The 61,201-nt window shown below is 43.7% G+C and overlaps 2 protein-coding genes and 1 pseudogene across 3 annotated transcripts in view; 1 reads left to right on the top strand and 2 right to left on the bottom strand.

The window, feature by feature from the left end:
- LOC309801581 (dual specificity tyrosine-phosphorylation-regulated kinase 3-like) overlaps positions 1-150 on the bottom strand; it is a 9,459-nt gene extending 9,309 nt beyond the window's left edge. The window contains exon 1 of the mRNA XM_082616565.1: positions 1-150. This exon is cut by the window's left edge and continues 51 nt beyond it. Within this exon, the coding sequence (XP_082472691.1) occupies positions 1-26 (26 nt within the window). The 5' untranslated portion in view covers positions 27-150.
- Positions 151-22,120: 21,970 nt separating this feature from the next.
- LOC309800343 (eukaryotic translation initiation factor 2D-like) lies at positions 22,121-30,958 on the top strand (annotated as a pseudogene). The gene is made up of 7 exons: positions 22,121-22,201; positions 23,129-23,319; positions 24,802-24,885; positions 25,359-25,467; positions 28,028-28,134; positions 29,959-30,212; positions 30,713-30,958. The product of its transcript is annotated as a eukaryotic translation initiation factor 2D-like (transcript).
- A 1,044-nt stretch (positions 30,959-32,002) lies between these two features.
- LOC309800341 (dual specificity tyrosine-phosphorylation-regulated kinase 3-like) lies at positions 32,003-41,403 on the bottom strand. The gene is made up of 3 exons (XM_082614402.1): positions 41,214-41,403; positions 39,232-39,343; positions 32,003-33,628 (listed from the first exon to the last, which is right to left on the bottom strand). The coding sequence occupies exons 1-3, from the start codon at positions 41,288-41,290 to the stop codon at positions 32,054-32,056; spliced, it is 1,764 nt and encodes a 587-aa protein (XP_082470528.1). The 5' UTR covers positions 41,291-41,403; the 3' UTR covers positions 32,003-32,053.
- Positions 41,404-61,201: the final 19,798 nt, after the last annotated feature.

Raw genomic sequence — 61,201 nt, forward strand, 5'->3', positions numbered from 1 at the left:
CCGGACCCGCGAGCTGTGCCTCCCATCCGTTAGCTCCGGACCCCCCGGAGGGAGGGGCGGCGTTTGGACGGTCAGGCGAGCAGCGTCCACCTGAGCTGGGGCGGCTGCCTCCCGGGCCGCGACGTTTCCTCGGTACCTCTCTTCCACACAGTGCAGCTCCCAGCGCGTCCGCTCGGGACTGGCTGGGGTCGACAACTGCCAGAGGAGCAGCAGGGGCGGGAAGGGGAGTGGTGTGGTCGCCTAGCAACCGCGACACGCCCCTTGAAACGCCTCGGCGCAACAATGTGGCCACGCACAGGGGCGGGGCCGAGGCCACTCCCCACTGAGCGGCGCGTGTCTCGGAAGCTCTCGCTGGCCCCGGAAGGTGGGAGGCGGGAGGCTGGGAACCCGCCGCCTGAGGTTCTCTGGTCGCTGGCCGAGGCCTGAGGGCCGCGGCTGGGGAGGTAGAAGGGCCCTGACGGAGGGTTTGTGAAATAGCAGCCCCCGATTTCTGCCTCAGAAGTGGCAGCCGGCACCTCACGGTCAGCTAGCTATCTCTTAGCAAGTTGCAGCCTAGAGTTCTAAAACCTCCCTTGAATATGAATAAAATGAGAACGAAAGACATGGGTAATTTCTCAGACTTCTCCACTGAGGGGCGTCCCTCCGGAGGGTAATGAGTTAACAGAGGAAACCAATAATAATAAACCCATTTTGTGACACCACCGGCGCCACGAATCTTTTCATTTAACCTCGGTAACCATACTAGATGACATCCCTCTTTTATATAGATTTAACTAGGATCCGGAATTTAAGCTGAGGTATGTCTGACTCCCCTGCAATGGGATGCCACGGATGGTAGGGCGCAGAGCCATTTTAAGGATGAGGAAAGTGAGGCCAGAGGAGATCTGTGGTTGGCAAAGCCTGAACTAAATGTCTCCAAATTCCCAGCCTTCGTCCTGCTGCACCAGACCCCCTGGAAAGAAGGCTCTTCCTGTCTTCTTCCTTGGAATGGGTGGGGGTTTTCCCTTTGCTTTTCTGAAAAGTTAAGATGCCTCGGCAACACCAAGGGTAAGCGGATTTGGATAGTTGGAACGAAAGTGAAAGGGAAGGAGGTTAAAACAGAAGAACACAAGTGTTGTTTTCTTGAGCGTAACAGCCAGTCGGATTATCTAAACCTACAAAACACGAGGCAGGCTGTCTGACCCTTGAGGAGAGAACTAAACGTTATGGAAATGCCGAACACGGGCGCCACCTGGTGGGGTGGGGCTTGGGGACTCATTGCCCCAAGCCTGCAGAGCATAGTCCAGAAACCTGAACATTTGCATCCAAGGCTCATTTCCGTGAGACTAAAAGTCAGAGTCCCTGTTCTCATGTCTTTAGTAAAAATGCCCTTAAAATCCAAAGGCTCTTCACTTTATAAATTACTAATGTGTCCGTTTGGGGAACTTTACAATCAATGTTTTCTTTAGCCTATGATAAAAATATAAATTCAAAGATTTTCTTCCATGATGATTTAAAATTTTTTTCTAATCTTATGAATAAGCTTTTTTTTCCTAACCTCGCCCAGCCCCTCCCCCACCCTTCCCCAACCAGAACAATCCTGCTTTCATGTGGGTTTGTATTTAGACTCCTATGGAACATTTTGTTTGAAGGAAGAGTTCCATGGCAGCGAAAGGTTTGGACTAGATTGTTGCTGAGGTCCTTTCCAGCTCTAAGGTTGCAAAATTGTATTAAATAATCATTGTTCTTAGTACTTATGTGGACCCCTCAGACCACTTTACTGCACTAAACGTTTCGATAGGACTTGCCCCCCCCCCCAAGTTTTCTTACCTCCTTCTGAATCACTGCTCTCTCCAAGTCTGCTTTAAGACATAGCTATGTAAGCCACCTTGAAGCATTCTGCTCCCCTTCCTGCCCCTGAGATAGGAAGCACAGAGGCCTCCTTTGTCTTTAGGCTATTGATCCCAAGGTCACGGGAGGGAGGATTACACGAGGATGCTGGCACTTCATGAGTCTCCGACCTTAGTGACCCAAGTAATTTCTTCAAAGAGCCCCTGTTTCATAACAGTGTGGCTGGATTAAAGCCCAATGAGGGCTCTAGCAGGAGCCCCCACACCCCAGCAGAACTGCTGCCCTGTGCGCTCCAGCTCCTGAGCAGCTTCTACATCATTTACGCCCTTTCTTCCCTTCCCGTTACCAAGAAACTGGGTTTGCCTCTTGGTGGGTGTTGAGCCAAAAGATGCAATGACATCAAAGAGTGAGAGAAGGAAGGATTTATTACTTGCAGCAAGTAAGGAGAACCCTGAGGATCTTTCCCAAAACAGTGTCTCCCAGAACTGACAAACTGGAGAAGTTTTAAGCATATTCATGATTGACAGAGCTCAAGCTTCAGTTGATTGAAGTCATGAAGTTCATAAAACGTCAACATCATTATCCCTTAGGTTCCAGTTGATCTGGTAGCTGAGCACTTCAGGCTAATCTTTGCCATTGAAAGAGAACTGGGACTCTTTAGAACTTCTCTTGCCTAATAACAGGTAATGTTTCTGCATTCTTTTCTTCCCTTAAGATCATTAATTACTGAGACCTGTGCAAGGGCAAGCATTGTGGCCAGGCTTAGACAACAAAATGGCTTCTGTCAAGAAAGCCATGCCTGGTTCTTTTTCTCCAAGGATCCCCTACCCTATCTGCTTATGCTCCCTAGCCCCACTCAAGAGTAGTTCAAAATTTCCATTGTCTCTCTCAGTGCAGCTAAAGCCAGATTTACCTATCGTGGATTAGCCAAATATCCTGTAAGATACCTGCTTGCTTGTTGAAGCCAGTTCTAATATATCTGCAAAATAAGGAACCCCTAAAAAATAAACAAGAAAAATGAAACTATTCCAGCCTCTTCAAAAATCATCAGAACATCCAGAATGTGATTATAACAGTTTCAAATGTAAAGATGAAGAAAATATTCCTATGGCCACATGCACCTGGAATTTTGTGATGAAACACCTGTTGGTGGGTTAAGTTTAAATTCTTTTCAATAACTATAAATTATTCTTTGCAGCATGATGTCCCATAATGCATAGTATACCATATTAATCACAAAATTGGAATGCACTTTAAAAAAATCATTTATAGAGAACCTATGAAACTCACCATTTTCCTCAAGCTATGTCGACCTCAAGTTCACCTGAGCTCCAGAAACATGTATAGCTATTTTCAGAAACAGAGATTTAACTCACTGAAACACTAAAACCATGTCATTTTTCTGAAGTTTCAGAAAGCTGTCTCTCTTCTGAACCTCATGGACTTCTGCTACCAAACTCAGGTTCAGCTGTTCACCACTCAAAAACCCATACCTGAGAGGCAAGTGTTGCTTGGAAAGGAAAGGTTGCTTTATTCAGGAGGCTGGCAACCTGGGGAGAAGGCAGACTTGTGTCCAAAAACCAACTCCAGAGATTCTGCTGGACCATGAATGTTTTCAAAAGGAGAATCATTTTGGGGGGGGGGGGGTCAGAGTCTTCATTATCTTCTACCTTGGACAGACTTCTGATTGGTTGGTGGTGAGGTAAGAGGGTGGTGTTCCCAGAATCTAGTGCTTAGCCTGAACTTACCATCCTCCACCTGGGAGGGGGCCCTAGTTCCTGCAGAAGAACTCAAACATATATTGTTATGTATATTCCTTGAAGAGGAACCAGGAACCTGCCCCATGCTGCACTACTGTTTCCTGATTGCTCCTCCTTTCTTTCTGCAATCCCTCCCTTCCCTGATAAGCAACTGTTTGAATCTGCCCTTTGGAACTCAGGAAAGGTCAAGGAGGCTGAATGAAGACTATTTCCTACAGAGAAGAAACAGGGGACATGGAAAGGATTTATGCCTTGGAGGGCCCCACAGGGTCCTGCAAGGTTTCACTTCCTGTACTTCTTCCCTCTCTCTCTCTTCCCCAAGCTTTGAAAGTTGCCCCATTAATGCTTCAGGATCTTGAAAACAACAACAACAGCAACAAATAAAGTCCCGATGCTTCTTCCAACACTGTAGACACTTGGTTCTATGTCTCCTAAATCCTGAAGTTTGTCCTTATTAATCCCTAACCCCAGAAAGACTCGTCTTTTCCCAAAATATCTGTCACCTCTTCTCACTCTTCCCAAGTCAACATGGCCAGTTCCAGCGACAGACCTGAGGGGCCATGTGAAAGTATGTTTCCGAAGTTTGAAAACCTAACCAGGACTCTTTCTAATATAATTACCGTTTTTAAAAAATATATTCATTTATTTATTTTGGCCGCACTGGGTCTTAGCTGCGGCACGCAGGATCTTCGTTGAGGCATGTGGGATCTTTAGTTACGGCATGCAGACTTTTAGTTGCAGCATGCATGCAGGGTCTAGTTCCCTGACCAGGGATAGAAGCCGGCCCCCTGCATTGGGAGCGCAGAGTCTTACCCACTGGACCACTAGGGAAATCCCTAATTGCCGTTTATTAAGTCTATTATGTTCCAGGTACCATCAGAAGTGCTTTACATATATTTTCTCATTTAAAACTTATAACAGTCCTGTGAGATAGGTATTATCCCTATTTTACAATTCAGAAAACATTCTCAAAGATTACCAACTTGTCCAAGTGCACCCAGCTGGTGTGTGGTTCCAACTAAAAATTGTCACTTGCCATCGGGCACTACAAAAATGAAGTCTCAAGCCACTGCAGTTGCTGACCTTCAACACACCCTGAAAGGAGTTTAGGTCAGAGATCAGGAATGAGGCCTTCTGTGCTCTGGGAAACATTGGCAGAACAGGCCTTCAGATAGTTGGATATTTTCAGAAGGTTTTATGAGCCCAGTTTCTTGCATCTTCTCATATCTAGAGAATCACTAAAATCATAAATGGAGACATCTGCTCCTCATGAGTAGCAACAACCTTCTGCCAAAATGTGTGCTTGACTGCATGTATCCCTCTTCACCAAAATCACATATATACTGACTTCCACCCTTACCTCTTCAGAGCAGTTTATCAGAGTTATCTGAGAGGCTGTCTTCTGGGCTATAGTCCTCATTCGCCCCAAATAAAACTTAACTCACAGCTCTCATGTTGTGCATATTTTTCCAGTCGACAGTTTTGGCGACCATGAAGGGATGCAGAGCAGATTTCTCTCCTTTACCCGAACTCTAGGAGACACTGGAACATTGATACCAGCAGAGACCTCTTGTTCCCATCCACCTCCTTGGAGAGTCCAGACAAATTTGGGTGAGTCTCTCCTGGTTCTTGGATCTCCTGTATTGGTTGATGATCCTGAGTTTTATTTGGCAGTGTATAACAGGTACCTGGCCCACGGTTGAAACATTCTGGGGTGTGTGGGGGTGGGCTGGCTGAAAAACAATGGGGTTTGCTCAGTTTAAAGACACTGAGCGGTCTGGGCTGAGTAGTTTGGTAAGAAGCTGATCTGACTCCTTTCCTCAGTTTGGCTGCCTTCATAGAATTTGTCAGGATAAAAGTGAAGATGTTACATGAGAGCTTTGATCCAAAGAAGAGGGACAAGACTCCTCCTGGTCAGTTAGAGCTTTCTCAGGCAACTGAGATATGTATACCGTGCAATGGTCCCACAGGGCAGTCCACACATTAATTAAAAGACTTGCTCAGGGCTTCCCTGGTGGCGCAGTGGTTGAGAGTCCGCCTGCCGATGCAGGGGACACGGGTTCGTGCCCCAGTCTGGGAGGATCCCACATGCCGCGGAGAGGCTGGGCCCGTGAGCCATGGCCTCTGAGCCTGCGCTCCGCAACGGGAGAGGCCACAACAGTGAGAGGCCCGCGTACAGCTAAAAAAAAAAAAAAAAAAAAAAGACTTGCTCATCCAGGAATCATGTATAAGAATTGGCCATTCAGTGATCCGAGCACTCACAGTGGTCTTAGACCACTGAAGGGTGAAACTGAGCCACATAAGAGGGCTGAAACGACTCTAGGGTGATGCCTGGAGGAGTTAAGCTCACAAGCCGCACACTGGCCCATCACACAATTTCATTAGTAAGTTTTACCCCTGACAAATTCAACTTTAAAATGGGATATAGAGCCTCTCAAACAGAGACATGAGGAGCATCAGAAAGCCAGCCTCTGACTAACACCCCTGCCAGGTTTATGTATGTACAAAACTTATATTTACAAGTACTTACTTGTAAATTAAATTACAATTAAAGGGAAACTTTGCCCAGAAAATAGCCACTATGGGCTCTTTTATTTTGTATGCAGTTGTTAGAGAAAGCTGGCTTAATAAAACATCTTTTCAGAATTCTGACCCTTGAGGGAACAGGTCCTTCTAGGAGAACATGCTTTTCTCTCCCTGTGCCTTGAGACCAGGGCTCTCAGGAACAGTTATCTAGACCATCTCTAATTCCAGAGACTGAGGAGAAAAACAGGAAGGAAAGAGGCCTTTTGAAATTTGACTTATTCTAACTGTTACAAAGTAGTGAGTTTTATATTGTAACACCTGATTCATGACTAAGTTTTAAAATAAAACGATGAGATCTCTGATTGTGTCTGTACATATGTCCATGTGGGCACATATGTCTTTACCTTTGGATGGTATTATCAAAATTAATTTGTAAATGAGCTCTACTTAATTGGCTTAAAGTAAATTAAGCATTTATAAAAATTCTCAGAAATAAAAAAGGAAACTATCCAGAATGAATTTCAAGTTCATGTCAACTGGGAAATATTCAGCATTAAATTAATACCTGGTATTAAGGTTTGTCTGTAGATTTAATTAATACAGACATGTCTTAGAGTCATCAACATTAAGTATACTTTTATTGTACCTAGGTTTAATAAAAGTCAAATAAGATCTTATTATATCTGTTGCAAATTTGTCCGCAAGAAAAATAACTTGGTATAATGAAATGTTTTATTACTAAATTAAATGTAAATGAGAAAAGAGGTTTTGGGTGAACTCTTTAGGAAAATTGTTTTAGGAATATCTACTTTAAAATATTCTCTCCAGATACTTGGCAACTTTAAAGTTTAGAGTTGTACTAAATTAAGCTAAATGATGGAAGTTTATTGAATGACTAGGTCATTCCCAAAAAAATAAGATAATGAAACCTTAGGTACTGAACACTGGCCTCCTTTTACAGGGAAACTAAAGGCATTAAGGACTATTCATAAACATGTCTGGGGCCACACTGAGATATTTTCTATAAAAAAACATGTTTTTTAGAAATTATTACTGGTATTTATGTTTGCCAATCTACAGAATGAAAATGTAAACAACAGTTCATAATTGCATACTTCTTAGTCTTCACTAGAAAGTAAGGTTTTAAGAGTTGTGAATTCTAATTTAAATATGTAATTAAAGCTACTAGAAAAAATAAAGGAAACATTTCAGCATATAGTAGCAAAGTAGGATGTGTGTCTTCAGTAAAAGAAGGTATGAGGAATGGAATTGCATTTTGTTAAGGGAAAAAAAGTAATTTTGTTCTAGAGCTGGTTGTTTATGGATGGAAAAAAATAAGGGACAAACTAGTATGGATACAGAAAGTTACAGAAGGTTTATGGAAAAGGAATCCTGAGAAAAGAGTTCTGTGCATGGTCAGGATTGCCTAAGTGTAGAATACATTTAATTGAGTAAATGAATTTTAGAAATAAGCTGGTGCAAAACCTGAATTTGGTTTTTCTCTCTGTTAAGATGACAAAGTTTTCTTAGAATATTGATCCACTTTTGATAACAGATTATAAAGTTTCTTTTACCTTTAACTGGTAACATGCTATAACTGTGTGTAATTGCCTTTGAAATCTTTTTGTCACTTTGGTTAAGTGGATAAGCATTGTTTCACAGTGACCTATGATCCTATTTGACCAAGAGTTTTAAAACCTTTTAGATATTTTTTGACAAAGTTCCCAAATCAATTTCTAAAGATGTTCCTTTGACCTCTAGCTAACTTTGACCTCTAGCTAGCTTCAAAGGGCTCCCTGAAACATCCCAAAGAGAGGTATTAAACTAATTAGGTTCATTTGGTATGTTAAATTACATGGGAACTATTGTCAAATGAGTAATAAATCTTCTTAGGTTGTATTGTATGGGTAAATATCATTAATATACATAGTCTAGAAATTACCTAAAATTCCTAAAAATCTGGTATGTCCTGGTAAAATTTATCCGTCATAATTCTGGTTATTATCCTAAAATGTCACAGCAGTAACCAAGTTTCTTTGTCAATAGCATTGTAATCAGGTCTTTAACTGTGCCTTCTTAAGTCTTTTGTCATTCATAGACGGTTATTGTCTTACACTTATGCCTTTGCAAAAATGCTTCCTCTTCAAGAAGATTCATAGCAAGGACTTTTGGACAAGTACAGATTTCTGATAACTTTTAGATCATTTTGCTGAACTGGGTAAGAAATTTAAAAATTCTAGTGGAAAACCGGATGGCTTCATGAAACTATTAACAGAAACGATTAGTTGCATAGGACTGAGTGAACTGATGAATGTGGTTATAATTTTTATGGTTTCTGTCTAAAACATTACTGGCTTTTCATCTGTGTTTTCCAGACATAAGCAGACCCTTCCCTCAAGCTAGTTATGACTTACAGCAATTTGGTAAGTTGTACCTCTGTAAACAGAATTGAAACATTTATCTTTTCTGTCTACCTGATTCCTTCAGAAATTGGAAACTCATAGGTTCCCAGTAGCCTTATCAGGTAAATAAGGAAGGCAACCTCCTGGCTGATATTGTGGGGATCTTGAAAAGGGAGTAATTCACCCAAATCTGTAAGGCAAAATCTGTGACAAGCCTTTGGCATTGCTTTCCTTGACCTTGAGGCCTTTTTTTTTTTAATATTCATTTACTTTATTTTATTTATTTATTTTCTTCATTTTTTTGGCTGTGCTGGGTCTTCGTTGCAGCACGCAGGCTTCTCTCTAGTTGTGGTGCGTGGGCTTTCTGCCTCTAGTTGTGGCGCTCAGGCTCAGTAGTTTTGGTGCACAGGCTCAGTTGCCCTGTGGCATGTGGGATCTTAGTTCCCCAACCAGGGATCAAAGCCGTGTCCCCTGCATTGGAAGGCAGATTTCGTACCACTGCACCACCAGGGAAGTCCCTGAGAGGGCTTTTTTAAAGAAAACTTCAGTCTGAGACTCCTAATGAAAAGCTCCCCACGGCCAATATAAAAGACCCTATATGATCAATTACACTTACCTAAGTAATCAGGCCAAGGTTACTGAAATTAGACTTAATATGCAAACAAATTAATCTTAATTTGTCTATATTTGGTAAAAATAAGGGTAATTTTAGAGAGAAAAATTTATGTTTTAGTGCATATCAAATTCTAGTTTTGTTAATTGAGGTCTGTATTTACTGCTTAAGCCTCACTTCCGATTCAGCTCCTTGCTATTATGTTATATTATTGTAAACTTTAACTGAATTATTAAAAGGACACTCTAATTTGTTTCTGAAGTTTATCTCAGTAATCTATCTTTGGATGAAGATCAGATGCCTCATGACCTGTAGCCAGGGATTATGCATACTGGAAAATACATCATTTAAAGGACTATCTCCAACCTAGATGGAAAGACCCTTATCAGGTACTCTTAACTAGCTCATGCACAGCGAAACTGAAAGGAATTGACTCTTGGATTAATGTTTCCAAAAGTGTCCCTGCACTGGACTGGCCTAGAGAGAGGATTGCTGACCTTAAAATCACCTTAAAACAAGACTCAAACAGAGGAGAAACTTCCAGACTAGGATGAGAAGATGACATCTGAAATAGACATCTGACCCAAGATGCTGGACCAGGCCTGTCTACCAATTACTTTGATAATTGCTCACAACTTTGCTTAAGAACCGAATGTATTTCACAATCTTATACTGTGTTTAAAGTTAATCCAATTGTTGGCTTTATGGCTATTTACCTATATCCAGTTCTTCTGGATTACTTTGGTGGATTTCTCCACTCCAAGGCTCTAATTGGATAGCCCTTAGGAAATTTATTCTAGAAGAAAGAAATTATAGTTCTCTTTAGGCCACTATTGATATTACTAGGTGATATCCCTCACCTGGCCAATTAATAATACCTGCTCCAACTCTGACCATAAATATGAATTTTCTTGTAGGGTCACTCAAGCTCCATCAGAACACCAAGCGGAATCTCAGTCAAAAACCATAACCTCCTGTTTATGACAAGGAAACCTCACACAGTTCTGGTATGTATCTATGTGGCTAACACCAGGCTATGCTCAAGTTTAAAGGCTCCTTTAGTATATTAAATCATACGAAGGATAACCAGCTAATAACAGTAGGAAATTGGGTCGGGCGCCTTATAAACAATACCAATATATAATTTCCTTTAAAGATAAGAACTGGTATAGAACAGGCTAAGTCAGATGACCTGGGGATATACTGGGCTGCACCTAATAGAAGTTCTAGGCTTAAATTCTTATTTATAACCTTACTAATACTACTAGCTATATCATTTGTATTTTGCCTGTTTTACAAAATCTTTTTTGTAATAAATTTATTTATTTAATTTATTTATTTTTGGCTGTGTTGGGTCTTCGTCACTGCTCGCAGGCTTTCTCCAGTTGCGGCGAGTGGGGGCTACTCTTTGTTGCGGTGCTCAGGCTTCTCATTGCAGTGGCTTCTCTTGTTGAGGTGCACAGGCTTCAGTAGCTGTGGCACGCGGGCTCAGTAGTTGTGGCTAGCGGGCTCTAGAGCGCAGGCTCAGTCGTCGTGGTGCACAGGCTTAGTTGCTCCGTGGCATGGGGGATCTTCCCAGACCAGAGCTCGAACCCGTGTCCCCTGCATTGGCAGGCAGATTCTTAACCACTGTGCCATCAGGGAAGCCCTAAAATTGTTGTTTTTTGCATTATCAAATGTGTGACTGAGACTTTGATAAAATGATGACTAGGTGAACTTGAAGCAGTTGACCAGATACATAGTTCTATATCAGATCAATGACCATAATATTGTAACTCTAGATATGGGAAAAGGTAACAAGAGGGAATCATTTCCTGTACCATAACAGACTAGTGAGACTGTCTTGTGGTCCAGAGACTTTGGCTACTCTTAATAGGGCCTAGTCCAGTAACAGCACATTGAGTTGCCTATCGACAAAATCCTCACCTGGCACAGGAATGTCTTAGCACTCTGGGACAAAATGGTCACGAAGTGCCTCCCAAACCATGGTCGAATTTTGACCATGATCAGGCACTGCCAACTAAAAATTGTCACTTGCCATCTGGCACCACAAGAATGAAGTCACTGGCCACTGCAGTGGCTGACCTTCAACACACCCTGAAAGGAGTTCGGGGAAGAGATCAGGGATGAGGCATTCTGTGCTCTGGGAAAAACTGGCAGAACAGGCCTTCAGATAGATATTTTTAGGGTAAGATTTTACGAGTCCGATTTCTTGCATCTTCTCGTATCTAGAAAAACACTAAAATCATTAATAGAGACATTTGTTCCTTGTGACTAGCAGCAACCCTCTACCAAAATGTGTGCTTGATTGCACGTATCCTCCTTCACCAAAATCACATATATACTGACCTCCCCCCTTACTTCTTCAGAGCAGTTCCTCAGAGTTATCTCAGAGGCTGTCTCTTGGGATATAGTCTTCATTTTGCCCCAAATAAAACTTAATCACCACTCTCACGTTGTGTACTTTTTTTCAGTTGACAGTGGTGAACTGGAATTCAAAGCTTGGTCTGCTTGCATCTAAAGCCCAGTCCTGGGGCTTCCCTGGTGGTCCAGTGGTTAAGACTCCATGCTCCCAATGCAGGGGCCTGGGTTCAATCCCTGGTCAGGGAACTAGATCCCACATGCTGCAACTAAAAGATCCTGCACACCACAATGAAGATCCTGCATGCGGCAACGAAGATCCCACGCGTCACAACTAAGACCTGGTGCAGCCAAATAAACAAATAAATATTTAAAAAAAAATGGAGCCCAGTCCTTTGACTGCCTGTACGCTGCCTGAGCATGCAGAGCCTGTCAGGGTAACCCAGACTAGATCACTGGATCCTTTGAATTATGTGACAGTTTCCCTTGATCTAAGATTCCCAAATGTGGTAACAGAATAATCATCCTCCAAAGATGTCCGTGTCCTAATCTCCAGAACCTGTCAGTATGTCACCTTAAATGGCGAAAGGGACTTTGCAGTGTGATTAAGGATCTTAAATTCGGGAGATTATCTTAAATTATCAGGATGGGCCCAGTGTAACCATAAGCGTCTTTATAAAATGGAAGAGGGAGGCAGGAGGGTCAGAGAAGAAGATGTGACAATGGAAGCAGAAGTCGGGGAGGTGGGGAGATCTGATGCTTGGTTTTGGTCTTAAAGCTTGAGGAGGGGGCTGCAAAACAAGGAATGAAGGTGGCTTCTAGAAGCTGAAAAAAGTAAGGAAACAGATTCTCCCCTAGCGCCTCCAGAAAGAATACAGCTCTGCCAACAAATTGATTTTAGGACTTCTGACTTCCAGAATTGTAAGATATTAAATCTGTGTTGTTTTACTCCATTAAGTTTGTGGTATTTGGTACATTAAAGCTTAAGAAGCTTGGGTACTATGGTAGATTAGACACGGCCACATATTCTTTGCAGCTTCTCCTATTAGGTGGTGGAGATTAGTTTCCCAGTTCCTGACTTTGGCTAGCCATGTGACTTGCTTTGACCAATAGAATGGGATGGAATTGGTCTTGTGTGCTCATGAGTTTAGGCCTCAGAGACCTTACAGTTTCTCTCTCTCTCTCTCTCTCTCTCTTATCTGCTGCCACCATATGGACAAGTTGCAGCTAGATTGGTGGAGAATCCTCAGCCAACATCAACTGCTAGCACTTGAGACAGGAGATGAGTTGCCACATGACAGCAGCCACATGAGGATCCCAAGCAAATCTAAGAGAAGAACCAAGTCAGCAGCCCCTTGAGAACTGTGAGCAAATAGGTATTGTTATTTTAAGCCATTAAGTTTTGGGGTGCTGCAATAGATAAATGATACGGGTGCTTTTGAAAAATATCCATTTCTGCCTATCCTCCATTTCACCAGATAGAGTGATCAAGAATTTCTTGGTAAGGAGCTCCACTGATATTTTTGTTGTGTCTGTTGGTCATCAATAAGGTTTGGAACTCACTAGTGTGGACCTTGGAGACTAAGTTCTACTGGGTCACCTGTACTTTGGAAGCCTACTAAGTCTGCTCTACTCATGGCGCGTGGGCCAAGGAAACCAATTCTCTATCACCTAGTGTACAGGTCAGGACTTTTTCTATTGCAAGTATCAAAAAACCCAACTAAAACTGCTTAAAGAAGATGTATTATAAACTTTTTTCTTTTTTTTTTTTACAATTTTTAAAAGCAGTAGGGCTTAATTCAGGTATGGTGTATGTTCTGTTCTCTCCCCATTGCTTGTCTCACACTGGCTTCATTCTCAGGCTTCTTCTGTGCAAACAAGATGCGTACCAGCGGTTCCAGGATCAACTCCGTGGAAAAGCTCTCTCAGTGGTTTCCACAAAGTCTCACGATATATTGTGGGCTTTGATTGGATCCATCCTTGAAACAAATCTCTGGCCAGGAAAATGCAGTACTCTGATTGGTCGGGCTAGAGCCACCTGGAGCAAAAAGCAGTGTCATCTGAAGTACATTAGACAAGGAGTTAGGGAGACAGCAATTCTCCAGAGAAAAATTGCTATAGTAGATTCCAGAAAAGGGATGAATGGATGTTGGGCAGCAAAACTCGCTGATATTTACTAGCTGGACATTGGAGATCAGCTTTACTGGTGTCACTTAAATCCTGATAATCCACATTGAGTCACCTGGCTACTGGAAATCTTCACCTTCCCAATCTCAAATGCCTGGACACCAGGCTTTGAAATGCATCTCACCTGTCACCTGAATGAGGGAAGCAGGTTGCCCTCTCCATCAAAAATGCCCCCCATGCTCTGTAAAACAACTTGTGAAGTACTTCTCATGTGAGATAATTTAATCCCAACTCTAAGGGCCCTACCAATATGTCTCAATGTTCATAACCCTCTAATTTCATGTACCTCTTTGTATTACAATAAAAGCTGGATTAAGGGATATTGTAGTCAAACATTTTCCCAGGGAGTTAGTCCATTAGGAGGGTTAAAATTAACCAGAAATGTACAAAGATGGAGAATATCGTTTTTATCTGGATTTCTCTTGTGGAGACAACCATACGTGCCTGGAAGAAATTCTTGGATAAGTGCCTTGTGGGGACAGTTGGGGGACAAAGGTAGGACTCCCAAGGGAGCTTCAGGGAAACATGATGTCGAAACTGCCTTCTGTGGAGGGTGGGTTCAGTTGTCTGCAGGGATTTTAGGTCTGAAAGCTGTTCTTCTCTGCCCTTTTCCCTGACCAGCTCAGTCCCTCTCTCCTCTAAACAAATAAGCACATATCTGGGTTTGAGGAAAATCCGGGTATTTCCACTGGCCCTGATTATAATGATGTGTGCACGGGTCTGTCTCACTCCCTGAGACGGGCACTTTGTTTTATTGATAATCTTCATATTCCCGACATCAAGTACAGTGCCTGGCATATAGCAGGCTCTCAGCAAAGATGTCAATGTCACCAGACTTTTAGAAACCGCTCCCTGAAAGATGGAAATCTGTCTTAATATCCACTACTCCCTTCAAAATAGTACTTGCTGGTCACCCTGATGCTGGGGAGTCTTCACTTTTGTTTGTTTGCTTGCTTTTTTTAAAAAATTAATTAATTAATTAATTAATTTTTGGCTGTGTTGGGTCTTCGAATGTGTGCAAGGGCTTTCTCAAGTTGCAGCAAGCGGGGGCCACTCTTCATCGCGGTGCGCAGGCCTCTCACTGTCGCGGCCTGTCTTGTTGTTGAGCACAGGCTCCAGACGCACAGGCTCAGTAGTTGTGGCTCACGGGACCAGTTGTACCACGACATGTGGGATCTTCCCAGACCAGGGCTCGAACCCGTGTCCCCTGCATTAGCAGGCAGTTTCTCAACCACTGTGCCACCAGGGAAGCCCTGTTTGCTTGCTTTTGAAGACGAAACCTGGTCTTGCTCATGAAGAAACACTGTCCTTCTGGACTGAGCCTCCTCAAAGAACCACAGAGAGCAGGAAGCATGCTGCCAATGGGCTCTGGAAAGTGGTAATACTTTTCTTCAGCCTTCCAGAGCTCCTGGTGGGTTTCTCCATTGTCCAAAGCCCCAGGGGTTGCTCCCTCCCCTGAGTCTTTTTCATCTGCTGCCCTTCTTGGATACAGAAAGCACTAGTGAATTAGGAAATCACAGCTTTCAATAAGGAAAAAGATATCTTTAGAAAATGCCACCTATATTCTGATTTGTGGTCCTTCACCCTACTGAGCACGAAATTCAAGAAGGCTCACTGGGGGAATTCCCTGGTGGTCCAGGGTTAGGGCTCAGCGCTTTCACTGCTAGGGCCAGGTTTGATCCCTGGTCTGGGAACTAAGATCCTGCAAGCCGCACTGTGTGGCCAAAAAAAAAAACCTTACTGAAATAAGAACAATATGTCCTCATATCAAGTGTTCCCAGAAATACCATGGTCCTGAGAACTGAAGAGTAATGGAAAGGAAATTTGACTTTTTGAAACTGATCTCTGTAAGAGCAATGAGAATGCTTTCATTTTCCCTGGGATTTGATGATTAGAAAGCAAGGCATCCTCTTCCCTCATACAGTCTTTTTTTTAAACAAATAGCTTTATTTGTAGACTGCCTAAGCATTCCAGGAAATACCATCAACATGAATGTGACCTCAAACCCATAGTTTCTGCTTCCTGTCCTCCAGTGTGTGCACCAAAATCAGAGTTTATCAAGTGTCTTTTATAGGCAAGGCCTTTTGCTAGGTGCACAGAGGATCTAGGTTTTCATCCACACACCAAAATCCCCATGCCCTAGCCCCTCTTTCCCCTGCCCCTTTTTGTTTTTCAGACACTAAGAATCAGTTCTCAGCTCATAGTCATTGAATTTATACCTACCATAGGAATTGAACACTTTTCATTCACTTTTCCTAAATACTCCTTTTTTCTCTGGCTTTACCTGCCTTTCCTGGGCTGGACCTCACAGGTCATCAGCATATTCCCACCATATGACCCAATACATAGGTAGGGTATGAGTATGTCTTATGCAATATTGGGGACACACTGATACAAAAAGTGATTCATTTTTCATTTGAAATTCAAATTTAACTGGGCACCTTCTATTTTTGTTTGCTAAATCTGGCAGCCCTACAGGTAGGGAATAAAATCTTTATCTGAACTACTTTGGATTAGACTTGAAATCTGGTCTTGGAAAAATCACCCTAAGTAACTCCCCTCTCCCACCTTTTCCCCTGAAACACAAACACTCAAGTGCGTATAATCTTGTTTCCCACTTTCTTTTTTAATTTTTGGGTTGTTTTATTTACTAATTTTTTAAGGTAAATTTTACACCCAGTAAAATGCACATATCTTAAATGTATATTTCGATGAGTTTTGACAAATGTGCACCCCTGTGAAACACACACCCCAATCAAGATGTGGACTATTTCTATAACCCCAGAAAGTTCCCTCGCACCCCTTTCCAGTTAATTACCTCACCCCAGAGACAACCACTGTAGATTAGTGTTGCTTGTTCTTGAGCTTCATATAAATGGAATTATACAGTATGTTCTCTTTAGTGTCTGGCTTCTTTCTCTCAACAAGTTGCTTTTGAGATTCACCTGTATGGGTGCCTATCTCAGTTGTTGATTCTTTTTTATCAAGGAGTAGGAGCGCACTGAGTGGATTTAGCACAGCATGTTCATCCAGTCACCTGTCAGTGAACATCTTTCTAGTTTGGAGCTCTTTATGAATAAAGTTCCTATGAACACTGTGTAAGGATCTTTTTTTTTTTTTTTTTTCAGTACGCGGGCCTCTCACTGTTGTGGCCTCTACAGTTGCAGAGCACAGGCTCCGGACATGCAGGCTCAGCGGCCATGGCTCACGGGCCCAGCCGCTCCACGGCATGTGGGATCTTCCCGGACCGGGGCACGAACCCGTGTCCCCTGCATCGGCAGGCAGACTCTCAACCACTGCGCCACCAGGGAAGCCCCTGTGTACGGATCTTTTTGTGAGCATATGTTTTTACTCCTCTTGTGTTAGTTTCACAGGGCTTGTATTAGTTTCTCTTGTATTTGTTTGCGGTTAACAAATTACCACAAATTGGGTGGCTGAAAACAACAGAAATTTATTCTCTCACAGTTCAGGAGGCCAGAAGTCTAAACTCAAAGTGTCAGCAGGGTTGGTTCCTTCTGGAGGCTCTGAGGGAGGCTATGTTCCATGTCTCTCTCCTAGCTTCTGGTGGCTGCTGGCAACCCTTGACATTCCTTGGCTGGTGGCTGCATTCCTCCAGTCTCTGCCTCCATTGTCACACGGTGTTCTTCCCTGTCATTAATCCTGTGTAGCCTGAGGGACAGTGGAGTTGGTAGATAAGCAGGGCAATGGGGCATTCTGACTGGTTGTAACGGATACTTTTGGGTCAAATCCTGTCCCCACCCTTAATTTACAGGCTCTCTGAAGGCTGGACCTGAACCCTAGGCTGGGCTGACATCACTGACCCGAGCAAAGATGTTCATCTGCTTCTTTCCAAAGCAAAGGAAGCAGACATCAGCGCTTGCAGACGTGAAGCCCATGTTCCTGCCCTTCTTCCCCAGAGTTTCCCCTCTCTGGATATCCACCCCTAAACATCCAGCCTTCCCATACTCCAGAAGTGTTGCCCAATCCCAGATTCTAGAAATTCTCTTGCCTTCAAGTCCTCTAGAAATGAAATGATAGACAAAACCCAGCCTGTCTGGGCTTGGCTTTGCTGTGGACAGCACAGAACCAGAGGAACTGTGACATTCAGCAATATACCTGCAGCACTTGTCCCCTGAGCCTCTTTCAACTACAGCCTCTGCTGTGTGATCTGGGCAGTTCTAGCTCTAGGTTTGATCACAGGATCCAGAAGTACATTAGGCATCAGTTACAAAGGAACATTTCTCTAAGGGTCTGGTACTATGTGAAATCCTGACTTTGAAGTTAAGGAAGCATCTTGACTCAGCCCCAGGGCTTTGCATCTAGACTTTGCCTGTGCCCTGCCTGGTCTTCCCTCTTACAGCCACAATCAGAAGCCCACAGCTGGCTGCAGGGCTTCCATTCCTCCTCAGTCACCCCATGCCCTTGGCTTTTCCTTCCTCCTCACCACAGACATCCAGCTCCGAGCTCAAAGGTCCCTGGGAATGCAGGTCATCTGTGGTGTTTTCCCAGAGTCTATTAGGTTCTGAGAGTTTCCAACGACAGGTTTCTGCAACAGGAACCTTAGATCAGTCCCTTCCAGATCTATCCCAGGCAAGGAAATAACTGTAACTTTCTGAGATGTAAAAGATTTTACTTCTGAGCAGCTATACAACTCTTGTTTTTGCCCAATTGCCAGTGTCTGAGGGTTCCTACAGGCCTCACCTGGGATCGCGCAGGTTCATTAGCTTTTGGGTGCGTGAGTTTGGGGGAGGCAATGAAGAGGAAAGGGGATTTTCAAAAGCCCAGCTGAATATCTAGTTTGAGCAGTCCCAAGAAAAGAGAAAGGACAGGTGGGCATCAAACTCACAAAGAAAGTCCTCACCGTGCTGAAGCAGGGGGCAGCTCAGGGCTCCCAGGGCGTGTGTGGCAGGCTGGCTGGGAAGTGGATGCAGCTGTTCTCAGACTGGGTGCTCTGGTCTTGGCTGGCACCCACCTATCCCTGAATACCAGGCAACATATCAGTGCTGAGCTGGGCATAGTGGAACTCTGCCTTCTTCAAATTTGCCTTGTGGTTTTATTTTGCAAGTGCAAGCATCCGATGTGCGTATCTTTGCCTCCTGTGTCCCCCTTTTATATTGTGAGTTCAACATCTTAGGCTTTTAGGTTTTCAATTTCCACATCGTAAGCAAAAGAGCCAGTGGAGGATGATTTCCTGGGAGAACAGCTGGACTGTACACAGTTGTGGCTTCAATCACAGTGACATGGACCAACTGGCTATCTCAGGATGCACTGGGAGTGAGAAATGCTTGGGTTCCTGTATTAGTTATCCAGTGCATCATAACAAACCATCCCCAAGCTTAATAACTTAAAACAGCAATTATTTACCATCTCATGACTTCTGTGGATCAGGACTTGAGACAGGGCATAGTGGACTGGCTAGTCTCTGATCCCTGATGGCTGGGGCCTCAGCTGGAAGGCTTGAAAGCATGTGGGATGGGACGACTTGCCCAGGGCTGGAGGCTGTGCTTCCAAGGTGGCTCAATCACATGGCTGGCAAGTTGGTGCAAGGAGATGGGTTCCTCTCCACACGGACCTTTTGACAGGGCTTCCTGAGTGTCCTTTCAAGATGGTGGGGGGTTTCCCCCAGAGCAAGAAATCTAGGAGACCAAGGTAGAAATGGCAATGACTTAGCCATAAGGAGTCACACAATATCACTTTGGCCATATGCTAATGGTCACAGAAGTCAGCCCTGGTCTCATGTGGGAGGGGACCACATAAGCACATGAAGACCACTGAGAGCCCTCTTGGAGTCTGGCTACCAGCATCTACCCTCTGACCTTCAATGACGCATGTGCCTCTTAATTGCAAAACATATTAACTTCTTCCCCAGGTCCCCTCAAATTTCACTCCTTTATCTGCTCAAAATGAAGGATCGCATCATCTAAATCAGGTCTAGCTGTGGATAATGAGCCTCAGGTGTATTTCCTTGAGTATAGCTGCTTGAGTACAGTTCTTGACCTGAAGATCTGTGAACAAAAGACACAAGCTTTCTGCCCCAAACAAATTTGACATACAATGTTGGGACAGGCATATTATAACCACCTATAACCATTGCAGACACCCCTCAAAGGGGAGAAAAATGGGAGGCACACAGGAGTCACTGATTATAGCTAATACGAAATGCATCTAGGCATGTGTTGCCAGTTCCTTGATTATGGCTGAAGTCTTGTGAATGACAGTTCTTGGCTCTACCCTCTGGACTCTAACTTCTACCTTTCCTTTTGTACAAATCATAAATCAAAGAGAGCCTGTGTTTGCAGCTTACCCAAGAGTGGGCAGCAGGTTGGTAGCCCTGTGGGGCTGTACTGGAGCCACAAAGGGAAAGTTAAAGAATCTAGGCTTGCTGGACTCAGGGTTCAGCCAGCTTGCCTAGCAACAGGGCCACCGGCAGGGAGCACACAGGTCCCTGATGCAGGCAGAGAAGTTGGGATGGCAACCTCCTGGGGAAAGGGAGATCTTGCTCTGCCAATAGGGAGGCAGGATGCTGTGTACAGAATCCCCTTGGGTCTTGGCTCCTACTTGTCAACCATGAATTAATTTTTAGGCTGCTAATCTGTGCCTTCTTAGCCAGGACATATGGTGTGTACAATAGCTTTCACAGCTTGAAATTTCTAGTATGCCCTTGAGTAACCTTCCTAGGCTCCTTGGTCAGAGACTGCTTCCATGGCTGTACTGCAATAGGCCTGGTCAACAGCACAGAGTCTGGCATCACACTCCCCCGAGTGTGGCTGGGTGGGGGCCCAAGCGGAGAAGGATCTGTGGCACTCTCCTCCTCTGGGCTCCTCTGACGTTGGCTTTATGGCTGGGGTGGTTCAGAATAAAGGCATGGTGGGTCAGAAGTGCAGGAGGAGATGGAGCTGTGGCTGACCCCAGATTAAGGGCAGAGATGGTGGTGGACAGAGACTGTGCAAGGCCTCATCTTTGTTATAGCCCAGATGGACTTCTCCTCTGTGTGACTGTATCACCACATTAAAGCAATCAGGATTTTTTTTTTCTTGGTGGATGGACACTCTGCTCTGAAATTTTCATTAGCAAAATTAAGTTTAGTAGGGGCCAGGACCCCAGGTGATTAAATCCTTGTTTCCAGGGTACACAGCAGTCCCTTTCAGGGAAACCCAATCCCTCACCCCTGCCTGAGACTGTTTTTTGTTTGTTTGTTTTGGACTAATATCTACCATTTATGGGAAAATTTCAAAGCACCCTGCAATATATCACATGCGTTATCTCAGTGGTTTCTCACAGAAGCCCAGTGAAGTAGGTATTACCTCCACATCTTACAGAGAATGTAAGAGTTTCAGAAAGGATAAGCCATTGGCCCAAGATCAAACTGCTAGGGAGAAGCCAAACCATAATTTGATTTTACTATGCCTCAAAATTATTTTTTTATAAGCACTCTGAGTTTTTAAAATTGCTTTGGAAACAAAATCCCCCCAAATAATGCCTGAATGCAAAAGGTACCTAAAAAGGTCCCAAAATGTGGGGTTTTGTAACCAAAAATGTTTCAGGGCTTCCCTGGTGGCGCAGTGGTTGAGCGTCTGCCTGCCGATGCAGAAGACACAGGTTCGCGCCCCGGTCCGGGAAGATCCCACATGCCGCGAAATGGCTGGGCTGCTGAGCTATGGCCGCTGAGCCTGAGTCATGGCCGCTGAGCCTGCGCGTCCGGAGCCTGTGCTCCGCAACGGGAGAGGCCACAGCAGTGAGAGGCCCGCATATCGCAAAAAAAAAAAAAAAAAAAAAAAAAGTTTTAAATAACAGATTTGAAGATCATTTGTATAGTTTTCTCCTCTTAACAGGAGGTCAAACCTCGGACTAAAGTGGATTCCCTGTTATTGTTATTATCACCTCATGTAAATTAAAAAACAGGAAGGAGAAAATCTCGGAAAGAATTCTAGCTGAGGCCCCAAGTGTGCAATAAAATGTAAAGATCTTAAGAAACAAAAGCCCTGAAGAAAACCATTCAAGAGGCCTGCAAGTTTAAGAAAACACGAGTTCAATTAATTTTGTGCAGCTGAACTAAACTGCATGGAATGAGAGCTGGCAGAGCTGCTACTCAACACACTAGAACGCTGATGGAGTAAAAATGAACGGAATCGCTGTTGGCCCCAGAGATACTACAGACGCGCCCGCTCAAGCCACTCGCCTAGGCGCAGAGCCCGGCAGAAGGGGTGAGGCGAAAGGGTGCACCCCTCCGCGCAGGGATCCGCCCCGCCTTCTCCGGCCCCGCCCCCCATGCTTCAGTTCCCAGCCTTGCCATTAGGGGTGGCCGCGAAGCTGCGCGGCCCCGGTTTCCAGCCGGGCCCTTTTCCCAGCCGAGCCCAAGCATGGCTGCACCCAGGACTGCGGGTTGGGAAGCTGCCGTGCTCGCGCTTTCCTGACAGTCCCTGGCTGCTGTGGTCGCCTTCTCTTCCCCAGGCCACTCCAGCAGACATGTTTGCCAAGGCCTTTCGGGTCAAGTCCAACACGGCCATCAAGGGGTCGGACAGGTGAGGGAGAGAAGAGCCTGCTCTGCCCACCAGGGCACCCAGACATCTCTCAAGCTCGGCTGGCTCACAGCCTTTTCTGGGCTGGGTCAGCCGACTTGGGGTGGAGGCCGAGGGGTACAGCCGGAGAAGGGACCCCGGGTGGCGGGCAAGGGTAAGTTAGACGTGTTTTGAGAGTGAAGATGGAGAGGAGGCCTGATTTATCTCCCAGGCTGTCTTTTGGATATTTTAGTGAGTTTACGAGAAAGCGTATAATTCAATCAGCGCGTATTGACTGCAGTCTGTTTAAGGTGTCGTGGAGGATGCCAAAATGAAGGAAAACGGGGTCCCTGCCCTACCAAGAGCTTTGAGTCCCTTGGGAGAGATTAGATGGGGCACAGAGAACTACAAGTATACGAGAAGAAGTGTCTAGTGATTACCACTGGCAGGAGAGACAGGTGGAGGGTGAGGAGAGAGGGGATAAGGCACATGTGGTAAGAACTGTATCTGTTCAGTTTTGCAAATGAAGGTGTCACCTTGGGAATTTTGGAGGCAGTGTTCTATAGTTGTCATTCTTGGTGCCCTAGCAGAGCTGTTTAATCATAAGTTGACAGATTTGGCAAGCATAGATGAGAAAGGAGTGGGTCCAGGAGCTATGTGTGGAGTCAGGAAGGCAGGGCTTAGTTTCCAGTGGCAGGCTAACTTGGGTCGCTTACCGGATCTCAGTTTTTTCCTCTCTTTGTAAAATGGAAAGACATGCCCCAGGAACATGTGAAAATAGATGAGACATTGGATGAGAAAGAGAATGGGATGTTTTGGAAGAGTGAGAATAAGGCATCATCAACCAGTCTTTTTCTTGGGCCTCGTGATTTTATAGTAAGTCTTGAGTCCTCAATATTTATTAAAATCCATCCAGGCAGCATACATACCAGGTATGTGTGCTCTCTGCAGGAGAAAGCTTCGGGCCGATGTGACAGCTGTTTTCCCCACTCTTGGAACGGATCAGGTCTCTGAGTTAGTACCTGGAAAGGAAGAACTCAACATTGTGAAGTTGTATGCTCACAGAGGGGATGCAGTGACTGTGTACGTGAGTGGTGGTAACCCCATCCTATTTGAACTGGAGAAAAATCTATATCCGACAGGTATGGCAATGGGATGGAGATGGCCATTACTATGGTCCTTGCCTAACATCTGTTTCTTCCATTAATCTGTCTTCCTTAAAACAAATAAATGCAAAATCTCCCTAAGAATCTTTTTGGATTTAGTGTCCCTAGAATTGGGTCTTTCAAGATCAGAAACTGCTATAGAAGTGAGGGGAAAAAAAGGGTTAACACAAAAAGAGGGTGGTTGCCAAGGGAAATTCTGAGGTGAAGAAACACTGGTTTCTAGTGGGTTAAGTAGGGATTGGAGCCGAGGTCGTGAAAAGGGTGGAGTTTCAGGGCATGTAAAAAATGCTTCTTAAAACTTTCACTAGTGGAATTTTCTTAAGATACTGTGATGGGAAAGAAGCTGGGTTAGTTAAACTCCATACCCAGCTGTCTTAGTGGTGGACTTTGGTTGCGATGTCTCACAGGGATTCTTTCTTAGGCTCTTGTCTGGCTCTCAGGATACTTTGCTTGCTTTCTTTGTCACAGATCTCAGAGAGGCAGTGTCCTTTTCTCTTTTCCATGGCTGCTGACACCTACTTTGTCATTTGGGGGCTTTTCTTCCTCCCAGCTTGGCTGCAGCAGCGCAGTGCAGTCTCCTACCCCAGGCCACCCCCACCCCCACCCTGCTTTGCTGCTGTACACATACAAGCCCTTTTTGATCTAAGGGTTTTACTGCTAATCCCTGTGGAAACAGAGAGAATAAAAATAATAAACATGGGAAAGTTTCAGAATTTCTTACAGGCTGGTGCCCTGGTTTCGGATTACTTGCTTCTGAGGACATAAAAGGAATCCTCGCTGGGGCTCTGTCCCTACTTTTATCCACTATGGCCATGTTTGGCTGCTGCCGTCCAGGTGGAACAATAGGTGCCTCCAAGTCTCAAGTGACACCCAGTTTCTTAAGTCTCCGCCTTCTTCAAGACTGCAGCCTCTTTGAGAAGGGAGTCAGCCTGATGTAAACTATATGGAATGTGTTTCCCACAGGAAAAGGGGCACTCAGTTCCCAGGGAGGGGAAAAGGGATACTGGACAGGCAAAAGCAGATGTTCACTTCATCACTAGTTTTAGCCTTACACATAAATATCCAACTTTGGCAGCTAAACAGACTCTTAGAGCTGTAGCTCACTTCATGTGTCTTCCGACCAGTAAAAGTGATAACTTCTCAAGATCATAGATTGAGAGAAACTACTGCAAAGAGCTCAGTATAAATATGTAAAGAATGCAGGTCTCTAAGGCTAAAGGAAGCAAGGATTCTCAAGTAAATAGCATATAACATATAAACTGCTTCACAAACTTGGGGTAACCTAATAAAAAAAAAAGAATGCAGCTTCTTTGGGCATCCCCTTACAACCTTCTCTCTAGCTTTGACTTGAGTTTCTTTTCTACATGTTGATTAATGTGGCCTCAGTGTTTGGCTTTGCCATTCCCCAGGGGGTTGGCTTTTGGGCAGTAAGTGTTTTCTGGCTCTCTTCTTGGACAGTGTACACCCTGTGGTCTTATCCTGATCTTCTAGCAACATTTACAACATGGCCCCTGGTGCTTGAAAAACTGGTGGGGGGAGCAGGTAAGAGTATTTTCCTATATTCTGGATAGTGGCTGAAACCTACTTAGTAAAGGCCAACTACTTTAATAAATGTACCCATTTTGTGCATTCATATGATTGAAAAGTAGAATTCTTCCCTCATGTCTGTTGCATCTCTTACTTGGCTGCTTCCATAAGCTCTCTGACCCTGCTGTAAGGCTTAAATAAGATAAGTGACATGAAAGTGCTCTGTGAACTGCCATATGCTATACTTTAGATTAATAAACTGAATTTAGGAAACCAGAATAAGATAGATCATGGAAGTGGACCCTCAGCTTGGTGCTTCAGTTTGACCACTAGTCTCCCAGAAGGAAAAGGTCTGACCCTCAGTTTGCCACTTTTTATTTTCACTATGAATAATGTAGTTGATGCTTAACAAATGTATGTTTGTTGAGCAAGTGAGTAAATGACGCAGTAAACTGTGGAGTTAGTTGCGATGCTTTTGTTTCCTGCAGATTTGATGCTGCCAGGGCTAGTGGTGCCCCCTGCTGGTCTGCCTCGGGTACAGAAGGGTGACCTCTGTGCCATTGCCTTGGTGGGGAACAGGAACTGTGCCAGTCAGCTGTGCCTGTGGGGAAAAAACTTAGGGAAAACTTGGGAGGGGTGGGAATGACAACTTCACAGCATATGGATAAAGGATTAAAAGAAAAAACATATTCTTCCTGAGCAATCAGAGAGTGGGGAATGGCAGTGAGCCTGTGGGGTGTCCATACATCTGGGCCAAGGGTATTTGCTCCTGCTGCTGCTTCTTCCTTTTTAAAATTTATTTGTTTTTTTTCTCCTTTAAAACTTTTTTTCTTAGATTTACAGAAGAGTTGCAAGTATAGTACAGAGTCCTGAAATACTCCTTACCCAGCTTCCTGTAATGATAACATCTTGTATAACCACAGTACAGTTATCAACACTAAGGAATTAACATTGGTTCAGTCCTTTTGACACTATTACAGACTTTATGCATATTTCCCCAGTTTTCCCACGATGTCTTTTTTCTCTTTTTTTGTGTTCAAGAATCCAGTCCAGGGTACCACATTGCATTTAGTTGTCATGTCTTCTTAGTCTCCTCTCTGTGACATTTTCTTGGTCTTTCCTGCCTTGCATGACTTCAACATTATTTTTGTCGAACATCCACATCATCATCCTCATCTTTTAATTATTTTTAATAGACTTATTGAGATATAGTTTTCATACTATAAAATTCACCTGTTTCAAATGTACGATTCAGTGATTTTTTTTTAGTATATTTACAGGGTTGTTCAGCCATCACCACAGTGTCTCTTTTTTAAAATAAATTAGGAAGTAATGGTATGAACAGTTCTGAAAAATCAAAACCCTCTCACCCCATAATCCTTTTCTCCTAGAAGTAACCATTATCATTCTGATGCACGTCCTTGTCAGCCTTCTTCAATGCATATATACACGTGCATATAAAATGTATGGTTTGGGGTGTGTATGTTTAAAAATACAAATGAACAAACTTTATCCCTATTACTTTTTCACTTCAGGTAGTGGGGACATGTTCCATGTCAGCAAGCACAGATAAGCTGAATCTTTTTACCCACTGTGGGGTGATGGGAAAAGTCCTCTTCTAGTAGACATTGTGGTTGCCTCTACTTCGTCTCTATCACAAACAAGATCTTCCTGAGGCCTCTAGGGACACTAGTGCCAATATTTTTCTAAAGTAGATACTAGGGAGCAGAACTGTTTGGCTGAAGATCGTGCATATTTTCTGTTGCCCTATAAAAATGCTGTGTCAGTTTTCCCTCCTACCTACAGGGTATATGGAGCCTGTTTCCTTACATGCTCACCGACACTGCATATGATGGGTCATTTTCATTTGTATCATCCTGAATGAAAAACGACATCTTATTATTTTACTCATTGCTTCTTTGAGAGGGAAACATGGTAGGCATGGGAGGGGTCAGTGTTTAAAGATCTTATTTTTGTTGCTCATATTCTCCCATTTTCCTTGAACCTTTGGGAACCAAGCACCTAGAAATGTTTCCTTCCTTGTTTACCTGTAGCAAAACTTGAAGTTGAAAAGAATGGTGAAATTATTGTTTTTTCCCCCCAGTATTCTATCCAAGATCGGAGAAAACTACATAAGTGTGTATTTGGCCTCTGAGTTTGGCATTTAGAATGTATGTGGGAATGAATCCTAGGTGGTTTATGGAAGGGGGTGAGGGTACAAGGGAGTTTACGAAAACTACAAGACAGGTTCGAGACCGAAGTTCTTGAGCCATTGACGATTCCAAGGGTGGAAGACAAAGACCCGTCTTTTAGGAACTGGGAAAGAAGCCAAATTCAAAGATTCTGTGGCAGGAACTGACCCATGGGCACAGGAAGTGGAGCCACCGGATTAGCAAACGTTTTTTTTGAAGTTCAGGTGTTGGGAAATCTGCCCTTGAATCGTCTCCCTTGGGTCCAGGCAACGTTGCCAGGCTTGTATATTCCCCTCCTGTTAGCCAGCTGGACACCGATCCTTACAGGCAATGTGTGAGCATTGCTGAGTAACAGTGGGCTGACAGAGATTTCCCATTTGGGCTTTGGAAGTTTTTTGTAGTTATTGTAAATGTGGTTGTTTCTGATATTTTGGACACATCCAGTTCTTAGATAGATGTTATACAGAGCAAGGCCTGTTATAAAGAACCCACTCAGAAGGAACCTTTCGTTGGTACCACTGTATCTCTCTTCTCTCTTCCCTCTGGCATCCCTCAGCCTAATTTAAGGCATATGAATGGCCTCCCTTCTGAATTTCCATATAGGATGGCTATGCCTTTTTTAAGATAGGGGAGATAATTTATTTTTTGAAATTGAAGAAAGGGAACTTTAAATATCCTTCTGAGTCCTGCCTGGGTTTGGTTCATAATAAGAATATAAGAATGATAACATCAGTAGAGGAGTTACTTACACAGAAGGGAATATTTGGTCAAGGAATTTTTGAAAGTCATATGTGTAGGTAATTTGAATAAGATTGAGACTGCACCGAGTTTTAGCTCTGTGATACAAGTGGATGCTTCAGATTTGCAACCGTGGTGCTTTGAACACATGTGTAGAAACCTGGTCCTGACATGTGCCCTCCTGGAAGACTTTCCCTGACCCTCGTCTCTGACCTCCTCCTTCTCAGAGCCCCCGTTGCCATCGGAGTTGCTGCCATGTCACAGCCGAGATGCTGACCTCAGGTGTGAAGGGAAGGGGCTTCTCTGTGCTCCACACCTACCAGGACCACTTGTGGTGGGTTCCATGCTTTTTCTGTTTTATAGGGAGCTGGGTGGGCGGAGGGAGCACAGGGCCTGGATTGAGAAGCGAGAGTTTTGATCCCTGCTGTGTCCTTAGTCAAGTTGCTGACCCTAGACATTAATTTCCTTGCAAAATGTGGAGAAAAGATTTTTTTTTGGCCTGTTTAGAAAAGAAATTACCGAGAACTTTATTTTCTAGGTGAATTATAGAATCCTAGGGCTGGAAGAAGGCCTTAGGGATTGTCTTCTCTGCCTCTCAGTACAGTGATATTCTTTATTTTTATGGCACTGGTCGATCTAGCCTTTTCTGCCGTGTACATTTAGGCATTTTCTGACCCCATGATGAGTGCTCGGGAATTCTCACATCTGAATCCAAATCAAAGTAGAGTAGGTCCTCAGGCACCAGGGTGACAACCTGATGACTTTCCTGTTGTTCAAGTTCCACATTTAGGATCTCCTCCTCATTACAGAACTTGCACTTTCTCACTGTGACGGTTGCTCTCTGGAGCTGTATGTGAGTTTATTTTCTGGTTATTTTCTTGTCATTTAACCAAAATAGTAAGTAGTGCTTTTCTCGAAAGCAGTATACCTGGTCTTCTGGCCAAGTGTTGTGTGGCCTGTTGGTATAGATTTACCCTTACGTTTTGAGTCAGTCTTGGAGTTACTTATTTTACAAGTATTGGCCAAGCCCTGGTTTGCTGGAGGTACAGCCTCATCAGTGTGGGTTTCAGCAGGCATCTGAGGGCTGCTTACTCACGTACTCCCAGCACCTTGTTTTCTGACTGTTAGTCTGGGCAGTTAAGGTCTTGTTGTCTAAATTGTTTTATCAGTGGCTGCCTCAGTCTCCCCTCCTCCCGCCCTTTGAAAACACTTACGGTATTTACCTGATCAGAATAGCCTAAACATACGCTCTGGCCTCACTAGTAGCCATACTTAATAAGCCTTGCTGCGGCTGTTAGTAAAACTTTGTTTGACTTGCATAATCTTAGTTAACAACATAATGCTTTTTGTTTTTACCGCTCTGCTATGTGGCGTCCCTTTTTTTCCTGTCTTCATAAGGCTTAGTGGCATAAAGCCATTGTAATCTCTACTCTGCAGGTTAGATTGCATTCTTTTTTTTCAGTTGAGGTATAGTTGATGTACAGTGTTGTGTTAGTTTCAGGTGTACAGCCAAGTGATTCTAGTGACCATTAGTATATCTAGTGATTCTAGATATAGATATATACATATATGTTTTTTCTCGGATTCTTTTCCATTAAAGGTTATTACAAGGTATTGAATATAGTTCCCTGTGCTATACAGTTGGTCCTTGTCATTTATCTATTTTAGATTGCATTCTGATTTAACACAGAAGCAGTCTTGAGCAGTCTTGAGCAGTCCAGGTGTTTGTAATTTGTTCCATACGCTCAACCTTGGGTTTGTATTTCACCAACCTGGTACTACAGATGCGTTTGCAATCTTCATTTGGTTATTTAATTCAAAATGGCTTTATATTTAATTTCTATGAAGGGAATACTTTGGAAGGGGAGCTCCACTTTAACTATGTTGTCTTTAATTTTTCTCTGTCCCTGAATTTCTGTTTGGGTTAAGGAGGAGGCAAGAATTACTCTCCCCATTTCAAAGATGAGGAAACTGAGGCATGGGACTTCTCTGGGCCCAGAATTGGAAACAGAGTTGAGAGGCACACCCAGGTTCTCTGGCCTCTCCTGGACACCCCTGCCTGTGGGTCTTACTCTCTCTGGACCCCTGCTGACCCCCTGACCGGGGCTGGAGAGTGTTGTGGCTGCTGCTCAGTGTTTCTGACATGAGGCTTTTGCAGGCGATCTGGAGACAAGTCCTCTCCACCATCCATTGCTCCACTGGCCCTGGATCCCCCAGATCTCAGTGAAGAGAAGGGGTCTGTCCAGGCAGACACCACCTTGCAGGGAGACATGAGGCGCCTGACCCTGGCGGGAGAGGAGGAGGAGGGGGAGGTTGAGCAGAGGTGTGGGGAGAAGTCCCCGTCGGAAGCTACAGAAGACCCCAGTGTCGGGGGCCTGAGCCCAGAGCCCACGGACAGCAAGACCCTTCAAGGTACAGCTCTGGCAGGAGCAGGGCGCTCGCCTCTCAGTGTAGGGACTGAAGCGCTCGGCTCTGCTTCCCACCAGAGCGGCGCCAGGGCTCCGGGAGGGGCGGGGAAAGGCCTTAGTTTTGGTGAGGGTGGTGCCACAGCCCTTTGCCATCTTACCTGGGAGTCTTCCGAATATGTCGCGTTTCCCTGGATACCCGTCGGCTCTGCTATTTGGACTGATCCCAGCTACACGGCCCTCTTAGTTTTCTTCTGGCTCTGACTTCTCTATCAGAGAAGCATCCGCGCCTGGCTGGGTGGGACTTTGTGGCCTGACCCCCTCTGTGGGGTCAGACCTCTGTAAAGGCTCAGTGTTCTAGAGAGTCTGGGAGCTTTGGTGCCTGGGAATGGGCTCCTTCAGAGCTGAGGGGTGAGGTACGGATGTCACCGTGCGGGGACTTATCTTGTGCTGCGCGGGCCTTCTGCGGCCCTCAGGAAGGATGTGGTTCTTGTCTTCTCCTTGCAGAGCAAATGGACGAACTGTTGCAGAGATGCTTCTTGCGTGCTTTGAAGTACTGCGTCAAAAAGGCTGACCTCCCTTTACTCACCAGCACTCTCCTGGGCAGCCACATGTTCTCCTGCTGGTATGGAAGGCATGGTGTGGGCTGGGGGCCGGGCGGTGGGTCTGTCTCCTGCTCTTTGGTGGTAGGATGGGACAAGGCTGATGGGGGAATTGTTTTAGGGACATGATGTGGAAAGAGCGAAGTGGAGGGTTGATCTGGCAAATACTGAGTTTTAAAGACTTCAGTTTTAGCCAGTGAAAGGACGTCGAGGAAATGAAGGTTAAAATTCGCAAGGCGCTTTGATCACTGCCTCTGCTGTGGTGATTCTGGGCTCTTTTACGGATTGGGCAGCATGTCCGGCCCCGGAAGGGCCCTGGGGCAGCCTGTTTGTCCTGGAGGCTTCAGTCCCCTCACCTTTCTGAAGAGTAGGTGGGCCAGATTAGGTTGTGTCAGCAGGAAGAATCGGTGTGAACCCCCCACCCGACCCGCACACACAGCCACCAGCAGAGGGAGTGTTACATGTGGGTTGAACCTGGACTTTGAAGACTGAGCCATCTGGGCTCAAAAGCCAGCTCCCCAGGGTGTTGGAGCAAAGGTGTATTTGAGCCCATTACCAGGCTTCTCTGAGCCCTGATTTCTAACACTTGTAAGATTGCTGTCAAGATCGAATAACCTGACATTTAATAAGCACCCAGTAAATATTATCATGTCAGGAGAGTTGCTTATTGATTTTCACCTCAAGTCTGAACTTCTTTCTGAGAATTTTGCTCTGTTTTTTAAACAAGGGGTTTTAATGTAATTCTCTTCCTCTACATGTGAGCTTCTTTAAGGCATTCTATACACATGTGGGGTCTGGAGTGCGCGGCAGATCTAGTTTTCAGTCTCATCTATAACTACGGCCATGTCCCAAATTAAGCCTCTGGAACAGATGCCGAGGGAGACTAGAAGTGAACGTTCAGGATATACTTTCTGGTATATCGTCTACCTTGAGAGAAAAGGATTTAAACCCACAGAATAATACACAGGTTGGTGAACACCTGACAATAATAACAAAAGATGCACTGACTTATAAAAAGTCTTTTACTATGTATCCCAGGATGGCCAATACAAGCTGGTTAGGTAATTAGCCCTTCAAGAGTTCTTTTACAGTCATATAAAAATGCTTTGCCTTGTTAAAAAAAGATATCTAGTCTACCAAAAACATATCCATTAATGGGCTTGGTGTTGTTTCTTTTTTTCCATTTTCAGGTTTGCAGGATGATTAAAAATACCTACATATCATCTCTGAGCACACCAGCTGTCCATTAGCTAATCAGTTTTGGCAATACAGTGCACAGAGGTATACCACCACTGGTTTCTGACATTAAGTTAGCTTTAAGCTTATTGGCTATTCGTACAATTGGAGGCAGCTTGCAACCCAGGCCCTGGAAAGCATTTGCAGGGTTTACTACCCTTTTGCCTGACACCTTTTCAGTGGTGAGAGGTCTGGGCACAGACTTGCTAATCCAAGGGTGTCTTAGTGCTTGAGCTGGGGTCAGGCGGGCAGAGGGGTCCCAGGTAAGACACCTTTTCAAAAAGTCTATGAAGAAGTAATCATCACACCCCTTCAGTGCTGTCCGCCAGTCTTTGCTGCCTGGGGGACCCCGCTTCTTACCCCTCCGTGAACGACCGCCCACAAACACAACCCTCCCATCTGCCCGACTGGTCACAAAACAGTAGCGAGGTAGGCCCCTGGAGTTAATAAAGTACTTGGCATGTTTGGATTGCTCCAGGAGTTTTGGTGGTGGCATCCCTAGAAGCTCCATCATACAGGCCAGCTGGTCTCCTTCATCCTCTCCAGGGAAGAGAGGATGTCCTGTTAAAAGTTCTGCAAGGATGCAGCCAAAACTCCACATGTCAATGGACGTGCTGTAGCGGCTTCCTAAGATGATCTCTGGAGCTCTGTAGAACCGAGACTGGATATAGGTGTCAAGCTTCCGGTACTCAAAACAGCTGGACCCAAAGTCAATGACCTTAGTCGCACTGTGCCCATAGCGTTTCAGGAGAATGTTTTCTGGCTTCAGGTCACAGTGAATGATCTTGTTTCTGTGGAGAGCATCCAAGGATTGCAAGATGGATTGAGCAAACTTGCGAACCAACTGGATACTAAAACCCTGGAACTTGTTTTTTTTCATGAGCTCATAAAGGTCTACGCTCAGTAACTCAAAGGCCATGCAAACATGGTTCCGGAACGTGAAACTTTCCAGCATATGGATAACGTTCATGCTACCGGTTTTATCCCGCTTTTTAAGATGCTCCAAAATCCGGATCTCCTCGGCTGCTTGGCGATGGAGGTGCTTTTCATTGCGTACCATCTTCAGGGCCACGTACTGTCGAAGTTTGTGATCATAGACCCGGGCTACCTGCCCAAAACTGCCCTTGCCAATAATTTTCAGCACCTCATATCGATAAGCTAGATGGTCTCGAGGCACGTGAATGTAGGCCCCATCTGCATCATCATAACCCCCATTATTGGGACCACCGATAACTCCATGTCTTTTTTTGGCATTTGGACCCACAAAGTAAATTTCTGGATAATTGATGATTTCCAGCTTCTCATAAGCAGTGAGGTGGTGTTTATACTGCTTCAGTGCTTGTTCTGGAGTCAGAGGCAACACTTTGGATGCTTTGGATGAACTGCTGGATTTTACTGTATTCACACGATCTGAACTTTTACCCTGAGAAACTGTAGGAGAGCATTTTTCAGAGTCGTTGATGCCATCTGACTGAAAAGTATCAGATCTTCTGTTGCCAGATTCTTGAAATAGTTGTTCTACCTTCATCTCACCTCCATTCAGGAAGCACTGAGTAGGATCTCTTGTTAAATGCTCAGTGGTGATCTACGGCAAAGAGAAGTGAATCTATGTTAAAGTCACTAAAAACGGTGGAAGAACGAAAGAATCGTCCCCCTGACTGAACAAAACAACAAAACATGCCAGTTGTGTAGTTAAAAGGCCCAAAAGTGAGATAAGAAAAGCAGGAGTCTCTAGAAACTCGTGTTATGTTAATCCTTAGGTTCCCTGACTGCTGTGGCCACCCCAGCCCCACTACATAGGCCTCCCTTTGTTCAAAACAAGACGGTCATCTTACCATACCCGAAACGTGCTAGATTCCTTCTAACTGGTATGTCTTCCTACCGAGAATCTTTTCACCCCATCCACTCAAATCCTACGCTCTTTCAAAGCCCAATGCTAGTCCTCCCTCTTCCACTTAGAACTACTCCAAGCCCATACTAACTATGGCTCCACTCACATCTTAGCTGCAGCTTTTCGAGTCTACCACGTAATCTGGCCCTTGTTATATATATACTGTCCTATATTGTTCACAAACTGTTTCAAGTATCTTCCCAAATCTTAAGGGCATGTACCAGGAGCAAATGAATACATATTAAAGTGTTCTGTAAATGATACAGGGACAGAGGCAGGATGTGATCCCCAGGTCTTCTGAATCTTGGTCCAGAACATTAACATAACCTGGTACCAGCTTCTCCTAGTGCCTGTACTATTCTCCAGTAGGGCTGAATGTTGACCTTGGCCTGGAATCAACCAAGGCCTCATCGTCTACTCCTGGGTCCCCAAATACATGATCGCATCTTCCTATCTCAGTTCATTGAATCACAAAATTTCTAATCCAGAGAGAACTCTTGAGATCACCAAGGCCAATTCTTTATGTATCTGATGAATAGCAGTGAGAATCTAAGGCCCCAGGGTGCTGCTTGTAAAACTCTCCTAAAGACAAAGAGTCTCCTTTCTCTCTCCTTCCCTTGCTCATAGACACATACACTAGTCTCCCTCAGCAAACGCCTACGTGACAAAGGCATACAACTCTTTTTACTTGATTTGGCATCACCTTTTCCTGCAAGGAACAATAACCCGCAGAAGAAAACTCTACTTATTAAATACCTCTGAAATGAAATAAGATTCTTTGAAACTCGATGGAGGGAAAGACAATGAAAAAGCCAAACGCTAAAAAAAATACTAAGAAAAATATAAGAATGTGCTAGAAGGAAAGAAGAAAAAAAGTGCTACATCTGTTGTTTAAAAAAAATAGTCTGGGATACTTCAAAGAACAACTGTTTTTCTTAACAGACCCTGAAGAACTTTACCCCCGATCTGTATGATTGAGAGCCTCTACGATCAGGGGTAGATAATTCCAGAGAAGCTCTGAGCTATCTTTATGATCTCTTAAAATATAACGCAAATTATAAGGTAATGATCCAAAGTGGCCAACCATTTAAAAAAGAGAATTTTAATATAACCTAAGCAAACAACACCTGACCCATCACCTATATAAATAAAAATATAAAAGATGTAAATATAAAAAACAAAAAAGGGATGAAAAAAAAATTAAGTGTTGGCATACTTTAGACAGCCCCTTATTTAGTTATAAAAGCACGACATTAGTTCCTGCCTGCTTCTTTTAGGTCATTTAATCAATTTAAACATTTATATAGTACTACAGTTACAAAAATGAGGCACTGCACCATCTTACATATAAGCAAAGCAGCCAGTACAACGGTAGCCGTACTTTGGCATTGAGTTTCTCAATAAAGAGGCAAGATACGGACCAGGAGAGGTCTCTGATACCAAAATAGAGAACTATCACTAGTCAAGAAAATAAAACACAGGCTGGCAGACAGAACCTAAATACCTTGCTAAGATGTAAATATAATGCAACATTTTGTTTATCAGCAATTAAGTCAAATAACCATTCCTGTTTTTAGGGATGGAAAAAAAAGGCCTCATCCATCCATCTAACATTCACATGAGCACTAATTGTTCACAATTATAAAAGTGCCAAAAAACAGGTTACCTCAAGGCACTACAATCTATTAGGAGATAGGTTTGGCTGAACTAGGGAATTATAATTATTTGGTTTTAGGTAGATTTACATAACAAAACCAAATATTTGCATGCATCTAAACCAGTTTTCCTTAAATTTTTACTACCTAACCTAAATGCATCTAAATATTTACTGCTAAAATCCTGGGGACACATTCTGAAGAAATGTGAAGTCAGAAGGCCTAGGTTGGGGTCCTGGCTACACTGCTCAAAAACTGTAGGTCCCAGGGTAGGCTTAACCTTTAGCCCAGTTTCTTAGCCTCAATTTCTTTATCTTTAAAATGTGGATAATAATACCTCCTTGCAGGATGTTGTGTGAATCAAATTATAATTAATAATATATGTGAAAGACCCTCAGAAACTATAAAACATGTTAAAAACACTGGTAACAGTTAGGCAAAATTCTCAATATATTGTTTAAACTCCAATACACCCTCCCTATCCCCTTTCAGCTTCTCTTTTCTCTCTGTGGTGCCTTCCTCTGCAGTTCCAGACTCCCTCCACCAGACATCTGGCATTAACTATGCCTTCTGCTCCGTGAAGGCCTGCACAATCAGCCTTCCCTTAGGATGCATGGAAACACCTCACCCACTTTCTCCCCCACATAAAACCTCCTTTCAACTTGCCATGCAATTTAATGGGTTATCTCTCCAGACATATTTGACCTTTAAAAAGAGCAATGCCTTAACCCAAGGGAATGACTCTCTAGGACCCGCGGTCATCAATGACAAGCTGGTAGGAAAGGTATTTGTGGTCCAGGGTCCACCCCTGGGCATTTCACCTACTCTACCTACATGTAAGGCTGTGCTGGCTCTGGAGGTATTCATTTCTGTTTGTGGTAAAGAGAGGGTCTCAGGTACAGACTGTTAATAAGAACAGAAATTTAACTTCCACAGAACTATTACAATAAGATTAAGGATGTCATTTGGATTTCCTGACTCATGGTATTTCCTTAAAGTGAGCCTAAATCTCTCTCTCTGCAAATTAAGTCTTATTTTGCCCTCCGGAACTACACAGGAGTGTCCAAATTTCCATGTTAAAGCCCTTCAGATACCTAAAAGGGGCTGTCCTGCCTTCCCCATTTTTTCTCGAGGCTCATCATCCCCATCACATCCTCCACCTCACACAGCCTGGGTCAGGCTGCCTTACTATATCCTATTCACGTTCTCAACACGTATGGGCTGCACGTTATATCTCTCTGCAAGTGTGGCTTCCAGAACAGAACAAGACACTTCAGGTCTAGTCCCCTGAGGACTGTCAAGGTTTGAACCTCCAATGAATCTGAAGAATTCCAGAAAGAAATTTTTCCACACAGGGAGGGGTTCTCACCTTAGCTTTCTTTCCTTTCCTGTAATAACTCAAATACTGCTCTGAATCAATTATGTATCAAGTCTGCTGTGCTATAAATAAAATCTTCCTTCCGTTCTAGGAGAATCTAGAATTTTCACACATGTTAAAGTAGTTACAAAACACTATATATTTCTAGTCTAGGGTTATAATCACAATAACTGACCAATGTCTGCTATCGACTTCAAATATTTTAACTATGTAATTATATCCAGAGAGACAAATAATGCCAGATTAATCCTGTTTTATTTAAGAATGCTTCATGTACATTGTTAATTTGGAGCGCTCTTTTTTTTTTTTTAACACCCCTGTATTGGAGTATAATTGCTTTACAATGGTGTGTTAGTTTCTGCTTTATAACAAAGCGAATCACCCATACATATACATATGTCCCCATATCTCCTCCCTCTTGTGTCTCCCATCCTCCCTATCCCACCCCTCTAGGTGGTCACAAAGCACCGAGCTGATCAATTTGGAGCACTCTTGACATTTCAAATAGAATCTTCAACTGCGTTAATCAAGTCTTAAAGATCTTGTTGAGAAATTCAGAAAAGGAATATCCTTCTCGTCCAGATATAAAACACCACCCCCTCCCTCGTTCTCGACCCTAAATCTCTGCAACACAAAGCTAACCCAATAAAAGCCTATGAGCAGATGATTTATAGTTTACAACAAGAATGTAAGGGCATCTTGGATAAACAAGGAAGCCAAAGCTCTTTGTGAAATGAGCAATAGCGTCTCGCAATGGAGTCATGGCATAATGAACTATAAGTGTTACTAAGAGGTCAAAAGCACTTTTTTCAGCAAAATTTGCAAAGACAGCATTGTTTTAGAATCTAAAATCTTGTGTTTTGCAAGCTGTGTTACTCTGAATACCACACAGTAAAAAAAATTCATTTTGATCCTGAAACATACAATTTAATTGCCCTACTATATGGTGATTAGCACTGGCCAACTGAAGTAAAGTTAAAATGGACTTTAAGTCACATGATGACGGACTGTAAAAGTTTCCCAGAGAGATGTGCTAATTGTCAGCAAGTAACCACGAAATCTGATAGTCAACACACGAGTATATAGGTGGTTCTGGAGCTCTTAGAGGTTTTTACATATTAAAAACAATAAGCTTGTGGAGAAAGGAAACTTACTGCACTTTGGAAAGGAGATTAAAAATAGGGTGACCAGCCTTCCAAATATATGTAGCCCGTATCTTGTAATATTATTAGCCTTGAAAGTAGTGAAGGGGTTGATTTTTAATGGCAAAAGCTGACAAACCGTTGGGAAGGACTATGAAAAATGCAAGCAGTGTTTTACATAGAAATAATTTTAGGTCTTAAACAGAAATATGAAGGAGAACTATTGATAAATTAGTCTACTCAATTATTCAGTTTGTTCGTTGATGATATATGCAGCAAATTTTAAAGTCACAGGATAGATTCTCCCTGTCATGGAACTTGTCCAAAACCCTGCTCTCCCTACCTCTCTATGAGTGCCGAGGGAATGGGAATTAATTTATTCTCTTAAACATAAAACGGTGTCAAAAGCTAAATGTCTGCAAGCTCCAAAATGATTAAATGCATCGAAACCAAAATGTATTGCTCAAGTTTCATTTATGATCTATAAAATGGTTCTCTTAAGCATACTAATAAGCTAGGACTGCATTTCTACCGTGCAGGAAAAATCTGCAGATCTGTAAGTTCAGAGGTATTTTCTGTTTCTTGTTCTTGTTAAAATGAGCCATCATAATATAGTGTACATATCATTCTATGAAAAAAAAAAATAACCACTATCTAGGGCTTCCCTGGTGGCGCAGTGGTTGAGAGTCCGCCTGCCGATGCAGGGGACACGGGTTCGTGTCCCGGTCTGGGAAGATCCCACATGCCGCGGAGTGGCTGGGCCCGTCAGCCATGGCCGCTGAGTCCGGAGCCTGTGCTCCGCAACGGGAGAGGCCACAACGGTGAGAGGCCTGCGTACCGCAGAAAAAAAACAAAACAAACACTATCTAGATAAAAGTAGCATGTCGTTTTTTTCCCTATTTACCCCAGTGATTGAAAGGAATAGGTGGGCTCCAAATCAAAATCATTCTGAAAAGCTGAACTTGGACCACAGAAACTGTTATTTCAAAGTCAAGAGAAACCAAAAGTGAATAAAAAAGAGCCTGGGTTACCAGTGACATGTAACTGTACCTTGACCATTTAAAGTAGCACTTCCTCCTTTCCAGGCCCATTAGAGCTCAAAGAATTACTTCATTTACTTACATTTAGTCTTCTGGGTAGAGGTGGTTCAGAAGGATTGCAGAGTGCATTTGAACAGGGTGAGCCTTTGGTTTCATCTATTATCACGACACTATCATAGACAAAATCATCCAATCTAGTTGAAAGGATTACAGATAAAATCTGTCAGTAACTGAAGTATATAAATTTGTATTTCCAAAACACCCTTTAACTGCTTCATATCTGCTACAAAGAATAATTAATACAAACAAATGTCCACACTGCATTTTGGCACTGAATACACACCACAGGGGTATTTGGCAGAGGAAGGGAGGAAACCCAACTTTTCCTCCTTTTTTTATTTTTAAAGAAAGGACAGCATTTCTAGGTTTATAGTTTGAAATTGTTAAAATACGTCTTACTTTCTGAATGTTGTTAACAATAGGGACCATCAAAAGAATCTCATTTAACTTACTACTTGAAAACGAAGGCTAGTTGAAATCTGAAGCCTAAAAGCTAACCAGAACAAACAAACAGACAGAGAACTGTACTTTCAAGTCGGAGACTTGGATTCTAATCTCAGCTCTACCACTGGCTACTCTACCTTCCTCTCTGAGCCGTTGGTCACATGTTGTAAAGGGAAGAATAGTTCCAGTCTACGCACTTCTGGGTCTCACAAGCAAGAAATAAAAGGCCTTCTTAGGGCTTTCTCTATATTTATTTATTTATTTTCCTACTTAACATCTATCTAACTTGTAGAAAACTACAGTGAATTCTACAGCAAATACTATAGGGATTCTCTACATTACAAAACGTACTGGATTTCACATCTTTACCCACTTAATTTTCGGGTGGATGGTGGAAGCTAAATGCCAAATGATAATTTCTCTGCTCTTTAACACTGTGCCTCCCTCCACCGCTGTAAGGGAACACAAAAGACGGAGAGGATTTATTTAATCCACAGGATGGCTCTGAATAATGTATTTCATCTGCCACCAAGAACATGGATTTCCCAGTAACACACATCAGCATTTCATTGTATCATTTTTACATGATATACTATGAATACAATGATAATGAGCCAGCTGCAAGGGAAGAATTTTTTTTAATCTTTAAAACTATGCTGGAATATTTTAGTGGCTTATAAAAACTGTTTTGTAAAATTCCAGAGTTTTCTTAATCGATGTGTTATAGGAGTACAAAGAGAAAAAAAAAACCCGAAAAACAAAAACCAAACAGAAAACCCACTACAAATTATTTTTGGAATGTTCTCTTTTTAAAAAACATGCTTACATTCTGATAAAATTATACCTTTACGGGAACTGCTTCATTGACAAGAACCAAAAATTCTGGATGTGACTGATTCTTTGCCAACAGCACGAATAAAACAAACAAAATGGGACAGACGTCCACATTTACAAAGAAGAAGACAGACTGAAGACCTACAAGATTTCCTATAAATAGCCAAAGGAAATTACCCAAAGGTAGTCTCCATGCAAATGAAGTGGGCAGGTGGTCCCTACTCTCCATTAAGGTGTAAAATCCTATGAAAGGTGGAGAATCTCTCAAAACACGATCCACAAAAAGTCCTACTCGGCAGAGCCCCTCACCTACACCCCTCACGGCAAAGCCCTTGGTTATCTGCTCTGAGCAACAGGGCTTATTGGAAAAGGTATTGCTCCCTGTGTCCCCCAGTTTGCTAAAAAGCCCCACCAAAAACATCCCAGCTTCTCAGAGTTCCTACCATATACCCCCGATGTAGGACTTCAGAAATAATCCCCAGGGTGGGAATTCTTCTTTGCCTAACTCCTTTCTAGCCCACTCCCGCGCTGGGCTGGGGGCAGGGGAGCTGATGGAGAGGAAGAGGGTGGGCCAGTCCCGGAGAGGGAGTCAGACCCCTTCCCTCGTCCTTACTGCTTGGGGGCTCGCTCAACCTCCAGCCCAGTCCATCCACGCCCCCCGACCTCGCCTGCCAGCTGCAGCGGCTCCTTCGGGAGCCCCAGCGCGTTATCCCCCGGCGCCGTTACCTCCGCGGCTGGGGCGGCAGTCCGTCTCCTGGCGGCCCCGCATCTTTCCGCCTGGACCCGCGAGCTGTGCCTCCCATCCGTTAGCTCCGGACCCCCCGGAGGGAGGGGCGGCGTTTGGACGGTCAGGCGAGCAGCGTCCACCTGAGCTGGGGCGGCTGCCTCCCGGGCCGCGACGTTTCCTCGGTACCTCTCTTCCACACAGTGCAGCTCCCAGCGCGTCCGCTCGGGACTGGCTGGGGTCGACAACTGCCGAGGAGCAGCAGGGGCGGGAAGGGGAGCGGTGTGGTCGCCTAGCAACCGCGACACGCCCCTTGAAACGCCTCGGCGCAACAATGTGGCCACGCACAGGGGCGGGGCCGAGGCCACTCCCCACTGAGCGGCGCGTGTCTCGGAAGCTCTCGCTGGCCCTGGAAGGTGGGAGGCGGGAGGCTGGGAACCCGCCGCCTGAGGTTCTCTGGTCGCTGGCCGAGGCCTGAGGGCCGCGGCTGGGGAGGTAGAAGGGCCCTGACGGAGGGTTTGTGAAATAGCAGCCCCCGATTTCTGCCTCAGAAGTGGCAGCCGGCACCTCACGGTCAGCTAGCTATCTCTTAGCAAGTTGCAGCCTAGAGTTCTAAAACCTCCCTTGAATATGAATAAAATGAGAACGAAAGACATGGGTAATTTCTCAGACTTCTCCACTGAGGGGCGTCCCTCCGGAGGGTAATGAGTTAACAGAGGAAACCAATAATAATAAACCCACTTTGTGACACCACCGGCGCCACGAATCTTTTCATTTAACCTCGGTAACCATACTAGATGACATCCCTCTTTTATATAGATTTAACTAGGATCCGGAATTTAAGCTGAGGTATGTCTGACTCCCCTGCAATGGGATGCCACGGATGGTAGGGCTCAGAGCCATTTTAAGGATGAGGAAAGTGAGGCCAGAGGAGATCTGTGGTTGGCAAAGCCTGAACTAAACGTCTCCAAATTCCCAGCCTTCGTCCTGCTGCACCAGACCCCCTGGAAAGAAGGCTCTTCCTGTCTTCTTCCTTGGAATGGGTGGGGGTTTTCCCTTTGCTTTTCTGAAAAGTTAAGATGCCTCGGCAACACCAAGGGTAAGCGGATTTGGATAGTTGGAACGAAAGTGAAAGGGAAGGAGGTTAAAACAGAAGCACACAAGTGTTGTTTTCTTGAGCGTAACAGCCAGTCGGATTATCTAAACCTACAAAACACGAGGCAGGCTGTCTGACCCTTGAGGAGAGAACTAAACGTTATGGAAATGCCGAACACGGGCGCCACCTGGCGGGGTGGGGCTTGGGGACTCATTGCCCCAAGCCTGCAGAGCATAGTCCAGAAACCTGAACATTTGCATCCAAGGCTCATTTCCGTGAGACTAAAAGTCAGAGTCCCTGTTCTCATGTCTTTAGTAAAAATGCCCTTAAAATCCAAAGGCTCTTCACTTTATAAATTACTAATGTGTCCGTTTGGGGAACTTTACAATCAATGTTTTCTTTAGCCTATGATAAAAATATAAATTCAAAGATTTTCTTCCATGATGATTTAAAATTTTTTTCTAATCTTATGAATAAGCTTTTTTTCCTAACCTCGCCCAGCCCCTCCCCCACCCTTCCCCAACCAGAACAATCCTGCTTTCATGTGGGTTTGTATTTAGACTCCTATGGAAGATTTTGTTTGAAGGAAGAGTTCCACGGCAGCGAAAGGTTTGGACTAGATTGTTGCTGAGGTCCTTTCCAGCTCTAAGGTTGCAAAATTGTATTAAATAATCATTGTTCTTAGTACTTATGTGGACCCCTCAGACCACTTTACTGCACTAAACGTTTCGATAGGACTTGCCCCCCCGCCAAGTTTTCTTACCTCCTTCTGAATCACTGCTCTCTCCAAGTCTGCTTTAAGACATAGCTATGTAAGCCACCTTGAGGCATTCTGCTCCCCTTCCTGCCCCTGAGATAGGAAGCACAGAGGCCTCCTTTGTCTTTAGGCTATTGATCCCAAGGTCACGGGAGGGAGGATTACACGAGGATGCTGGCACTTCATGAGTCTCCGACCTTAGTGACCCAAGTAATTTCTTCAGAGCCCCTGTTTCATAACAGTGTGGCTGGATTAAAGCCCAATGAGGGCTCTAGCAGGAGCCCCCACACCCCAGCTGAACTGCTGCCCTGTGCGCTCCAGCTCCTGAGCAGCTTCTACATCATTTACGCCCTTTCTTCCCTTCCCGTTACCAAGAAACTGGGTTTGCCTCTTGGTGGGTGTTGAGCCAAAAGATGCAATGAAATCAAAGAGTGAGAGAAGGAAGGATTTATTACTTGCAGCAAGTAAGGAGAACCCTGAGGATCTTTCCCAAAACAGTGTCTCCCAGAACTGTCAAACTGGAGAAGTTTTAAGCATATGCATGATTGACAGAGCTCAAGCTTCAGTTGATTGAAATCATGAAGTTCATAAAACGTCAACATCGTAAATAGGGCTGCTATGAACATTTTGAACTGTATGCTGACACATATATATGGAATTTAAGAAAAAAAAATGTCATGAAGAACATAGGGGTAACACAGGAATAAAGACACAGACCTACTAGAGAATGGACTTGAGGATATGGGGAGGGGGAAGGGTAAGCTGTGACAAAGTGAAAGAGCGGCATGGACCTATATACACTACCAAACGTAAGGTAGATAGCTAGTGGGAAGCAGCCTCGTAGCACAGGGAGATCAGCTCAGTGCTTTGTGACCCCCTGGAGGGGTGGGATAGGGAGGGTGGGAGGGAGACGCAAAAGGGAGGGGATATGGGAACATATGTATATGTATAACTGATTAAATTTGTTATAAAAAAAAAGTGAACATCATTATTCCTTAGGTTCCAGTTGATCTGGTAGCTGAGCACTTCAGGCTAATCTTTGCCATTGAAAGAGAACTGGGACTCTTTAGAACTTCTCTTGCCTAATAACAGGTAATGTTTCTGCATTCTTTTCTTCCCTTAAGATCATTAATTACTGAGACCTGTGCAAGGGCAAGCATTGTGGCCAGGCTTAGACAACAAAATGGCTTCTGTCAAGAAAGCCATGCCTGGTTCTTTTTCTCCAAGGATCCCCTACCCTATCTGCTTATGCTCCCTAGCCCCACTCAAGAGTAGTTCAAAATTTCCATTGTCTCTCTCAGTGCAGCTAAAGCCAGATTTACCTATCGTGGATTAGCCAAATATCCTGTAAGATACCTGCTTGCTTGTTGAAGCCAGTTCTAATATATCTGCAAAATAAGGAACCCCTAAAAAATAAACAAGAAAAATGAAACTATTCCAGCCTCTTCAAAAATCATCAGAACATTCAGAATGTGATTATAACAGTTTCAAATGTAAAGATGAAGAAAATATTCCTATGGCCACATGCACCTGGAATTTTGTGATGAAACACCTGTTGGTGGGTTAAGTTTAAATTCTTTTCAATAACTATAAATTATTCTTTGCAGCATGATGTGCCATAATGCATAGTATACCATATTAATCACAAAATTGGAATGCACTTTAAAAAATCATTTATAGAGAACCTATGAAACTCACCATTTTCCCCAAGCTATGTCGACCTCAAGTTCACCTGAGTTCCAGAAACATGTATAGCTATTTTCAGAAACAGAGATTTAACTCACTGAAACACTAAAACCACATCATTTTTCTGAAGTTTCAGAAAGCTGTCTCTCTTCTGAACCTCATGGACTTCTGTTACCAAACTCAGGTTCAGCTGATCACCACTCAAAAACCCATACTTGAGAGGCAAGTGTTGCTTGGAAAGGAAAGGTTGCTTTATTCAGGAGGCTGGCAACCTGGGGAGAAGGCAGACTTGTGTCCAAAAACCAACTCCAGAGATTCTGCTGGACCATGAAAGTTTTCAAAAGGAGAATCATTTGGGGAGGGGGTCAGAGTCTTCATTATCTTCTACCTTGTACAGACTTCTGATTGGTTGGTGGTGAGGTAAGAGGGTGGTGTTCCCAGAATCTAGTGCTTAGCCTGAACTTACCATCCTCCACCTGGGAGGGGGCCCTAGTTCCTGCAGAAGAACTCAAACATATATTGTTATGTATATTCCTTGAAGAGGAACCAGGAACCTGCCCCATGCTGCACTACTGTTTCCTGATTGCTCCTCCTTTCTTTCTGCAATCCCTCCCTTCCCTGATAAGCAACTGTTTGAATCTGCCCTTTGGAACTCAGGAAAGGTCAAGGAGGCTGAATGAAGACTATTTCCTACAGAGAAGAAACAGGGGACATGGAAAGGATTTATGCCTTGGAGGGCCCCACAGGGTCCTGCAAGGTTTCACTTCCTGTACTTCTTCCCTCTCTCTCTCTTCCCCAAGCTTTGAAAGTTGCCCCATTAATGCTTCAGGATCTTGAAAACAACAACAACAGCAACAAATAAAGTCCCGATGCTTCTTCCAACACTGTAGACACTTGGTTCTATGTCTCCTAAATCCTGAAGTTTGTCCTTATTAATCCCTAACCCCAGAAAGACTCGTCTTTTCCCAAAATATCTGTCACCTCTTCTCACTCTTCCCAAGTCAACATGGCCAGTTCCAGCGACAGACCTGAGGGGCCATGTGAAAGTATGTTTCCGAAGTTTGAAAACCTAACCAGGACTCTTTCTAATATAATTACCGTTTTTAAAAAATATATTCATTTATTAATTTTGGCCGCACTGGGTCTTAGCTGCGGCACGCAGGATCTTCGTTGAGGCATGTGGGATCTTTAGTTACGGCATGCAGACTTTTAGTTGCAGCATGCATGCAGGGTCTAGTTCCCTGACCAGGGATAGAAGCCGGCCCCCTGCATTGGGAGCGCAGAGTCTTACCCACTGGACCACTAGGGAAATCCCTAATTACCATTTATTAAGTCTATTATGTTCCAGGTACCATCAGAAGTGCTTTACATATATTTTCTCATTTAAAACTTATAACAGTCCTGTGAGATAGGTATTATCCCTATTTTACAATTCAGAAAACATTCTCAAAGATTACCAACTTGTCCAAGTTCACCCAGCTGGCGTGTGGTTCCAACTAAAAATTGTCACTTGCCATCGGGCACTACAAAAATGAAGTCTCAAGCCACTGCAGTTGCTGACCTTCAACACACCCTGAAAGGAGTTTAGGGTAGAGATCAGGAATGAGGCCTTCTGTGCTCTGGGAAACATTGGCAGAACAGGCCTTCAGATAGTTGGATATTTTCAGAAGGTTTTATGAGCCCAGTTTCTTGCATCTTCTCATATCTAGAGAATCACTAAAATCATAAATGGAGACATCTGCTCCTCATGAGTAGCAACAACCTTCTGCCAAAATGTGTGCTTGACTGCATGTATCCCTCTTCACCAAAATCACATATATACTGACTTCCACCCTTACCTCTTCAGAGCAGTTTATCAGAGTTATCTGAGAGGCTGTCTTCTGGGCTATAGTCCTCATTCGCCCCAAATAAAACTTAACTCACAGCTCTCATGTTGTGCATATTTTTCCAGTCGACAGTTTTGGCGACCATGAAGGGACGCAGAGCAGACTTCTGTCCTTTACCTGAACTCTGGGAGAAACTGGAACATTGATAGTATCAGAGACCTCTTGTGTCCATCCACCTCCTTGGAGAGTCCAGACGAATTTGGGTGAGTCTCTCCTGGTTCTTGGATCTCCTGTATTGGTTGATGATCCTGAGTTTTATTTGGCAGTGTATAACAGGTACCTGGCCCCCGGTTGAAACTTTCCGGGGTGTGCGGGGGTGGGCTGGCTGAAAAACAATGGGGTTTGCTCAGTTTAAAGACACTGAGCGGTCTGGGCTGGGTAGTTTGGTAAGAAGCTGATCTGACTCTTTTCCTCAGTTTGGCTGCCTTCATAGAATTTGTCAGGATAAAAGTGAAGATGTTACATGAGAGCTTTGCTCCAAAGAAGAGGGACAAGACTCCTCCTGGTCAGTTAGAGCTTTCTCAGGCAACTGAGATATGTATGGGAGTGGTGGAGGCAGAGTCCTCATACCGTGCAATGGTCCCACAGGGCAATCCACACATTAATTAAAAGACTTGCTCATCCAGGAATCATGTATAAGAATTGGCCATTCAGTGATCCGAGCACTCACAGTGGTCTTAGACCACTGAAGGGTGAAACTGAGCCACATAAGAGAGCTGAAGCGACTCTAGGGTGATGCCTGGAGGAGTTAAGCTCACAAGCCGCACACTGGCCCATCACACAATTTCATTAGTAAGTTTTACCCCTGACAAATTCAACTTTAAAATGGGATAGAGAGCCTCTCAAACAGAGACATGAGGAGCATCAGAAAGCCAGCCTCTGACTAACACCCCTGCCAGGTTTATGTATGTACAAAACTTATATTTACAAGTACTTACTTATTTGGAATTAAAGGGAAACTTTGCCCTGAAAATAGCCACTATGGGCTCTTTTATTTTGTATGCAGTTGTTAGAGAAAGCTGGCTTAATAAAACATCTTTTCAGAATTCTGACCCTTGAGGGAACAGGTCCTTCTAGGAGAACATGCTTTTCTCTCCCTGTGCCTTGAGACCAGGGCTCTCAGGAACAGTTATCTAGACCATCTCTAATTCCAGAGACTGAGGAGAAAAACAGGGAGGAAAGAGGCCTTTTGAAATTTGACTTATTCTAACTGTTACAAAGTAGTGAGTTTTATATTGTAACACCTGATTCATGACTAAGTTTTAAAATAAAACGATGAGGTCTCTGATTGTGTCTGTACATATGTCCATGTGGGCACATATGTCTTTACCTTTGGATGGTATTATCAAAATTAATTTGTAAATGAGCTCTACTTAATTGGCTTAAAGTAAATTAAGCATTTATAAAAATTCTCAGAAATAAAAAAGGAAACTATCCAGAATGAATTTCAAGTTCATGTCAACTGGGAAATATTCAGCATTAAATTAATACCTGGTATTAAGGTTTGTCTGTAGATTTAATTAATACAGACATGTCTTAGAGTCATCAACATTAAGTATACTTTTATTGTACCTAGGTTTAATAAAAGTCAAATAAGATCTTATTATATCTGTTGCAAATTTGTCCACAAGAAAAATAACTTGGTATAATGAAATGTTTTATTACTAAATTAAATGTAAATGAGAAAAGAGGTTTTGGGTGAACTCTTTAGGAAAATTGTTTTAGGAATATCTACTTAAAAAATTCTCTCCAGATACTTGGCAACTTTAAAGTTTAGAGTTGTACTAAATTAAGCTACGTGATGGAAGTTTATTGAATGACTAGGTCATTCCCAAATAAAATAAGATAATGAAACCTTAGGTACTGAACGATGGCTTCCTTTTACAGGGAAACTAAAGGCATTAAGGACTATTCATAAACATGTCTGGGGCCACACTGAGATATTTTCTATAAAAAAACATGTTTTTTAGAAATTATTACTGGTATTTATGTTTGCCAATCTACAGAATGAAAATGTAAACAACAGTTCATAATTGCATACTTCTTAGTCTTCACTAGAAAGTAAGGTTTTAAGAGTTGTGAATTCTAATTTAAATATGTAATTAAAGCTACTAGAAATAATAAAGGAAACATTTCAGCATATAGTAGCAAAGTAGGATGTGTGTCTTCAGTAAAAGAAGGTATGAGGAATGGAATTGCATTTTGTTAAGGGAAAAATGTAATTTTGTTCTAGAGCTGGTTGTTTATGGATGGAAAAAAATAAGGGACAAACTAGTATGGATACAGAAAGTTACAGAAGGTTTATGGAAAAGGAGTCCTGAGAAAAGAGATCTGTGCATGGTCAGGATTGCCTAAGTGTAGAATACATTTAATTGAGTAAATGAATTTTAGAAATAAGCTGGTGCAAAACCTGAATTTGGTTTTTCTCTCTGTTAAGATGACAAAGTTTTCTTAGAATATTGATCCACTTTTGATAACAGATTATAAAGTTTCTTTTACCTTTAACTGGTAACATGTTATAACTGTGTGTAATTGCCTTTGAAATCTTTTTGTCACTTTGGTTAAGTGGATAAGCATTGTTTCACAGTGACCTATGATCCTATTTGACCAAGAGTTTTAAAACCTTTTTGATATTTTTTGACAAAGTTCCCAAATCAATTTCTAAAGATGTTCCTTTGACCTCTAGCTAACTTTGACCTCTAGCTAGCTTCAAAGGGCTCCCTGAAACATCCCAAAGAGAGGTATTAAACTAATTAGGTTCATTTGGTATGTTAAATTACATGGGAACTATTGTCAAATGAGTAATAAATCTTCTTAGGTTGTATTGTATGGGTAAATATCATTAATATACATAGTCTAGAAATTACCTAAAATTCCTAAAAATCTGGTATGTCCTGGTAAAATTTATCCGTCATAATTCTGGTTATTATCCTAAAATGTCACAGCAGTAACCAAGTTTCTTTGTCAATAGCATTGTAATCAGGTCTTTAACTGTGCCTTCTTAAGTCTTTTGTCATTCATAGACGGTTATTGTCTTACACTTATGCCTTTGCAAAAATGCTTCCTCTTCAAGAAGATTCATAGCAAGGACTTTTGGACAAGTACAGATTTCTGGTAACTTTTAGATCATTTTGCTGAACTGGGTAAGAAATTTAAAAATTCTAGTGGAAAACCGGATGGCTTCATGAAACTATTAACAGAAACGATTAGTTACATAGGACTGAGTGAACTGATGAATGTGGTTATAATTTTTATGGTTTCTGTCTAAAACATTACTGGCTTTTCATCTGTGTTTTCCAGACATAAGCAGACCCTTCCCTCAAGCTAGTTATGACTTACAGCAATTTGGTAAGTTGTACCTCTGTAAACAGAATTGAAACATTTATCTATTCTGTCTACCTGATTCCTTCAGAAATTGGAAACTCATAGGTTCCCAGTAGCCTTATCAGGTAAATAAGGAAGGCAACCTCCTGGCTGGTGATATTGTGGGGATCTTGAAAAGGGAGTAATTCACCCAAATCTGTAAGGCAAAATCTGTGACAAGCCTTTGGCATTGCTTTCCTTGACCTTGAGGCCTTTTTTTTTTTTTAATATTCATTTACTTTATTTTATTTATTTATTTTCTTCATTTTTTTTGGCTGTGCTGGGTCTTCGTTGCAGCACGCAGGCTTCTCTCTAGTTGTGGTGCATGGGCTTTATCTCTCTAGTTGTGGCGCTCAGGCTCAGCAGTTGTGGTGCACAGGCTCAGTTGCCCTGTGGCATGTGGGATCTTAGTTCCCCAACCAGGGATCAAACCCGTGTCCCCTGCATTGGAAGGCAGATTTCGTACCACTGCACCACCAGGGAAGTCCCTGAGAGGGCTTTTTTTAAAGAAAACTTCAGTCCGAGACTCCTAATGAAAAGCTCCCCACGGCCAATATTAAAGACCCTATATGATCAATTACACTTACCTAAGTAATCAGGCCAAGGTTATTGAAATTAGACTTAATATGCAAACAAATTAATCTTAATTTGTCTATATTTGGTAAAAATGAGGGTAATTTTAGAGAGAAAAATTTATGTTTTAGTGCATATCAAATTCTAGTTTTGTTAATTGAGGTCTGTATTTACTGCTTAAGCCTCACTTCCGATTCAGCTCCTTGCTATTATGTTATATTATTGTAAAGTTTAATTGAATTATTAAAAGGACACTCTAAGTTGTTTCTGAAGTTTATCTCAGTAATCTATCTTTGGATGAAGATCAGATGCCTCATGACCTGTAGCCAGGGATTATGCATACTGGAAAATACATCATTTAAAGGACTATCTTCAACCTAGATGGAAAGACCCTTATCAGGTACTCTTAACTAGCTCATGCACAGCGAAACTGAAAGGAATTGACTCTTGGATTAATGTTTCCAAAAGTGTCCCTGTACTGGACTGGCCTAGAGAGAGGATTGCTGACCTTAAAATCACCTTAAAACAAGACTCAAACAGAGGAGAAACTTCCAGACTAGGATGAGAAGATGACATCTGAAATAGACATCTGACCCAAGATGCTGGACCAGGCCTGTCTACCAATTACTCTGATAATTGCTCACAACTTTGCTTATGAACCGAATGTATTTCACCATCTTATACTGCATTTAAAGTTAATCCAATTGTTGGCTTTATGGCTATTTACCTATATCCAGTTCTTCTGGATTACTTTGGTGGATCTCTCCACTCCAAGGCTCTAATTGGATAGCCCTTAGGAAATTTATTCTAGAAGAAAGAAATTATAGTTCTCTTTAGGCCACTATTGATATTACTAGGTGATATCCCTCACCTGGCCAATTAATAATACCTGCTCCGACTCTGACCATAAATATGAATTTTCTTTTAGGGTCACTCAAGCTCAGTCAGAACACCAAGCAGAATCTCAGTCAAAAACCATAACCTCCTGTTTATGACAAGGAAACCTCACACAGTTCTGGTATGTATCTATGTGGCTAACACCAGGCTATGCTCAAGTTTAAAGGCTCTTTTAGTATATTAAATCATACGAAGGATAACCAGCTAATAACAGTAGGAAATTGGGTCGGGTGCCTTATAAACAATACCAATATATAATTTCCTTTAAAGATAAGAACTGGTATAGAACAGGCTAAGTCAGATGACCTGGGGATATACTGGGCTGCACCTAATAGAAGTTCTAAGCTTAAATTCTTATTTATAACCTTACTAATACTACTAGCTATATCATTTGTATTTTGCCTGTTTTACAAAATCTTTTCTGTAATAAATTTATTTATTTAATTTATTTATTTTTGGCTGTGTTGGGTCTTTGTCACTGCTCGCAGGCTTTCTCTAGTTGCGGCGAGTGGGGGCTACTCTTCGTTGCGGTGCACAGGCTTCTCATTGCGGTGGCTTCTCTTGTTGAGGTGCACAGGCTTTAGAAGCTGTGGCACATGGGCTCAGTAGTTGTGGCTAGCGGGCTCTTGAGTGCAGGCTCAGTAGTTGTGGTGCACAGGCTTAGTTGCTCCGTGGCATGGGGGATCTTCCCAGACCAGGGCTCGAACCCATGTCCCCTGCATTGGCAGGCAGATTCTTAACCACTGTGCCACCAGGGAAGCCCTAAAATTGTTGTTTTTTGCATTATCAAATGTGTGACTGAGACTTTGATAAAATGATGACTAGGTGAACTTGGAACATTTGACCAGATACATAGTTCTATATCAGATCAATGACCATAATAGTGTAACTCTAGATATGGGAAAAGGCAACAAGAGGGAATCATTTCCTGTACCATAACAGACTAGTGAGACTGTCTTGTGGTCCAGAGACTTTGGCTACTCTTAATAGGGCCTAGTCCAGTAACAGCACATTGAGTTGCCTATCGAAAAATTCCTCACCTGGCGCAGGAATGTCTTAGCACTCTGGGACAAAATGGTCACGAAGTGCCTCCCAAACCATGGTCGAATTTATGACCGTGATCGGGCACTGCCAACTAAAAATTGTCACTTGCCATCTGGCACCACAAGAATGAAGTCACTGGCCACTGCAGTGGCTGACCTTCAACACACCCTGAAAGGAGTTCGGGGAAGAGATCAGGGATGAGGCATTCTGTGCTCTGGGAAAAACTGGCAGAACAGGCCTTCAGAAAGATATTTTTAGGGTAAGATTTCATGAGCCCCATTTCTTGCATCTTCTCGTATGTAGAAAAATACTAAAATCATTAGTGGAGACATTTGTTCCTTGTGACTAACAGCAACCCTCTACCAAAATGTGTGCTTGATTGCACGTATCCTCCTTCACCAAAATCACATATATACTGACCTCCCCCCTTACTTCTTCAGAGCAGTTCCTCAGAGTTATCTCAGAGGCTGTCTCTTGGGATATAGTCTTCATTTTGCCCCAAATAAAACTTAATCACAACTCTCACGTTGTGTACTTTTTTTCAGTTGACAGTGGTGAACTGGAATTCAAACCTTGGTCTGCTTGAATCTAAAGCCCAGTCCTGGGGCTTCCCTGGTGGTCCAGTGGTTAAGACTCCATGCTCCCAATGCAGGGGGCCTGGGTTCAATCCCTGTTCAGGGAACTAGATCCCACATGCTGCAACTAAAAGATCCTGCACACCACAATGAAGATCCTGCATGCGGCAACGAAGATCCCACGCGTCACAACTAAGACCTGGTGCAGCTAAATAAACAAATAAATATTAAAAAAAAAAAAATGGAGCCCAGTCCTTTGACTGCCTGTACGCTGCCTGAGCATGCAGAGCCTGTCAGGGTAACCCAGACTAGATCACTGGATCCTTTGAATTATGTGACAGTTTCCCTTGATCTAAGATTCCCAAATGTGGTAACAGAATAATCATCCTCCAAAGATGTCCGTGTCCTAATCTCCAGAACCTGTCAGTATGTCACCTTAAATGGCGAAAGGGACTTTGCAGTGTGATTAAGGATCTTAAATTCGGGAGATTATCTTAAATTATCAGGATGGGCCCAGTGTAACCATAAGCGTCTTTATAAAATGGAAGAGGGAGGCAGGAGGGTCAGAGAAGAAGATGTGACAATGGAAGCAGAAGTCGGGGAGGTGGGGAGATCTGATGCTTGGTTTTGGTCTTAAAGCTTGAGGAGGGGGCTGCAAAACAAGGAATGAGGGTGGCTTCTAGAAGCTGAAAAAAGTAAGGAAACAGATTCTCCCCTAGCGCCTCCAGAAAGAACACAGCTCTGCCAACAAATTGATTTTAGGACTTCTGACTTCCAGAATTGTAAGATATTAAATCTGTGTTGTTTTACTCCATTAAGTTTGTGGTATTTGGTACATTAAAGCTTAAGAAGCTTGGGTACTATGGTAGATTAGACACGGCCACATATTCTTTGCAGCTTCTCCTATTAGGTGGTGGAGATTAGTTTCCCAGTTCCTGACTTTGGCTAGCCATGTGACTTGCTTTGACCAATAGAATGGGATGGAATTGGTCTTGTGTGCTCATGAGTTTAGGCCTCAGAGACCTTACAGTTTCTCTCTCTCTCTCTCTCTCTCTCTTATCTGCTGCCACCATATGGACAAGTTGCAGCTAGATTGGTGGAGAATCCTCAGCCAACATCAACTGCTAGCACTTGAGACAGGAGATGAGTTGCCACATGACAGCAGCCACATGAGGATCCCAAGCAAATCTAAGAGAAGAACCAAGTCAGCAGCCCCTTGAGAACTGTGAGCAAATAGGTATTGTTATTTTAAGCCATTAAGTTTTGGGGTGCTGCAATAGATAAATGATACGGGTGCTTTTGAAAAATATCCATTTCTGCCTATCCTCCATTTCACCAGATAGAGTGATCAAGAATTTCTTGGTAAGGAGCTCCACTGATATTTTTGTTGTGTCTGTTGGTCATCAATAAGGTTTGGAACTCACTAGTGTGGACCTTGGAGACTAAGTTCTACTGGGTCACCTGTACTTTGGAAGCCTACTAAGTCTGCTCTACTCATGGCACGTGGGCCAAGGAAACCAATTCTCTATCACCTAGTGTACAGGTCAGGACTTTTTCTATTGCAAGTATCAAAAAACCCAACTAAAACTGCTTAAAGAAGATGTATTATAAACTTTTTTTTTTGCAATTTTTAAAAGCAGTAGGGCTTAATTCAGGTATGGTGTATGTTCTGTTCTCTCCCCATTGCTTGTCTCACACTGGCTTCATTCTCAGGCTTCTTCTGTGCAAACAAGGTGCGTACCAGCGGTTCCAGGATCAACTCCGTGGAAAAGCTCTCTCAGTGGTTTCCACAAAGTCTCACTATATATTGTGGGCTTTGATTGGATCCATCCTTGAAACAAATCTCTGGCCAGGAAAATGCAGTGCTCTGATTGGTCGGGCTAGAGCCACCTGGAGCAAAAAGCAGTGTCATCTGAAGTACATTAGACAAGGAGTTAGGGAGACAGCAATTCTCCAGAGAAAAATTGCTATAGTAGATTCCAGAAAAGGGATGAATGGATGTTGGGCAGCAAAACTCGCTGATATTTACTAGCTGGACATTGGAGATCAGCTTTACTGGTGTCACTTAAATCCTGATAATCCACATTGAGTCACCTGGCTACTGGAAATCTTCACCTTCCCAATCTCAAATGCCTGGACACCAGGCTTTGAAATGCATCTCACCTGTCACCTGAATGAGGGAAGCAGGTTGCCCTCTCCATCAAAAATGCCCCCTATGCTCTGTAAAACAACTCGTGAAGTACTTCTCATGTGAGATAATTTAATCCCAACTCTAAGGGCCCTACCAATATGTCTCAATGTTCATAACCCTCTAATTTCATGTACCTCTTTGTATTACAGTAAAAGCTGGATTAAGGGATATTGTAGTCAAACATTTTCCCAGGGAGTTAGTCCATTAGGAGGGTTAAAATTAACCAGAAATGTACAAAGATGGAGAATATCGTTTTTATCTGGATTTCTCTTATGGAGACAACCATACGTGCCTGGAAGAAATTCTTGGATAAGTGCCTTGTGGGGACAGTTGGGGGACAAAGGTAGGACTCCCAAGGGAGCTTCAGGGAAACATGATGTCGAAACTGCCTTCTGTGGAGGGTGGGTTCAGTTGTCTGCAGGGATTTTAGGTCTGAAAGCTGTTCTTCTCTGCCCTTTTCCCTGACCAGCTCAGTCCCTCTCTCCTCTAAACAAATAAGCACATATCTGGGTTTGAGGAAAATCCGGGTATTTCCACTGGCCCTGATTATAATGATATGTGCACAGGTCTGTCTCACTCCCTGAGACGGGCACTTTGTTTTATTGATAATCTTCATATTCCCTACATCAAGTACAGTGCCTGGCATATAGCAGGCTCTCAGCAAAGATGTCAATGTCACCAGACTTTTAGAAACCGCTCCCTGAAAGATGGAAATCTGTCTTAATATCCACTACTCCCTTCAAAATAGTACTTGCTGGTCACCCTGATGCTGGGGAGTCTTCACTTTTGTTTGTTTGCTTGCTTTTTTTTTTTTTAATTTATTTATTTATTTTTGGCTGTGTTGGATCTTCGAACGTGTGCAAGGGCTTTCTCAAGTTGCAGCAAGCGGGGGCCACTCTTCATCACGGTGCGCAGGCCTCTCACTGTCGCGGCCTGTCTTGTTGCGGAGCACAGGCTCCAGACACACAGGCTCAGTAGTTGCGGCTCACGGGACCAGTTGTACCACGACATGTGGGATCTTCCCAGACCAGGGCTCGAACGCGTGTCCCCTGCATCGGCAGGCAGACTCTCAACCACTGCGCCACCGGGGAAGCCCCTGTGTTCGGATCTTTTTGTGAGCATATGTTTTTACTCCTCTTGTATTAGTTTCACAGGGCTTGTATTAGTTTCTCTTGTATTTGTTTGCGGTTAACAAATTACCACAAATTGGGTGGCTGAAAACAACAGAAATTTATTCTCTCACAGTTCAGGAGGCCAGAAGTCTAAACTCAAAGTGTCAGCAGGGTTGGTTCCTTCTGGAGGCTCTGAGGGAGGCTATGTTCCATGTCTCTCTCCTAGCTTCTGGTGGCTGCTGGCAACCCTTGACATTCCTTGGCTGGTGGCTGCATTCCTCCAGTCTCTGCCTCCATTGTCACACGGTGTTCTTCCCTGTCATTAATCCTGTGTAGCCTGAGGGACAGTGGAGTTGGTAGATAAGCAGGGCAATGGGGCATTCTGACTGGTCGTAACGGATACTTTTGGGTCAAATCCTGTCCCCACCCTTAATTTACAGGCTCTCTGAAGGCTGGACCTGAACCCTAGGCTGGGCTGACATCACTGACCCGAGCAAAGATGTTCATCTGCTTCTTTCCAAAGCAAAGGAAGCAGACATCAGCGCTTGCAGACGTGAAGCCCATGTTCCTGCCCTTCTTCCCCAGAGTTTCCCCTCTCTGGATATCCACCCCTAAACATCCAGCCTTCCCATACTCCAGAAGTGTTGCCCAATCCCAGATTCTAGAAATTCTCTTGCCTTCAAGTCCTCTAGAAATGAAATGATAGACAAAACCCAGCCTGTCTGGGCTTGGCTTTGCTGTGGACAGCACAGAACCAGAGGAACTGTGACATTCAGCAATATACCTGCAGCACTTGTCCCCTGAGCCTCTTTCAACTACAGCCTCTGCTGTGTGATCTGGGCAGTTCTAGCTCTAGGTTTGATCACAGGATCCAGAAGTACATTAGGCATCAGTTACAAAGGAACATTTCTCTAAGGGTCTGGTACTATGTGAAATCCTGACTTTGAAGTTAAGGAAGCATCTTGACTCAGCCCCAGGGCTTTGCATCTAGACTTTGCCTGTGCCCTGCCTGGTCTTCCCTCTTACAGCCACAATCAGAAGCCCACAGCTGGCTGCAGGGCTTCCATTCCTCCTCAGTCACCCCATGCCCTTGGCTTTTCCTTCCTCCTCACCACAGACATCCAGCTCCGAGCTCAAAGGTCCCTGGGAATGCAGGTCATCTGTGGTGTTTTCCCAGAGTCTATTAGGTTCTGAGAGTTTCCAACGACAGGTTTCTGCAACAGGAACCTTAGATCAGTCCCTTCCAGATCTATCCCAGGCAAGGAAATAACTGTAACTTTCTGAGATGTAAAAGATTTTACTTCTGAGCAGCTATACAACTCTTGTTTTTGCCCAATTGCCAGTGTCTGAGGGTTCCTACAGGCCTCACCTGGGATCGCGCAGGTTCATTAGCTTTTGGGTGCGTGAGTTTGGGGGAGGCAATGAAGAGGAAAGGGGATTTTCAAAAGCCCAGCTGAATATCTAGTTTGAGCAGTCCCAAGAAAAGAGAAAGGACAGGTGGGCATCAAACTCACAAAGAAAGTCCTCACCGTGCTGAAGCAGGGGGCAGCTCAGGGCTCCCAGGGCGTGTGTGGCAGGCTGGCTGGGAAGTGGATGCAGCTGTTCTCAGACTGGGTGCTCTGGTCTTGGCTGGCACCCACCTATCCCTGAATACCAGGCAACATATCAGTGCTGAGCTGGGCATAGTGGAACTCTGCCTTCTTCAAATTTGCCTTGTGGTTTTATTTTGCAAGTGCAAGCATCCGATGTGCGTATCTTTGCCTCCTGTGTCCCCCTTTTATATTGTGAGTTCAACATCTTAGGCTTTTAGGTTTTCAATTTCCACATCGTAAGCAAAAGAGCCAGTGGAGGATGATTTCCTGGGAGAACAGCTGGACTGTACACAGTTGTGGCTTCAATCACAGTGACATGGACCAACTGGCTATCTCAGGATGCACTGGGAGTGAGAAATGCTTGGGTTCCTGTATTAGTTATCCAGTGCATCATAACAAACCATCCCCAAGCTTAATAACTTAAAACAGCAATTATTTACCATCTCATGACTTCTGTGGATCAGGACTTGAGACAGGGCATAGTGGACTGGCTAGTCTCTGATCCCTGATGGCTGGGGCCTCAGCTGGAAGGCTTGAAAGCATGTGGGATGGGACGACTTGCCCAGGGCTGGAGGCTGTGCTTCCAAGGTGGCTCAATCACATGGCTGGCAAGTTGGTGCAAGGAGATGGGTTCCTCTCCACACGGACCTTTTGACAGGGCTTCCTGAGTGTCCTTTCAAGATGGTGGGGGGTTTCCCCCAGAGCAAGAAATCTAGGAGACCAAGGTAGAAATGGCAATGACTTAGCCATAAGGAGTCACACAATATCACTTTGGCCATATGCTAATGGTCACAGAAGTCAGCCCTGGTCTCATGTGGGAGGGGACCACATAAGCACATGAAGACCACTGAGAGCCCTCTTGGAGTCTGGCTACCAGCATCTACCCTCTGACCTTCAATGACGCATGTGCCTCTTAATTGCAAAACATATTAACTTCTTCCCCAGGTCCCCTCAAATTTCACTCCTTTATCTGTTCAAAATGAAGGATCGCATCATCTAAATCAGGTCCAGCTGTGGATAATGAGCCTCAGGTGTATTTCCTTGAGTATAGCTGCTTGAGTACAGTTCTTGACCTAAAGATCTGTGAACAAAAGACACAAGCTTTCTGCCCCAAACAAATTTGACATACAATGTTGGGACAGGCATATTATAACCACCTGTAACCATTGTAGACACTCCTCAACGGGGAGAAAAATGGAGTCACTGATTATAGCTAATACGAAATGCATCAAGGCATGTGTTGCCAGTTCCTTGATTATGGCTGAAGTCTTGTGAATGACAGTTCTTGGCTCTACCCTCTGGACTCTAACTTCTACCTTTCCTTTTGTACAAATCATAAATCAAAGAGAGCCTGTGTTTGCAGCTTACCCAAGAGTGGGCAGCAGGTTGGTAGCCCTGTGGGGCTGTACTGGAGCCACAAAGGGAAAGTTAAAGAATCTAGGCTTGCTGGACTCAGGGTTCAGCCAGCTTGCCTAGCAACAGGGCCACCGGCAGGGAGCACACAGGCCCCTGATGCAGGCAGAGAAGTTGGGATGGCACCCTCCTGGGGAAAGGGAGATCTTGCTCTGCCAATAGGGAGGCAGGATGCTGTGTACAGAATCCCCTTGGGTCTTGGCTCCTACTTGTCAACCATGAATTAATTTTTAGGCTGCTAATCTGTGCCTTCTTAGCCAGGACATATGGTGTGTACAATAGCTTTCACAGCTTGAAATTTCTAGTATGCCCTTGAGTAACCTTCCTAGGCTCCTTGGTCAGAGACTGCTTCCATGGCTGTACTGCAATAGGCCTGGTCAACAGCACAGAGTCTGGCATCACACTCCCCCGAGTGTGGCTGGGTGGGGGCCCAAGCGGAGAAGGATCTGTGGCACTCTCCTCCTCTGGGCTCCTCTGACGTTGGCTTTATGGCTGGGGTGGTTCAGAATAAAGGCATGGTGGGTCAGAAGTGCAGGAGGAGATGGAGCTGTGGCTGACCCCAGATTAAGGGCAGAGATGGTGGTGGACAGAGACTGTGCAAGGCCTCATCTTTGTTATAGCCCAGATGGACTTCTCCTCTGTGTGACTGTATCACCACATTAAAGCAATCAGGATTTTTTTTTCTTGGTGGATGGACACTCTGCTCTGAAATTTTCATTAGCAAAATTAAGTTTAGTAGGGGCCAGGACCCCAGGTGATTAAATCCTTGTTTCCAGGGTACACAGCAGTCCCTTTCAGGGAAACCCAATCCCTCACCCCTGCCTGAGACTGTTTTTTGTTTGTTTGTTTTGGACTAATATCTACCATTTATGGGAAAATTTCAAAGCACCCTGCAATATATCACATGCGTTATCTCAGTGGTTTCTCACAGAAGCCCAGTGAAGTAGGTATTACCTCCACATCTTACAGAGAATGTAAGAGTTTCAGAAAGGATAAGCCATTGGCCCAAGATCAAACTGCTAGGGAGAAGCCAAACCATAATTTGATTTTACTATGCCTCAAAATTATTTTTTTTATAAGCACTCTGAGTTTTTAAAATTGCTTTGGAAACAAAATCCCCTCAAATAATGCCTGAATGCAAAAGGCACCTAAAAAGGTCCCAAAATGTGGGGTTTTGTAACCAAAAATGTTTCAGGGCTTCCCTGGTGGCGCAGTGGTTGAGCGTCTGCTTGCCGATGCAGAGGACACAGGTTCGCGCCCCGGTCCGGGAAGATCCCACATGCCGCGGAATGGCTGGGCTCCTGAGCTATGGCCACTGAGCCTGTCATGGCCGATGAGCCTGCGCGTCCGGAGCCTGTGCTCCGCAACGGGAGAGGCCACAGCAGTGAGAGGCCCGCATATCGCAAAAAGAAAAAAAAAAAGTTTTAAATAACAGATTTGAAGATCACTTGTATAGTTTTTTCCTCTTAACAGGAGGTCAAACCTCGGACTAAAGTGGATTCCCTGTTATTGTTATTATCACCTCATGTAAATTAAAAAACAGGAAGGAGAAAATCTCGGAAAGAATTCTAGCTGAGGCCCCAAGTGTGCAATAAAATGTAAAGATCTTAAGAAACAAAAGCCCTGAAGAAAACCATTCAAGAGGCCTGCAAGTTTAAGAAAACACGAGTTCAATTAATTTTGTGCAGCTGAACTAAACTGCATGGAATGAGAGCTGGCAGAGCTCCTACTCAACACACTAGAACGCTGATGGAGTAAAAATGAACGGAATCGCTGTTGGCCCCAGAGATACTACAGACGCGCCC

The sequence above is a fragment of the Mesoplodon mirus genome (assembly GCF_964341445.2).
Source record: "Mesoplodon mirus genome assembly, chromosome: 3".
Classification (NCBI taxonomy): Eukaryota; Metazoa; Chordata; class Mammalia; order Artiodactyla; family Ziphiidae; genus Mesoplodon; species Mesoplodon mirus.

Bases quoted from the DNA above. Each gene is read 5' to 3' on its own strand.
- LOC309800341 (XM_082614402.1), bottom strand. From the start codon at position 41,290: ATGGGAGGCACAGCTCGCGGGTCCAGGCGGAAAGATGCGGGGCCGCCA. The intron at 39,344-41,213 runs GTAACGGCGCCG...CCTTTCAACTAG, and splicing joins CTGCCGCCCCAGCCGCGGAG to ATTGGATGATTTTGTCTATG. The intron at 33,629-39,231 runs GTAAGTAAATGA...TCTTTGCCGTAG, and splicing joins CTCTACCCAGAAGACTAAAT to ATCACCACTGAGCATTTAAC.